The sequence below is a fragment of the Pristiophorus japonicus genome, chromosome 6 (genome assembly GCF_044704955.1).
Source record: "Pristiophorus japonicus isolate sPriJap1 chromosome 6, sPriJap1.hap1, whole genome shotgun sequence".
Classification (NCBI taxonomy): domain Eukaryota; kingdom Metazoa; phylum Chordata; class Chondrichthyes; family Pristiophoridae; genus Pristiophorus; species Pristiophorus japonicus.
Window position 1 is genome coordinate 239,346,916 of NC_091982.1, and position 72,089 is coordinate 239,419,004.

Here is a 72,089-nt window from a genome sequence, read left to right on the forward strand (position 1 = left end):
GTACTTTTGAAGCATAGTCACTGTTGTGATGTCGGAAACACAGAAGCCAAATTATGCACAGCAAGCTCCCACAAACAGCAATGAGATAAATTGCTAGATCTTCAGTTTTCGAAGTGTTGGTTGAGTGGTAAATATTGGCCAAGGCACCCAGCTCTTCTTTAAAATCTTTAACATCCAGTACAGGCGAGGCCTCAGGTTAACATCTTATATAAGAGATAATGGGGTAGAAATTCAGCGCCACCCGAAACAGATCGCACCTACCGCTTCTGATGTATTTTCACTGCCGCTGTGGATGAGGTGGCCTCCTTGGCGAAATTCAGCTCTTTGTCATTTTTTTTGGAGTGGACCAGAAGTCGGTCATAATGGGGGTGGAAGTGTGGAGGCGAGCATTCCGGAGGGGCGGAAGTGGAGGTGGGACGGAGTCTCCGCCACTGTCAGTCAGTCCTTCACTTAAAGGGAAGAGCCGCTGCGAGTTCTGTCATTATTTTAGTTCGGTTCACTGGGCCACCAGGGAGCGTTTCAGCTGAGCCAGCGGCCTGGCACCCAAGAGGGTGTGCCGGGCTGCCTGTTGGCGGCCCGGTCAAACCTGGGGGCATAACTGTCCGGCCGACCTGGAAGTTTACCGGCAAAAAAAAAATGGCGGCCGCGGCAGTGGGCCCTCGCCTTTAATGGCCGCTGCGCTGCCGTGTTGCACACTAGGAAAACACAGCAGACCGACAGAAAAGACTGTCGGGGGCACCGCTCGGCAGCCTGAAGATTTTTGTGGCTAATTTTCAGTGGAGGTGCGGGAGATCGGCAGTGCGTTCTTTGATGATGCACTTAGGAGGGTTCGGCAGCAGTGGGGTGGAAAAGGCACCGAGGAGAATTTCGCTGGCGGCGGCCATTGGACTCCAAATCGGCGGCCGCCCGACTCCGCCACTTGGCCGCCTCTTTCCGGCGGTAAAAGGCCTTTTCGGGAAGCTGAATTTTGGCCCCAGCAACTCTAACTGTATTAGACTGAAATGCCAGCCTGGATTTTGTGCTCAATAGGTTAAATGAATGCTGGCCTTTATACCCAGAGGACTAGAGTACAAAAGGGTAGAGGTCATGCTGCAGCTGTACAAAACCCTGGTTCGACCACACCCAGTGCACTGTGAGCAGTTCTGGGTACCGCACCTTAGGAAGGACATATTGACCTTGGAGGGAGTGCCGCGTAGGTTTATCGGAATGATACCTGGACTCCAAGGGTTAAGTTACGAGGAGAGATTACACAAACTAGGGTTGTATTTCCTGGAATTTAAAAGGTTAAGAGGTGATCTGATCAAAGTTTTCAGGATATTAAGGGGAACAGATAGGGTAGATAGAGAGAAACTATTCCCGCTGGTTGGGGAGTCTAGGACTAGGGGGCAGAGTCTAAAGATTAGAGCCAGACCTTTCAGGAGTGAAATTAGGAAACACTTCTACACACAAAGGGTGGTAGAAGTTTGGATCTCTCTTCCACAAATGACAATTGTTGCTAGATTAATTGTTAATTATAAATCTGAGATTGATAGCTTTCTGTTAACCAAAGGTATTAAGGGATATGGGGCAAAGGTGGGTATATGGAGTTAGGTCGCAGATCAGCCATGATCTCATTCAATGGCAGAGCAGGCTCGAGGGGCTCAATGACCTATTCCTGTGTTTCTGTGTTGCATGCCTCTGAAGTGGGACTTGAACCCACAACCTTTCTGACTCAGTCTGAGCCACTGCCAGTCAAGCACTAAGCCATGAATTTAAAAATAATCACCTGTAAGATGTGTTATCCCATGGCTTAACACATGCATTGAATCCCAGTTTGTTTGGGGTTTTTGTTTTGGAAAACTTTGGAAGGTTGCCCATGAATTACCTACACATATATGCTTGAGTGGAGCTTGCCAAATTCTTTGAAGGGCAACTGCATTTCAAACCCGCACAAAACTATTGATATGAAAGGTATGCTATCGCTTGGAGCCTGGCTGGGGTGCGTTACTCATGTCAACTATTTAAACAATAATCCCTTTCTGGGAGAGAGACACTCTGCAATTCCTTCACTTCCGCAACGGTGTGCGAGTTAAACGAAATGTGCCATGAGCTAAGGTGTAACAACAAACAAATCGGAAGAATTGACCCCCAAAAAATCACAGAAAATATCCGAATTAAATTGTGGCAATACGGCGATCGAGAAGGAGATTGCTTTGCAACAAGATCTTGGTTGAAATGTGGACCTGAGCAAGAAATGAAACTGACTCAGGGCTCCGTGTCAATTTCACAAGCAGCAGCGAAGATCAGACCAGGCCGGGGCTGCAATGAAATCCGATTCAGAAAGCTGTGATAATAAAGTGGGAGAGTTTTTTTTGGTGGGTGCCACGCCTGCTCCGTGACGCTGCTGCCAGAGTGAAAGAGGAGGTGGAATTGAACACTGGAGAAACGTCCAGTGTGTGCTGTCTCATTTAAAGCAAAATCGTGAGCAGCCGGACTTTCAATGGAAGAAACCAAAATTCACAAAAAGAAAAGGAAAAAGAATTGCATTTAACCCTGTCTGATTCTCTCCCCACTCACCACACACACATTCCTGGTGGATCTTATCTGTATGTGACTCCTGGCCCGGAGCTCTTGTTGGCTGCTGGAAAGGTCGGCAAAATGTGGTAGGAACGTTTAATCTTGTTCAAAATGCGTGAGTGACACGAGGAACACTGCTTCGAATCCCCATTTGACTTACTTTGGGGTTTTATTTGTGCCTGTTTATTTATTTAATCTGGAAAGATTCTGTGCATCTTTCGCTGGGGTCCGCTGGAAGCGCTCAATAAACTTAGTTTTTCTTCGAGGTAAACCTCCCCAGTGTTGAACTTTCTTGTTCGAGCAATCTCAGCGTTTTTATTTTGGTTAATGGAGAGAGCGTTGTGGATACGCGCCGAGACTGGGTGTAACACGCTTTCGTATTTTATGAAGTAGTTGTATCTGTATGCAAATTCACAAAAAACATTAAAAACGAACGCGTGTTACACCCGGTCTCGGCTGGCAGTATTGGAGTGCGAGGCGTGGATGCAGATTGCCAGCAGGCGAAACAGCTCCTGGTAAAACTGGGATTGTTCCCCTCGGAGCAGAGAAGGTTCAGGGGAGTAGAGGCGTTCACAATTTCGAGGGGTTTTGATCAGAGTAAATAAGGAGGAACTGTCTCCACTGGAAGGAGAGTCGGTAACCAGAGGACACACAGATTTAAGGTGATTGGCAAAAGAACCAGGGGGCCAAGAGGATTTTTATTTTACTCAGCGAATTGTTCTGGTCTGGAACGCGCTGCCTGAAAGGATGGTGGGAACAGAATCAATCGTAACTTTCAAAAAAGGGCAATTGGATAAATACTTGAAAAGGGGGAAAAAATGCAAGACTATTTGGAGAAAGAGCTGGGGGCACTGGGGAGTGGAAAGAATTGGAGAGCTCTCTGACAGCCGGCACAGGCACGATGGGCCGAATATCTGTGTGGGTAAAGCAGCCTTGCAATTATCCATTCACAATCCTTGACTGGAATGAAAGGACACTTGGTGTTCATTGTCACTGGCCGCTGCTTTCTTACTGCCTGCCTGTGTAGGCATAGGACAAGAGATTGCTCTATTAGTAAGGTCACCGAGGTTTGTCTTGTGTGGGTCCACGGACCTTTTATCTATTTCTGTTTGTGTGATCTCCTGCCAGTGACTAACCTTGACCTTCCCTGTCCGGTCAGCGGCCCAGCATCCTGACTCGGTTTCCGTGGTTTCTCGGACACTGCGATGTCGCCTTTTCGAATTTGCCCATTTTGACTTTACACCCATGAAACGCCAGCGTGTGAGGGGCGAGACTTTCAATCCCACCCACGGAATAAGCTGCCGGACAATGGGGACTTGTGAGTAAGTGGCAAGGCAGGAAATAATTCAAATTGAAGGGCTGGGGTTGGCGTTACAAGCCCCAGAATGGGTCTATAGATGTCCGTTCATATTTAAAAAGTGTTCTAAATGGTGGACTCGTAATTTAGGATTCTTTCAAAATGCAATCTGGTTCTGGATGTGGTTGAATACCATTGCAGGAGTCGCAGTAGATGTGGGTGGATAGAGGAGCTTCACTGGTATAACTCATGTCTTCAGGATGTAATGGTTGATGCGATGGGATTTCAGTGTATAAACTCTGAGGCCCCTCTCTGAGGCTGCATCAGACCATTCGCAAACTTGGCATTCTACTTAACCCAGAGCTGAGCTTGCAACACCATATCCTCTTCATCATCAGACCGCATACTTCCTCCTCCGTAACATCGCCCGTCTCCCTGCCCGCCGCCTCAGTTCATCCGCTGCTGAAACCCTCACCCGTGCCTTTGTTACCTCGAGACTCGACTAGTCCAATGTTCCCCTGGCCGGCCTCCCACCTTGTACCCTCCATAGACTTGAAGTCATCCAGAATTCTGCTGCCCTTATCCTAATTCACACCAAGCCCTGTCTGCCCATCACTCCTGTGCTCGTTGACCTACATCAGCTCCTGGACCGGCAATCCCTCGATTTTAAAAATTCTCATCCTAGTTTTCAAACCCCTCCATGATCTCCGAGATCTCTGCGCTCCTCCAATTCTAGCTTCTTGCGTATTCCCAAATGTAATCACCCACCATTGGCGACTGTGCCTTCAGGTGTCTTGGAATTCTCTCTCTCAACCTCTCTGCCTCATTCTCCTCCTTTAAGATGCTCCTTAAAACCTAACTCTTTGTCCAAGTTTTTGGGCACCTGTCCTAATAGCTTCTTATGTGGCTCAGTGTCACATTTTGTTTGATAACGTTCCTGTGAAGCATTTTGGGATATTTTACTATGATAAAGGCACTATATAAATACAAGTTGCTGTCGTCATATGATTACCACAAGCTCCCTTCCCACCCACTTTCTACAGAAAGATACACCACATTGGGATATATTTCAGAAGATACCTCACTCATAAGAACATAATAAATAAGAGTAGGCCATATGGCCCCTTGAGCCTGCTCTGCCATTCATTAAGATCATGGCTGATCTTCTACCTCAACTCCACTTTCCCGCCTGACGTCCATATCCCTTGATGCCGTTAGTGCTCAAGAATCTATCTATCTCCGTCTTGAATATACTCAGATTCCATAGATTCACAACCCTCTGAGTGAAGAACTTTCTCATCATCTCAGTCCTAAATGGCCGACCCCTTATCCTGAGACTCTGCTCCCTAGTTCTGGACTCTCCAGCCCGGGGGAAACAGCCTCTCAGCATCTACACTGTCAAGCCTTCTAAGTATGTTATAAATTTAAATGAGATCACCTCTCATTCTTCTAAACGCCAGAGAATACAGGCCCATTCTACTCAATCGCTCCTCAAAGGACAGCCCTCTCATCCCAGGAATCAATAATGCTGATGCATTGTGGCTGTTGCTTCAAGGGTACAGCCATTCTCCCTCTCACAAACACTGCACCATTACTGTTCTGATGCTGCTTTTAAAGGAGTGAAGGAATGTTGGGAATTCACTGTCTCGGGTGGAGTTCACTGTTCTTTGGATGTTTGGGCCCGATTTTAACTCCAGGCGGATTCCCTGCTCAGGCCTGGGTTAAAATTATAGTCGGGTCTCAAATATGTCACCGGACCACAACATGTTGCTCCGGGCGCCTGTCCTTGCTGCCTGCTCAGGGGAGCCAGTTAAAGTTGCAGATGTTGCGATCATGTTTCGGACAGGTAAGAGCCAGGGCGGTTTTAACTGCCCACCCGCGCCAGGTTTCTGCTGAGTGAGTCAGTTTAAAATCGCCTCGACTCTCGGTTGCTAATATCTGAAGCAAGCCTAATGGTACCCCCATCAGCCATGTCTTCAGGAGTTAGCACTTTGGGGTCTGTTTTGGGGTCCACAGAGCTCTGAGAGTGGGGTGGGTGGGGCTGCCATAGGATTAAAGCATTATGTCAGCTGCCTGGGAGTCTGGCACACATCTACCTGCGTGTTGATCTTTTTGTAGTTGCTTACGAGCTGAGCATTGATGGACTAATTAGCACACATAGAAGAAAGTTTATACATCACATACATTTAAACCTGTTTTTATCTCTTTGTTCATTGTGTTTGTTCTTTTAGTAGATGGGTGGTAAAGTGTTAATGAAGAAATAAGCTGTATGTGTAAGACTGCTGTTGAAAGTTTTGCACCTTAGCCAAGCCTGTATGTCCGAAATAGAGCTGGAGCACCGGGCCCCGGAACATTGTGGGAGAGGGTGCAGCGAATGAGGGTGCAGGGCCCAGAAGAGACGAGGGCCCAGGGGCAGCATGGGCCAGCCCACACTGCGATGTGTGTGCGCATTAGGTCCGTGCAGCAGAGCAGGTCTCCAGTCGTCCTGATACAACCCTTGCCACTGGACCAAGACCTAGCTCTGTCAAGCCCGTGTGGTGGCTGATGTGCAACGGTCACCACACGTTAAAGAAATCCACACACAGGCATCTTCCACTCCCTCAATTGGAGTTCAGGACTGGAACATTGGGTCCTTCATTGAAACATCTGTGAACTCTTGTGGAAGCAAGTCATCCTCATTCGAGGGACCGCCTATGATGACGATGGAGTGGAAGCCCTGGTGGTGAAGACGACTCCAGGGTGATCTGGGTAGGGCACATTGATTGCCTTGAGTGCAGTCAATGACTCCCTGGATCTGTGGGAAGCCAGCCAGAGCCGCAAAGCCAAGCGCCCGTTCACTCTGACCGGCCTCATCGGTTGCAAAGTGTGCGCAATTGCCGGCCCTGGCATACATGGTATCGGTCACCTGAGTGATGCATTTGTGGGCAGCAGCTTGCGAGATTCTGCAGCTACCTCCAGCAGATCCCTGATAGGAGCCAGAGGCGAAGAAATTGAGGGCGGCGGTGGCTTTGACAGCCAGTGGCAAAGGGTGCCCACTAGGTCCACTTGGCAGAAGGTGTTCTTCCAGGCGGCTGCAAATGTCTGCGACCACCTGACGCGATACCCTGAGCCACCGGTGTCCCGACATGTCCAGGAAGCTGATCCTCTGCCTATAAATATCCTGTGTTGGGGGTATCGCCTTCTGCGAGCTGCACCCCTGAGCTCATCCCCTCTCTCCTGCGGAGCGGCAGGTCAGTGAGGCGAAGGCTGCTGCTCGTCCTGCTCCTGCTACCGGTGCTGTTGTTCCTGCTGCTCATCTTGGTCCTCATCCTTTGGATATGACGTTAAACCGAGGTCCCGCCTGCGCTCTCAAATGGATGTAAAAGATCCCATGGTACTATTTTGAAGAAGAGCAGGGGAGTTATTCCCGGTGTCCTGGGCCAATATTTATCCCTCAATCAACATGACTAAAACAAATTATCTGGTCATTATCACATAGCTGTTTGTGGGAGCTTGTTGTGTGCAAATTGGCTGCCGCGTTTCCTACATTTTAACAGTGATTATACTCCAAAAAGTACTTCATTGGCTCTAAAGCATTTTGAGACTTCGGGTGGTCGTGAAAAGCACTATATAAATGCAAGTCATCGTCATCGTCGTCTTCTCATTTGAGGTCCAAGGTAATGCTGCATAAGTGGCACCCGTGCTGAAATGATGCTTGGCAGACAGAAAGTGTGGATCAGGCTCTCAAAAATCCATGGTAGCAGAAATGACCACCAAAGTAGTGGAAATCAGCTGCAAAACACACTCTCCACAAGCCTTTCCCTTGGGCAAGGAAGCAGGTGTGTGGTCTGAGTAGCTATAGGATTGTTTGCCTGTCATTTGGTCAGTTTGCACTGTCTTCTCGCCTTGCATTCACCAGCGACTTTCAGGAAGCCTGTAACAGCTGTGCACTCAAGAGTTAAAGTTCACACATTTAAAGTTAAAACCGCTCCTAATTGCCTCTTAATAGCTTTCAATTGCTAACCCGCCTCTCCCATGGGAGTTTCTCGCACGCAGCTGAAAGCGTTGTAGTTAAGATTGGAAGTCGCCGGGTTCGAGCCGAACTCCCGACCCGCTGTCACTTTAATCCTTTCTCATCCCTTCATCCCCTCTCCCCGCCCCCCACCCCTCCCACCCGCTCCCAAACTCACTCACTTTTTTAGCTAAAAAAAAATCCCCCACCGTTGTACTTTGTTTTTTTTTTCTTTATTCTGTTTCCTCAAAGACTTGCATTTATACAGCGCCTTTCACCACCTCGGGATGTCCCAAAGCACTTTACAGACCTTTTTGTGTCAGCCATGGCTCAGTGGGTAGCACACTCACCTCTGAGTCAGAAGGTTGTGAGTCCAAGTCCCACTTCAGGGGCATGAGCAAAAGAAAATCTAGTCCGACACTCCAGTGCAGTGCTGAGGGAGCGCTGCACTGTCGGAGGTGCCGTCTTTCGGATGAGGCCCCATCTGCGTGCTCAGGTGGATGTAAAAGATCACATGGCACTATTTTGAAGAAGAGCAAAGGATGTTATCCCTTGCCCAATATTTATCCCTCAATCAACATAACATAAAAACAGATGATCTGGTCCTTATCATATTGCTATTTGTGGGAGCTTGCTGTGCGCAAATTGGTTGCCGTGTTTCCCACATTACAACAGTGACTACACTCCAAAAGTACTTCATTGGTTGTAAAGCACTTTGAGACGTCCGGTGATCGTGAAAGGCGCTATATAAATGCAAGTCTTTCTGGGTTTTTTTGAAGAGTAGTCACTGTTGTAGAAGTTTGTTGCTGGAGGAACTGGGATCAAAGGGGAAGATTTTACAACGTAGCCTTCCTGGTGCAAAACCTTGTGCAAATTGGAAACTAACTAATGTGCGTGATTTGCTGTCCATTCACTAAATTGGGTGGAGCATTGTGTGGGGCCCACTGACCTGCATTCCTGATATGAGCACATATTACACAATGCTCGACACTGCGTGCAAGATTGGCCCCATGGTGAGAAAACACAAGTGGGGTAGAAATCACTTACAAATGCCTGAGCTCATGGACCAAATGGTATGTCCGATGACCCAAAATGGGTTTTAAAACACACGATATACAGGGCTGGATTAAGGGCCTGATCCAAATGGGCCGGTAGTTATGTTTGTTCATGTTCATTACATGATGTATATGATTCTGATTCTGAGCATGAAAACTTAGGCCAGTATATTCAACAATGGAAGCATATTCTGTTACAAGTAGGTACCATGTTCTGGTTCTGGTAACATTGCAATACTAGATTCCTATACATATATGCAAATTTCTCTCAACATGTGAGACAAAACAGATTAGTGCATATTCTGTTCTGTAGATCAGTACATTAGTGTATATAGGTATTTCTGTATATAGGTACATTAGTGTATATTGGTACTTCTGTATATAAGTACATTAGTGTATATAGGTACTTCTGTATATAGGTACATTAGTGTATATAGGTATTTCTGTATATAGGTACATTAGTGTATATAGGTACTTCTGTATATAAGTACATTAGTGTAAATAGGTACTTCTGTATATAGGTATAAACAAATGAATCTATTTTTCTCGGTCTTGTTTTTCCTCTCTTATTGTCTATTCTATTTGGGAGGCCTTATGCTTTTTTTTCCTACATTTATTTGGTGGGTCTATGTTCTTTGGTGGGCTTGGGGCGGCAGCCCCATCCGCCCCGTGGTTAATCCGCGCCTGCCAATATATCTCTCTCAAATTCTGTTAGCATCATTGTGAACACAGCAGGAAGGTAGACTCTGACCGCTGTGTGTTAGTGACATTGTAAAGGACTGCGCCCATGCTGCCAGTGATGATATTGCTGCACACAGTGACCAGAGAAATTCTCACTGCCACGGCTGGTAAGTTATCTCTGCATTGTTTGTTCTACAGCAACAACCGTGTCACAAGGCCGAGGCTGTGGATTGCCTCACGCGTTACGACACTTTACTTACAAACCAGAACTTTTTATATAATACAGAAATAGAAAATTCTGGAAATACTCAGCAGTACAGGCAGCATCTGTGGAGAGAGAAACAGAGTTAAGAATAAGAGGCACCTATTTAAAATGGAAATGAGGAGGAATTTCTTCTCTGAGGGTCGTGAATCTGTGGAATTCTCTGCCCCAGAGAGCTGTGGAATATATTTAAGGTGGAGATAGACAGATTTTTGAACGATAAGGGAATGAAGAGTTATGGGGAGCGGGTAGGGAAGTGGATTGAGTCCATGATCAGATCAGCCATGATCTTATTGAATGGCGGAGCAGGCTCGAGGGGCCGAATGACCTACTCCTCCTATTTCTTATGTTCTTATGTTATGTTCTTAACGTTTCAGATCGATGACAATTTGTCCAAACTGCTTTGAGAAACTGGGAGTATAGAATGGAGTCCTTACAGGAAGTTGGAAGGAAGGAAGTGTAGTCCAGGTAGCTGTGGGAGTCAGTGGGCTTTAAGTGAATGTTTCCCATAGCCTATCCCCAGAAATGGAGACAGAGAAGTTGAGGAAGGGGAGGGAAGAGTCGGAGATGGACCATTTGAAGGGTGGAAATTGGATGCAAAGTAAATGACATTTTCTAGCTCAGGGCAAGAGCAGGAAATGGCACTGATACAGTCATCAATGTACCGGAAAAAGAAATGAGGGAGGGGACCCGAGAAGGACTGGAACAAAGAATGTTCCACATATACCACAAAAAGGCAGGCATAGCCAGGACCCATGTGGGTTCCCATGGCAACGTCTTTAATTTTGAGGAAGTGAGTGGAGTTCAAGGAGAAGTTGTGCAATGTGAGAACAAGTTCAGCCAGGCAGAGGAGAGTGGTGGTGGATGGGAACTGGTTGGGCCTCTGCTCGAGGAAGAAGCAGAGCTCCCCCAGGCCATCCTGGTGGGGGATGGAAGTGTAGAGGGATTGGACGTCCATGGTGAAAAGAAGACGGTTGGAGCCGGGAAACTGGAAACTGTTAAAGTGGCGGAGGACATCAGAAGAGTCGCGGATGTAGGTGGGAAGAGACTGGACAAGGGAGTCGAGTTCTGACGCAGGATCATTGACCTGAAATGTTTCTCTCTCTCTCTGCTTGACCTGCTGAGTACTTCCAGCGTTTTCTGATTTTATTTCAGTCTGCAGTATTTTGCTTTTGTGTAAGAATTTTTTATGTCTGTTTTCCTCCACCCCCTGCTACCTCCTGGCAAGGGCTGATGAACTTTTACAAGTCCAAAAACAGTCCTTATGAAAGTAAACCATCTGTCTGCTGGGACTCCTGCTGGAGCTGTTTCTGGATTTGTGGCTCTCCAAGTGCCTTCCTTGAGAAGAAAAGCCAGAATTTTTTTCTCTTTTTAAAATCTGATTCCATTAGCACATGTGCACAATGGTTATTTATAACTTCAGTCACACCAGGCCAATCTCACTACATTGTGCCAGGAAAAGGGGAATGAATTGCATTTATATAGCGCCATTCATGACTCCAAGACATCCCAAAGAACATAAGAAATAGGAACAGGGGTAGGCCATACTGCCCCTCGAGCCTGCTCCGCCATTCAATAAGAACATGTCTGATCTGATCATGGACTCAGCTCCACTTCCCCGCCTGCTCCCTACAACCCTTTATCCCCTTATCGTTTAAGAAACTGTCTATTTCTGTCTTAAATTTATTCAATGCCCCAGCATCCACGGCTCTCTGAGGCAGTGAATTCCACAGATTTACAACCCTCTGAGAGAAGGAATTTCTCCTCATCTCTGTTTTAAATGGGCGGCCCCTTATTCTAAGATTGTGCCCTCTAGTTCTAGTCTCCCCCATCCTCTCTGCATCCACCTTGTCAAGCCCCCTCATAATCTTATACGTTTCGATAAGATCACCTCTCATTCTTCTGAATTCCGATGAGTAGAGGCCCAACCTACTCAACCTTTCCTCATAAGTCAACCCCCTCATCCCTGGAATCAACCTAGTAAACCTTCTCTGAACTGCCTCCAAAGCAAGTATATACTTTCGTAAATATGGAAACCAAAACTGCACGCTGTATTCCAGGTGTGGCCTCACCAATATCTTATATAGCTGTAACAAGACTTCCCTGCTTTTATACTCCATCCCCTTTGCAATAAAGGCCAAGATTCCATTGGCCTTCCTGATCACTTGCTGTACCTGCATACTATCCTTTTGTGTTTCATGCACAAGTATCCCCAGGTCCCGCTGTACTGCGGCACTTTGCAATCTTTCTCCATTTAAATAATAACTTGCTCTTTGATTTTTTTCCTGCCAAAGTGCATGACCTCACACTTTCCGACATTATACTCCATCTGCCAAATTTTTGCCCACTCACTTAGCCTGTCTATGTCCTTTTGCAGATTTTTTGAGTCCGTCTCACACATTGCTTTTCCTCCCATCGTCAGCAAACTTGACTACGTTACACTCAGTCCCTTCTTCCAAGATGTTACAGTCAATGAAGCACCGTTTGACATGTTGTCACTGTTGTAATGCCGGACACCATCTTGTATGCAACAAGCTCCCAGCAAACAGCAATATGATAATGACCACATTATCTGTCTTTTAGTGGTGTTGGTTGAGGGATAATATTGGCCAGGACACTGGGGAGAACTCCTCTATTCTTCTTTGAGACTCTTTGAGTAGTGCCGTGGGACCTTTTACATCCACCTATCAGGCAGGTGACGAGGAGTTAATGGTGTGTCTCCATCAAGCTGCTGATCTGATCATTAGCTGCGGTTGATAGAAAACTGGGATTCTGAATTCAGTTTAATTGGAATTTGGAAATCAAAAGCGGGCATCAGTAAAAGTGACGATGAAGTGCTATGGGATCCTTTACATCTACCTGAGACAGGGCCCTGGTTTAACGTCTCATCCGAAAGTCGGCACCTCCAACAAAGCAGCACTCTGATGGATGACATGATGACTCCCTCAGTATTTCGCTGGGGGCGTCAGCCTGGAAAATGTGCTCGAGTGCGCAGTGGGGCTTGAACCCATGACCTTCTGACTTAGGAATAAGACAGTTACGAGCTGAGACAGGCTGACCCTGTGACTCATATTCATACCCGGAGTGAATCGTGTTGGTACCGATATAAACTCTTGGTTACAAACAGCAGATAGTGGAAGGCCTTTCACTGCAATTAGCAGCTTTTAACAACAGTACAATGCAGCTCAGCTAGTGTTTGAGAGATAAAAGACAAGTTAATGAGTTGTGGTCTTATTTATCAATTGGTCGTTCCAATGAAGCATATGCACCCAACATTCATCTACAAATTAGATCGATTCCTTTCAGGAAATAACATTTTAGTATATATGTAATTTGAGACATGACATGAGGTAAGTGTAATGTGCTTGGGAGGAACAAGTGGCTTTGGACCAATGGTTCCCCAGAGCTCTCCCCCACTGGGGGTTTTCCTCACCTCATGTCTGGGTCTGTTGTAGACTCACTGATAGAGATTGATTGCCGTGATCAGTCAACAACTGCATTATCTTAGTACCACGTGACTACCAAGGATGGTAGAAGGCAAACTAGTTGGACTTTGGTCTATTTTCATCCAGCAGTTCCTATGGGCCCAAATTTGGCCAGTACAGACTTCTGGCGTACTCACCAGATGTGCGCCGCTTTTGTAGAACTCCAAGGGCGCCAAAAATCTTTGGGCCGAGTTTGGCTGCTCCCCAGCCTTTCCTCCATGGTGACGTAGCGTGGCAACTGGATTCGGGGGCAGAGCCAGGTCCCGGTGCTGAAAACAGTGCCGGGACCTCTGCACATGCGCGCTAGAGTGTGCGCACATGCGCAGTAGCTCCTTGCCCCCAGAATCTGAGTGTGTGTGCTGCAGGCTGTGTGGGAGGGGCAGACGCTCGCCGCCCCTATCGCAGGCCAAGTGGCCTGCCGCACAGGCCAGCCGCTGCCTTCCTGCACTGAGGGCTACAAGGGACAGGTTGGATGGAGGGGGAAAGAGTTTTGAGGGGGGAGGGGAAGATTTTTTGGGGGGGGGAAGGGGAAGAGTTTTGATCGGGGGGGGGCCGGGGAGGGGAAGAGTTTTGATGAGGGGAGAGTTTTGATGGGGGGGGAGGGGAAGAGTTTTGATCCGATGTGTGGTGGGGTGGGGAGAAAATAATCTTCAAAGATTTTCCAGTAATTTAATATCTAGCTACCTTTACTAAAAATATGCTCAGGCTGATAGCACCTACAACCTGTCCCATCTTGCTGCTTGGGATTTGAAAAAAACTAGCATTCCTATCATAACACTGTCATTCGGAGGCTACCTGCACTGATTTCTTAATTCTCCGCAAGGTTTTTCTGAGCATCACACAAGTGACCTCATACGCTGGCCTAAGTTAGTTTGGAGTAACTTTTCACCGGCTAAACTTGCTTCAGTGGCCAAAATAGGAGTAAATGGCTGGTAACGCCCCCTTTTGGGAAAAACAAAACTTAAAAAAAACCTAAGTAACTCACTTACACTGGAGCAAATTAAATGGGGAGAACTGCGATTTTTAAGTTACTCCAAAAAAATCTAGTTGCTCCAAAAAAAACGGAGCAAATCCTGGTGAAACTTTGGCCCCATGTTCTCAACATGTTAACTTGTCTTTTCACTGGATAGATGCTAACAATCCAGGTTACTCCCTACTACTCTGTTTCTTGGCCGCAAATTATGTGCAGCAACTGTGAAGATGGAAAGTTTTGAAGATTGACCAACTGAAAGAAAGAATTTGCATATACATAGCGCTTCTCACATTCCCGGGACATCATTAAAGCTTCAAAGCCAAGGAATTAGGTTTGAAGTGGACTCATTGTTGTCGAGGCAAACATGGCAACCAATTTGTGCACAGCAAGGTCCCATAAACAGCAGTATATTAATGATCAGTTAATCAGTTTAAAGTGCTGTTGGTTGAGGGTGGAATATTAGGCAGCTGCGGCGAGTTCAGGGCGAAGGAACGGCGAGTGATCGTGGAGCGATATGATCGGGGCCCAGGAGAGGTGTGAGTTCGGGGCCCAGAAGAGGCGAGGGCCCAGGGGCAACACGGGCCAGCCCACACTGCAATATGTGTGCGCGCTCAGTCCATGCAGCAGAGCTGGTCTCCAGTCGTCTTGGTTAATCCTTGCCACTGGACCAAGACCTAGCTCTGTCAAACCCATGTGGTGGCTGGTGTGCAACGGCCACCACACGTTAAAAAAATCCACGTGGAGGCATCTTTCACCCTTCAGGATGTAGTTCGTGACCTGGAATATTAGGTCCTTCATTGAAACACCTGTGAACTCGTCTCTTTTTGGCGTGGGAGCGGGTCATCCTCGATACGAGTGACCGCCTAAGATGATGATGATGATGATGATGATTAGGCAGGACACTAAGGAGAATTCTCTGCTCTTCAAGGAAGTGCCAAGAGATCTTTTACATTCCAACCAAACAGGCAGGGGGGACCTCGGTTTAACGTATCCTCAGAAAGGCAGTGCCTCCGACGCTGCAGCACTCCCTCAGTACTACACTGACATGCCAGCCCAGGTTAGGTGTTTACGTTAGAAGTGAGGCTTGAACTTCAAGTTGACAGGGCCACCACTGAGCCAAGCCAATGCGAAAATGTAATCCTTACTTTAATATGTGCGTTATCTATTCGCCTTCTCAGAGTTCCAGTGGCAGTTCACTCTGGGAAGGGGCCTCACTGTTGGAGCAGTCTTTGATTCAAATGATTACAAGAATTTTCATTGAGAAATCAGAACTTGCATTCATACAGTGCCTATTATTTTCCCCAGGACATTCCAAAGTGATTCACAGCCAAAAGGAAGTGTGGTCTGTTCTGATGTCGACAACCACAGCAGCCAATTTGTGCACAGCAAAAGGCCACTAACAGCGATGAGATAAATGAGCAGATTATCTGTTTTGGTGTCAGTTGAGGGATAAAATGTTGGCCCGAATCCCTGCTTTTCTTCCAATACAACCATGAGATCTTTTCCATCCAGCTGCAAGGGCAGAGAGGGCATTGGTTTAATGTTTCACCTGAACGCGTGTTGCACTCCCTCAGTACCGCACCGAAGTATCAAACTAGATTACACACTCTACTCGCCGGAGTGAGACTTGAACGTTTGAGACACAATGGGCCGAATGGTCTCAGTCTGTGCTGTGTGATTCTGTGATTTGAACAGTGAGTGTCATTGAAATCGAGTTGGCACTGGCTGAAAGGAATTACTGAACTTGACAGCGGATGGGAGCTGAATAATTATTACAGGAAAAGAATACCAAAAAGGTCATTTTTATGAGTGTATCATACTAACAGCAACTGTTGGTGTTCAGAGGGACCTGGGTGTCCTTGGACACAAATCACTGAAAGTTAACATGCAGGTATAGCAAGCAATTAGGAAAGTAAATGATGTGTTGGCCGTTAGTACAAGAGGATTTGACTATAAGTGAAAAGGGGGCCAAAATTGCCCACCACTGGAAACAGGCCTCACGCACCCCGTTTCTAGTGTTTTTACCACCGCAGTGCTTGAGGTGGTCTCGAGCGAAATTCCGCTCTTTGGCTTTTTTTTTCAGGCAGACCGGAGGTGGCTCAGAATGGGGGCGGTAGTGCAACGGTGAGCACACCAGAGGGGTGGAAGTTGGGACAGGGTGTAGTGCCTGCCGCTGTCAGTCATCAGCGTAGCGCTGGTGACGTCATCACGGCACCGCATCACCACGGCTCTCCCCTTCACTTAAAGGGGAGAGCCTGCGCGATAGTTTAAGTTTGGTCCACTGGGCCACCAGGAAGGGTTTCGGCCGGGCCAGTGGCCTGGGGCAATTTCGGCCCCAAGACGTCTTACAGCAATTATGTAAGGCCCTGGTGAGACCACATCTGGTATATTGTGTACAGTTTTGGTGTCTTTCCCTACAGAGGGATATACTTGCCATAGAGGGAGTCCAGCGAAGGTTTATCAGATTGATTCCTGGGATGGGGGGATTGTCCTATGAAGAGAGATTGAGAAGATTAGTCCTACGTTCTCTAGAGTTTAGAAGAATGAGAGATGAACTCATTGAAACAAACAAAATTCTTGTAAGGCTTGACAGGTAGGATGTTTTCCCTGACTGTGGAGTCTAGAACCAGGAGTCACAGTTTCAGATTAAGGGGTTGGCCATTTCGGGCTGAAATGAGGAGAAATTTCTTCACTAAGAGGGCGGCGAATCTTTGAAATTCTCTACCCCAGAGGGCTGTAGAAGCCCAACCTTTGAATATATTCAAGATCGAGGTCGATAAATCTTTGGACTCTAGGGGGAATCAAGGGATGTGGAGCAACTGCAGGAAAGTGGAGTTCAGGTCGAAGATCACTCATGATCTTATTGAATGGCGGAGCAGGCTCGAGGGGCCAAATGGTCTACTCCTGCCCCTATTTCTTGCATTTTTATGAAAGTGCTTTAGGTTCACATCTAAAGTGATCATATAACTGCGTGTATTACCTTGGTTTAGGGCTCAAGGTACATTGGGGTCATCTCAGTCTTTCTGTGCTTGTCTGAGCAGCCCCACAAACACCATTGCCACAGGAAGACATGAGAGCACTTAGATGCTCCCTCAACATCACTCAACTCTATACCACCCTCGCAACAACTACAAGATACAAAGGGTCAAATCTGGGATGGCAGTAATCTCCCCTGTATGTTAATTCAGCACCAAACACAGCACCGACGTTCTGGGAGAGAAGGTTCAGCATCCAGCGCTTGTCATCCCTGCAGGAGGCACAGGCCAGTCAGATTCATTCAAATGAGCTGGGGGGTTTGGGTGGGTGGTGGGGGGGTGTATTCCTGCAGCCCGTTCCTTCCCTCCCCTCTCCCCTCGAGGGTTACCAACTCTGGTTGGACATATTCCTGAAGGTGTCGTCACATGACCACCTGCCGCCACCCACCCTGCCCCCACACTCCCATCATTGGTCGCCTGGCATGTCCATCGTCGTCATGCCCCATCCTCCCACGGCCAATTGGAAGGTGAAGAGACTCTCAGTTACCCGATTGGATGATTCTTGACTGTCAGTCAAACAGCCTTTTGTCCCATGTCTGATATATTACGAACTAGTAAACAAAAATGCCCCGCAACTTTCAATGTCGCTATGATCTTTCTTTCGCTGCTGTCTCCCGGAGTTTAATCTTTAATTCCTGGAGGCTCCAGGACATTCCTGCAGGGTTGCCAAGACAACCCTCATTCCTTGCCCCAGCACAGGCCTATCTAGGAACCAGGCTGCTGTAGGTGCTCCCAGACCCCGATGTGCAAGGGTCCTGAGGATATGGCAAGGAACTGTATGGCAAGTTATCTATCTTTCTTCTCCCATGCCCAATCCCACCAACAACACCTCTCGATGATATTTCAGTCCAACTGGGCACTTCTGGTTGCTGATTTCCATCAGCAGCCTTGATCGTGATTGATGAAATCTGCACAGTTTGACCCTGGCTTTCCTTCCCCTGCTGCCAGTGACAGAATACTCTCCACTTGCCTGGATGAGTGCCGTTGCAACAACACTCCAGAAGCTTGGCACCATCCAGGACAAAGCAGCCCGCTTGATATACAGCCCATCCAACACCAGAAAGCCCCACTCCCTCCCCCACCGGCAGCCTGTGACTGCAGTGTACACCGGATGCGCTGGAACAACTATCCAAGGCTTCTTCGGCAGCACCTCCCATACCCACGACCTCTACCACCTAGAAGGCCAAGGACAACAGGCACATGGGAACACCACCATCTCCAAGTGCCCCTCCAGGTCACACACCATCCTGACTTGGAAATACACCAGCCGTTCCTTCATCTTCACTGGGTCAACATCCTGGAACTCCCTCCCTAACAGCACTGTGGGAGCACCTTCACCACACAGACTGCAGCGGTTTAAGAAGGCGGCTCACCACCACCTTCTCCAGGGCAATGATTGCCAGAGATACCCATATCCTGTGAATGAATTAATTAAAAATTGATGGACCTGCACCAGGGGTACTCCCAGGCCATTGAAACGTATAAGATTCTGAGGGGACTCGACAAGGTAGATGCAGAGAGGATGTTTCCCCTCGTAGGGATATGTAGAACTAGGGGCCTTGGTTTCAGAATAAGGGATCACCCATTTAGAACTGAGATGAGGAGGAGATAGATTTTTGAGCAATAAAAGGAGTGAAGGGTTATGGGAAGCGGGCAGGGAAGTGAAGCTAAGTCCAAGATCAGATCTGTCATGATCTTATTGAATGATGGAGCAGGCTCAAGGGCCAAATGGGCTGCTCCTACTTCTTATGTTCTTAAAGATCCTGGGACAGGACATCTCGGCAATTTTGAGGCTGAACCAGAGCAGCAGAATTGAGCATTCTGAACTTTAGCCATTGGGCCACATGCAGCTTTCAAATCTGTGCCTCAAAGCCCTGGCTACTCAACCCTATTCGCCCTTCCATTTCTGACTGGCTGGGTTGTTCTGGTTGAATTTTTATGAACCTGGAGGTTTTAAATCAAATGGGGATATTGGCAAATTGATAGGAGCACGGCAGTAATTTTCACCTTCACTGCCTGGTCAGTAATCTAATGGTGCGGATCAATGGGATGATGGTCAGGTGGCTCGTACAATGGGAGGTGACCTATTCTACTAGATTTCCACCCAGTGGGTGAAAGTGGGAATGACCCCGGTGCATTTAACGTCCTTGTCATCATCATCATACGTGGTCCCTCGAATCGAGGATGACTTGCTTCCATGCCAAAAAAACGGATGAATTCACAGGTGTTTCGAAAGAAGAACCGGAACTATATCCTCAAGGGTGAAAGATGCCTGTGCGTGGATTTTTTTAATGTGTGGTGGCCATTGCACACCAGCCACCACACGGGCTTGACAGAACTAGGTCTTGGTCCAGTGGCAAGGATTTATCAAGACGACTGGCAACCTGCTCTGCTGCACGGACCTAGTGCGCACACATATCGCAGTGCGGGCTGGCCCATGCTGCCCCTGGGCCCTTGGCCCAAACGTCCTTGTACACCAGTCATTAAAAGCAAACATGCAGGTGCAGCAAGCAGTTAGGAAGGCAAATGGTATGTTGGCCTTCATTGCAAAAGGATTTGAGTACAGGAGCAAGGATGTCTTACTACAGTTATAGAAGGCCTTGGTGAGACCGCACCTGGAATATTGTGTGCAATTTTGGGGTCTCTTTACCAAAGAAAGGATATACTTGCCATATAGAGAGTGCAGCGAAGGTTCACCAGACTGATTCCTGGGATGGCAGGACTGTCGTATGAGGAGAGATTGGGTCGACTAGGCCTGTATTCACTAGAGTTTAGAAGAATGAGAGGGGATCTCATTGAAACATATAAAATTCTGACTAGGTTGGATAGACTGGATGCGGGGAGGATGTTTCCCCTGGTTGGGAAGTCTAGAACAAGGGGCCACAGTCTCAGGATACGGAGTAGGAAATTTAGGACCGAGATGAGGAGAAATGTTTTCACTCAGAGGGTGGTGAACCTGCCACAGAAGACTGTGGAGGTCAAGTCACTGAATATATTTAAGAGGGAGATAGATAGATTTCTAGAAACAAAAGGCATCAAGGGGTATGGGGAGAAAGCGGGAATATGGTGTTGAAATAGAGGATCAGCCATGATCATATTGAATGGCGGTGCAGACTCGAAGGGCTGAATGGCCACTACTGCTCCTATTTTCTATTTTTCTACATGCGGTCCTGAAGGCTCTCTTGTGCCTGCCTATACCGTCTGCAAAAACATAAAACTCAAAGACCTCTGCCTGAGAGTTTTGTTTCACCACATTGTCTTTTTATTCTTGGCAACGCACGATCAAAGGGAGCAAAGCCTGTTGCTGTGTGTGGTAATGGGCTGATACTCTACTTCATGCGCCCGGTTCAAGGTCCACAGTCCAAGCTGCTCGTCTGAGTGCCGTGCCGGCCGTGGCTCGGAGGCTAGCACTCTTGTCTCTGAGCCTTGTGATATCTTCACAGAGCACAGCACACACAGCTTCCTAACATGGCAGGCAGCTCTCTCTCGGAAATCTCCGCAAATCTGCCTAGTTCTGTTTATTATTAACCCTGCACTTGCAGTACACAATACGTCCACATCCACAGTGTGGAGCTACAAACATTACAAGCTTACAGACAATACACTTCTCCCTCATTAATGAAGAAGCCATCATAACAAACATCATACATAACTTTCATGTTTATACATAACACAGAATATAAACTTTTTTTTTCCATATTTACAAATTTAACTTTACCATTTGTTTTCTGTTTCAAAGAGGATATCTTCGCTCTTGAACAGAACCTTCCAAACCTGATGCCAATTTCACACTCATTAGAGGCTCATCCTGAGGAACATTTTCCTCCACGGAATTTCCTTGATTTTCATTTGAACTCACTCTAACTTCAGGCTCTTTGTTTTCCTGACTCGGACTCAGACTTTCATTCTGATTCTCTCCTGGATTTGTTTCCAGTACATTGGATTTAGGATTTGCTACTGGTATATCAAAACTATCTGATGAGTCAGAAATAATTGAATCATTCCCACCTTCAACTCCTTCCATGTCTGTAGGTAAAATATGATCAATATGAACAAACCTAACCTGTCCATTATCAAACATCTTTACCAAATATGTGTGAGGACCACCTATCTTCACCACTCTTCCTGGTAACCACTTTAACCATTTATGGTAATGGTTCTTCACTCTCACCTACTGGTTTAATTTCACACTTCTCTCTTTTACTCTACCTTTATCATGATTCTCTTTCTGTCTTAATTGTGTCTCTTCTACGGACTGTGCCAAATTTGGCTTTAACAACGAGAATCTGATTCATGGCTGTCGTTTGAGAAACAACTCTGCTGGTGTTCTACCAGTAGTTGTATGAGGAGTATTTCGATATGTAATCAAAAAATTAGCCAATTTGTGATCCAATGATAACTGTAGTTTCCTTGGATTTGGATCTAACATTTGTTTTATGAGGGCACGTTTTACAATTTGTACAGTGCGCTCTGCTGCACCATTCGAAGCAGGATGGTATGGTGGAACCTTGGTATGTTTCACACCATTTTTGTTTGTGAATTGTGCAAATTCTTCTGAACGAAATTGTGGTCCATTAGCCGAAACAATTTCTTCAAGGAGGCCAAATGAAGAAAATAATTTTCGTTAAATGTCCAATGTTTTACTTGTTGTTATTTTCCACATTGGAAACACCTCAACCCACTTCGAATGGCTATCAATCACAATGAACCATTGTTGTCCTTCTAACTCAGCAAAATCAATATGTAGCCTTTGCCACACCCTGGGAGGCCATTTCCATGGCTGTAATGGTACTGGTGGTGGTTGCTTGCTTATCGATTGACATGTCGTTCACTGACTCACGATGTACTCTATATCTTTATCAAGACCTGGCCACCATAAATAACTGCGTGCAAAACTCTTGGTCAAGCACATTCCCAGGTGCTGGTCATGGAGGTCTCCTAATAATTTGGACCTGAATTTATTTGCTATAACCAGTCTTGCACCCCACATGATACAATCTTTATTGACTGATAATTCATTCCTACGAATGAAGAATGGATGTGTATCTTTGTCTGTTACCTGGTTTGATCGATTTGCAATATAATCATTCACCTTTGACATCACTGGGTCACGTTTGGTTGCTCTACCAATCTCTTCAGCTGTGACTGGCAGTTCATCAATGTATGAAAAATAAAACACTTCTTCCCTATCGGGTGTAACTTGTGATGGGGAAGGCAATCTAGACATTGGATCAGCATTACTGTGATCAGCTGATTGTCTGTATTCAATATCATATGTATATGCTGACAAAATCAAAGTCCATCTCTGCATTCGGGCTGCAGCTAATGTTGGAACTGGGGACTTTGGATCGAGGATTGCTTTTAGACGCTTATGGTCTGTAACGATGGTAAAATTATGACCATACAAGTATTTGTGAAACTTCTTGACCTCAAAAATTAATGCCAAAGCTTCCCTTTCAATTTGCGCATAATTACACTCACTGGCACTGAGAGTGTGTGAAGCAAAAGCAATTGGTCTCTCCTCCCCACTACTTAATACATGAGAGATTACTGCCCCAACTCCATACAGAGAGGCATCACATGCTAGCTTAATCTCCTTAGATATGTCATAATAAACTAACATGGTGCTCTCTACCAATTTGCTTTTACGCTCCTTGAATGCTGTATCGCATTCTTTTGACCACTTCCAATGGACTTGTTTTTTCAAAAGTTCATTCAGTGGATGTAATACTGTAGCCAAATTTGGTAGGAACTTCCTATAATAGTTCAAAAGACCCAAGAATGAACGAAGTTCAGTGACATTCCTGGGAGTGGGTGCATTTCTGATCGCATCCAATTTTTCCATGGTTAGATGTAAACCATCTTTGTCTTCTCTGTACCCTAAGTACTCCACTGAGTTTTTAAATAACTCACACTTATGAGCAGACACTCGTACTCTGTGCTTCTTTAGCCATTTGAGGACTTCATTCAATATGTTATTATGAATTTGCCTATTTGGTGCTGAAATTAGTATGTCATCCAAATAACATACTACCCCTTCAATACCTTGCAAAATCTGGTTCATCACCCCTTGGACTATGGCAGGGGTGGAAGACACTCCAAACGGTAGCCTATTAAATTGATATAGGCCTAGATGAGTATTTATAGTCAAACATGACTTGGACTCCTCATCTAGTTCAAGCTGTAAGTAGGCATTCGTAAGATCCAGTTTTGAGGAGATATGACCACCTGTCAGTGTTGTGAACAAATCTTCTATATTCGGCAATGTATTGGGGACATTACCCTCTTGAACCTGATTTACGGTTACTTTATAATCACCACACAATCTTACTTTACCATCGGACTTGGGTACAACAACAATGGGTGTAGCCCAATTACATCGATCTATCTTACAAATAATGTTCTCAGTCTCTAGTCTTTTGAGTTCTTGCTCAACTTTCTCCTTGAGTGCATATGGTACGGAACGTGGCTTGTAGTGAACTGATCTAGCGTCCTTCTGTACCCTGACACTCGCCTTGGATCGGACTGCTCGATTCACAGAACACCTTCGGATACTTCTTGATAACCTCATCCGTTGATGAAAATCTTGCTTCCAATCAGAAAATCTTACTCCAATCCAGCTTCAGTGAGCTCAACCAATTTCTTCCCAGTAATGCAGGCTTGTCTCCTTTCATTATTATTAGAGGCAAGTTCTGAAATTGATCTTTATATTTCACCGGTACGGTGATACGACTTACCACAGGAATTTTCTCTCCGGATTAGCCTTGCAGCTCTATATTGGATTTCTCCAGTTGGAAATCACGCAATTTATCGCGATATAGTGACTCTGGGAGTACACTCACGGTTGCACCCATGTCATTTTCCATTGGTATCTTGAATCCCGCAACGTCTATGTGGATTTTGATGCATTCCGAATCGCTGTCCATTAACCTCGTGCTCCTGATGATGTGTAACTCTAATATCTCCTCATCCTGTTGTTGTTCTTCCATGCTATTTAGTCTCTTGGGATTTCTACTCATAGCTTTGAATGCTGAACTCATAGTTCGTTAGCTGGTTTACCCTTCAGTCGGCATGCCTTCGCAAGATGCCCAGTCTTCCTGCAGAAGAAACACTCTGCCTTCACGTATGGACAACTTTGAGCAATGTGTTGTCCCAGGCACCGATAGCATGACTTCGATGCTCTTAGAATTTCTAGTTTCTGAATTTCCTTACGACTCAGTTTATACTAGGGTAAGTGAGTTAACTAAAAGCTCTGCAACCATGATTGATTAGTCAATGAATCCACACATGAATTTGCATGGATCACTGCAACAGTGCATCAGGAGAACAAAATACTAGTTTCTTCTTGGCACCATTTATAAGGGCGAGGACTGTTTGATAACACGAGGGCAAGTCCAGTTCAGTAATTATCCTATTAAACTGTTAGAACAAAATTCCTTTCATTGAGTGACTTCAGTTTACATCGACTACAGCACAGAAACAGGTAATTCAACCCTACTTGTCCAAGCAGGATAAAGCAGATGAATATGTGGCTTGAGCAGTGGTGCAGCAGGGAGGGATTCAAATTCCTGGGGCATTGGAACCGGTTCTGGGGGAGGTGGGACCAGTACAAACCAGACGGTCTGCACCTGGGCAGGACCGGAACCAATGTCCTAGGGGGAGTGTTTGCTAGTGCTGTTGGGGAGGAGTTAAACTAATATGGCAGGGGGATGGGAACCAATGCAGGGAGACAGAGGGAGACAAAAAGGAGGCAAAAGCAAAAGACAGAAAGGAGATGAGGAAAAGTGGAGGGCAGAGAAACCCAAGGCAAAGAACAAAAAGGGCCACTGTACAGCAAAATTCTAAAAGGACAAAGGGTGTTAAAAAAACAAGCCTGAAGGCTTTGTGTCTTAATGCAAGGAGTATCCGCAATAAGGTGGATGAATTAACTGTGCAAATAGATGTTAACAAATATGATGTGATTGGGATTACGGAGACGTGGCTCCAGGAGTATCAGGGCTGGGAACTCAACATCCAGGGGTATTCAACATTCAGGAAGGATAGAATAAAAGGAAAAGGAGGTGGGGTAGGTTTAGGAGGAGATTAATGCAATAGTTAGGAAGGACATTAGCTTGGATGATGTGGAATCTATATGGGTAGAGCTGCAGAACACCAAAGGGCAAAACACGTTAGTGGGAGTTATGTACAGACCTCCAAACAGTAGTAGTGATGTTGGGGAGGGCATCAAACAGGAAATTAGGGGTGCATGCAATAAAGGTGCAGCAGTTATAATGGGTGACTTTAATATGCACATAGATTGGGCTAGCCAAACTGGAAGCAATACGGTGGAGGAGGATTTCCTGGAGTGCATAAGGGATGGTTTTCTAGATCAATATGTCGAGGAACCAACTAGGGGGGAGGCCATCTTAGACTGGGTGTTGTGTAATGAGAGAGGATTAATTAGCAATCTCATTGTGCGAGGCCCCTTGGGGAAGAGTGACCATAATATGGTGGAATTCTGCATTAGGATGGAGAATGAAACAGTTAATTCAGAGACCATGGTCCAGAACTTAAAGAAGGGTAACTTTGAAGGTATGAGGCGTGAATTGGCTAGGATAGATTGGCGAATGATACTTAAGGGGTTGACTGTGGCTGGGCAATGGCAGACATTTAGAGACCGCATGGATGAATTACAACAATTGTACATTCCTGTCTGGCGTAAAAATAAAAAAGGGAAGGTGGCTCAACCGTGGCTATCTAGGGAAATCAGGGATAGTATTAAAGCCAAGGAAGTGGCATACAAATTGGCCAGAAATAGCAGTGAACCCGGGGACTGGGAGAAATTTAGAACTCAGCAGAGGAGGACAAAGGGTTTGATTAGGGCAGGGAAAATGGAGTACGAGAAGAAGCTTGCAGGGAACATTAAGGCGGATTGCAAAAGTTTCTATAGGTATGTAAAGAGAAAAAGGTTAGTAAAGACAAACGTAGGTCCCCTGCAGTCAGAATCAGGGGAAGTCATAACGGGGAACAAAGAAATGGCAGACCAATTGAACAAGTACTTTGGTTCGGTATTCACTAAGGAGGACACAAACAACCTTCCAGATATAAAAGGGGTCAGAGGGTCTAGTAAGGAGGAGGAACTGAGGGAAATCTTTATTAGTCGGGAAATTGTGTTGGGGAAATTGATGGGATTGAAGGCCGATAAATTCCCAGGGCCTGATGGACTGCATCCCAGAGTACTTAAGGAGGTGGCCTTGGAATAGCGGATGCATTGACAGTCATTTTCCAACATTCCAATGACTCTGGATCAGTTCCTATCGAGTGGAGGGTAGCCAATGTAACCCCACTTTTTAAAAAAGGAGGGAGAGAGAAAACAGGGAATTATAGACCGGTCAGCCTGACCTCAGTAGTGGGTAAAATGATGGAATCAATTATTAAGGATATCATAGCAGTGCATTTGGAAAATGGTGACATGATAGGTCCAAATCAGCATGGATTTGTGAAAGGGAAATCATGCTTGACAAATCTTCTGGAATTTTTTGAGGATGTTTCCAGTAAAGTGGACAAAGGAGAACCAGTTGATGTGGTATATTTGGACTTTCAGAAGGCTTTCGAAAAGGTCCCACACAAGAGATTAATGTGCAAAGTTAAAACACATGGGATTGGGGGTAGTGTGCTGACGTGGATTGAGAACTGGTTGTCAGACAGGAAGCAAAGAGAAGGAGTAAATGGGTACTTTTCAGAATGGCAGGCAGTGACTAGTGGGGTACCGCAAGGTTCTGTGCTGGGGCCCCAGATGTTTACATTGTACATTAATGATTTAGACGAGGGGATTAAAGGTAGTATCTCCAAATTTGCGGATGACACTAAGTTGGGTGGCAGTGTGAGCTGCGAGGAGGATGTTATGAGGCTGCAGAGTGACTTGGATAGGTTAGGTGAGTGGGCAAATGAATGGCAGATGAAGTATAATGTGGATAAATGTGAGGTTATCCGCTTTGGTGGTAAAAACAGAGAGACAGACTATTATCTGAATGGTGACAGATTAGGAAAAGGGGAGGTGCAACGAGACCTGGGTGTCATGATACATCAGTCATTGAAGGTTGGCATGCAAATACAGCAGGTGGCTAAGAAAGCAAATGGCATGTTGGCCTTCATAGCGAGGGGATTTGAGTACAGGGGCAGGGAGGTGTTGCTACAGTTGTACAGGGCCTTGGTGAGGCCACACCTGGAGTATTGTGTACAGTTTTGGTCTCCTAACCTGAGGAAGGACATTCTTGCTATTGAGGGAGTGCAGCGAAGATTCACCAGACTGATTCCCGGGATGGTGGGTCTGACCTATCAAGAAAGACTGGATCAACTGGGCTTGTGTTCACTGGAGTTCAGAAGAATGAGAGGGGACCTCATAGAAACGTTTAAAATTCTGACGGGTTTAGACAGGTTAGATGCAGGAAGAATGTTCCCAATGTTGGGGAAGTCCAGAACCAGGGGTCACAGTCTAAGGATAAGGGGTAAGCCATTTCGGACCGAGATGAGGAGAAACTTCTTCACCCAGAGAGTGGTGAACCTGTGGAATTCTCTACCACAGAAAGTAGTTGAGGCCAATTCACTAAATATATTCAAAAGGGAGTTAGATGAAGTCCTTACTACTCGGGGGATCAAGGGGTATGGCGAGAAAGCAGGAAGGGGGTACTGAAGTTTCATGTTCAGTCATGAACTCATTGAATGGCGGTGCAGGCTAGAAGGGCTGAACGGCCTGCTCCTGCACTTATTTTCTATGTTTCTATGTTTCTAAGCCGGCATCTATGCTCCATAGAAAGTGAGGCCTTCTCCCACACCTCTTCATTTCTTCATTTCGCCCTATCAGCATATCCTCCTATTCCTTTCTCCTGCATGTGCTTATTGAGCTTCCTCTTAAATGCACCTAAGCTATTCACCTCAACCACGCCCTGTGGTACCACATTCGAGCAGTACTTGGTAAGATAATGGGACTAAAGGCAGACAAAACCCCTGGACCTGATGGCTTACATCCAAGGGTCTTAAAAGAAGTGGCTGCAGAGATAGTGGATGCATTGGTTGTAATCTACCAAATTCTCTGGATTCTGGGACAGTCCCAGCAGATTGGAAAACCGCCAAGGTAACGCCTCTATTTTAAAAAAGGAGGCAGACAGAATGCAGGAAACTATAGATCAGTTAGCCTAAAATCTGTCATTGGGAAAATGCTGGAGTCCATTATTAATGAAGTAGTAGCGGGACATTGGAAAAGCATAATGCAATCAAGCAGAGACAGCATAGTTTTATGAAAGGGAAATCATGTTTGACAAATTTGCTGGAGTTCTTTGAGAATGTAACGAGTAGAGTGGATAAGGGGGAACCAGTGGATGTGGTGTATTTAGATTTCCAGAAGGCATTCGATAAGTTGCCACATAAAAGGTTACTGCACAAGATAACAGTTCACGTGGTTGGGGGTACAATATTAGCTTGCATAGACAATTAACTAACTAACAGAAAACAGAGAGTCGGGATAAATGGATCCTTTTCCAGTTGGCAAACAGTAACCAGCCACAGGGATCGGTGCTGAGTCCTCAACTATTTACAATTTATATTAATGACTTGGATGAAGGGACCGAGTGTAACGTAACCAAGTTTGCTGATGATACAAAGATGGGTGAGAAAGCAAATTGTGAGGAGAACACAAAAAATCTGCAAATGTATATAGACAGGCTAAGTGAGAGGGCAAAAATTTGGCAGATGCAGTATAATATGGGAAAATGTGAGGTTATCCACTTTGGCAGGAAAAATAGAAAAGCAAATTATAATTTAAATGGAGCAAAATTGCAAAGTGCTGTATACAGAGGGACCTGGGGGTCCTTGTGCATGAAGCACAAAAAGTTAGTATGCAGGTACAGCAAGTAATCAGGAAGGCAAATGGAATGTTGGCCTTTATTGCAAGGGGGATGGAGTATAAAAGCAGAGAAGTCCTGCTATAACTGTATAGGGTATTGGTGAGGCCACACCTGGAATACTGTGTACAGTTTTGGTTTCCATATTTAAGGAAGGATAAACTTTCATAGAAACATAGAAACATAGAAAATAGGTGCAGGGGTAGGCCATTCGGCCCTTCGAGCCTGCACCGCCATTCAATGAGTTCATGGCTGAACATGCAACTTCAGTACCCCATTCCTGCTTTCTCGCCATGCCCCTTGATCCCCCTAGTAGTAAGGACTACATCTAGCTCCTTTTTGAATATATTTAATGAATTGGCCTCAACAACTTTCTGTGATAGAGAATTCCACAGGTTCACCACTCTATGTGTGGAGGCTGTTCAGCAAAGATTCACTTGATTCCGGAGATGAGGGGTTGACATATGAAGATAAGTTGAGTAGGTTGGCATATACACATTGGAGTTCAGAAGAATGAGAGGTGATCTCATCGAAACATATAAGATAATGAAGTAGCTGGACCAGGTGGATGCAGAGAGGATATTTCCACTCATCGGGGAAACTAAAATTTGGGGGTATAGTTTCAGAATAAGAGGCCGCCCATTTAAAACTGAGATGAGGAGGAATTTCTTTTTTGAGGATTGTAAATCTGTGGAATTCTCTGCCCCAGAGAGTTGTGGAGGCTGGGTCAATGAATATATTTAAGATGGAGATGGACAGATTTTTGAGCAATAAGGGAATAAAGGGTTATGGGGCGCGGGCAGGGAAGTGGAGCTGATTCCATGATCAGATCAGCCATGATCTTGTTAAATGGTGGAAAAGGTTCAAGGGGCTAGGTGGCCTGCTCATGCTCCTATTTGTTATGTTCTTACGTTCTTATGTTCCTAGGTTTCACTAGGTTAGTGAAACCTAACCACTCTTTGGGTAAAGAGGTTTCTCCTGAATTCTCTTTGATTTTTAGTGACTTTTTTATTTATGGCTCCAGTTCTGGTCTCGTTCGTAAATGGAAACATCTCCTCTACTTCTACCCTATCAAATCTTTTCATAATCTTAAAACCCAGCCTGTTCAATCTTTCCTGATCAGTGTAACCTCTCAGTTCTGGTCAGCATCATCATCATCATAGGCAGTCCCTTGGAATCGAGGAAGACTTGCTTCCACTCCTCAAGTGAATTCTTAGATGGCTGAAGAGTTCAATACGAGAGCCACAAACTCTGTCACAGGTGGGACAGATAGTCGTTGAGGGAAGGGGTATGTGGGACTAGTTTGCCACACGCACCTTCCGCTGCCTGCGCTTGATTTCTGCATACTCTCGGTGATGAGAGTCGCGGTTCTCAGGGCCCTCCCGGATGCACTTCCTCCACTTAGGGCGGTCTTGGGCCAGGGACTCCCACATGTCAGTGGGGATGTCGCACTTTATCAGGGAGTCTTTGAGGGTGTCCTTGTAGCGTTTCCACTGTCCATCTTTGGCTCGTTTGCCCTGAAGGAGCTCCGAGTAGAGCACTTGCTTTGGGAGTCTCGTGTCTGGCATTTGAACTATGTGGCCTGCCCAGCGGAGCTGATCGAGTGTGGTCAGTGCTTCAATGCTGGGGATGTTAGCCCAGATGAGGACGCTGATGTTGGTGCGCCTACCCTCCCAATGGATTTGTAGGATCTTGCGGAGACATCGTTGGTGAAATTTCTCCAGCAACTTTAGGTGCCTGCTGTACATGGCCCATGTCTCTGAGCCATACAGGAGGGCGGGTATTACTACAGTCCTGTTGACCATGAGCTTGGTGGCAGTTTTGAGGGCCTTTTCTTCAAACACTCTTTTCCTCAGGCGGCCGAAGGCTGCAATGGAGGCGGTGTTGGATCTCGTCGTCGCTGCCTGCTCTTGTTGATGGGAGGCTCCCAAGATATGGGAAGTGGTGCATGGTGTCCAGGGCCGTGGCGTGGATCTTGATGACTGGGGGAGCAGTGCTGTGCGGTGAGGACAGGCTGGTGGAGGACCTTTGTCTTACAGATGTTTAGCGTAAGGCCCATGCTTTCGTATGCCTCAGTAAATACTGGACTATGTCCTGGAGTTCAGCCTCTTTATGTACACAGACGCAGGTGTCGCCCGCGTACTGCAGCTCGATGACAGAGATTGGGGTGGTCTTGGACCTGGCCTGGAGATGGTGCAGGTTCAACAGGTTCCCACTGGTTCTGTAGTTCAGTTCCACTCCAGCGGGGAGCTTGTTGACTGAGGTGGAGCATGGCAACGAGAGAGGTTCTAGTCAATCATCAGGAGAAAATTGGGGGAGGGCGTGGCGGGGTGGTGTTAATGATAAGTAATAGAGAATCTAGGGAAACAGGGTTGTATATTAGATGTCATCTACTTTTTCAAAGATGGGAGAGCGGCTAGAGTGAGAGCTCTCTGAGAGCCGATGGTCATCTCTCAGTTCTAATGCACATGAGGCAGTCTTGAGTCTGTACTCAACTATGACAACATTTGCATATGTCTCATTGTTTGGGATAGGTACTGGAAGGCTTGTTGGGGCGTGTAGAACTAAGTACTCATTGCTTTGGCTCAGGTAGTAGCGTTCCCACTTGAGTCAGATGATTGTAATTTTCAACACCCCTCTCAAGGACTTGAACACATAATCTAGGTGGAACAGTCCATCCTTCGGGCAAGATATAGGTCATAGAATCATAGAAACATTACGGCACAGAAGGAGGCCATTCAGCCCATGGTGTCCTAGCTACCCAACCTAATCGCACCTTCCAGCACTTTGACTGCACATCCAAGTACCTTTTAAATGTGATGAGGGTTTCTGCCTCTACCATTCTTTCAGGCAGTGAGTTCCACCCTCTGGGTGAAGACATTTTTCCACACCTCCGCTTTAAAGTAAGCCAATTACTTTAAATCTAGGTGTCCCATTTATCTGTCTCAGTGGTTCAGGTGATGGTTATAAAACCCCACAACACTATTCAAAGAAGAGCGGGGAGTTGTCCTAGTGAACATTCCTCTCCTAACCAACAACCCCCCATTCATTAATCTCATTACTGTCTGTGGGCTGCTTTAGTACACAACAGTCAGTGGTTTTTTATAGTCCTTCACTGTATTTTAGGGACATTGAGAGAAATTTAAAAGTGGTGATGTGACTCTAAATAAATGCAATTTTTATTTTAGGCTGCAAGTGCATTGCAAATTTAATGTTGGTGTGAAGGCAATCTGGCTTCTCAACCTTTGTTACCTTTAGATCTGACTATTCTAATGCTCCCCTGGCCAGCCTCTCATCAACCACCCTATGTAAACTTGAGCTCATTTAAAACTCTGTTGCCCATGCTCTAAACCCACCAAATCCTGTTCACCCATCACCCCTGTCCTCGCTGCTGTGCATTGGCTACCGGACCGGCAACACCTCGATTTAAAAATTCTCATCTTGTGTTAAAATCGCTCCATGGCCTCACCCCTCCCTATCTCTGAAACCTCCCCCAGCCCCACAACACCCTCCCCCACCACCCCGAGATCTCCGCGCTCCTTCAATTCTCACCTCTTGCGCACCCCCGATTTTCATCTCTCCACCATTGACGGCCGAGGCTTCAGCTGCCTTGGACCTAAGCTCTGGAATTACCTCCCGAAACCTCTCCGCCTCTCTGCCTCATTCTCCTCCTTTAAGACACTCCTTAAAACCTATCTCTTTGACCTGTCTAAATATCTCTTTATGTGGCTTGGTGTCAAACTCTGTCTGATCACGGTCCTGTGAAGCGCCTTCGGACGTTTTACTACATTAAAGGCGCTAGATAAATGCAAGTTGTTGTTGTTGTTGTATAAATTGGGTGTGAAGGTTGATCACAACAAAGTGGAGTGAGCCTGTCCCCTCCAGAGATTCTTGCTCTACCTCATGCCAATGCTAGATCGGGCCCAGTCCCCGGTTTTCAGACCACGTCTACACAACAACTGCTGTATCTGTGCGAGACGAAATTGCTACGCAGCAAGGTGCCAGTTGTAGCATGACTGAACCCTTGGACCACAGTTTGGGTTGGCGCTTTCAGAAATGGAGAAAGGTTGGGAACAAACTGCTGAAGTTCAAAACCACCTTTCCGATGAGACATTGGGCCGAAAATTGCGGTCGGAGGCTTCCTTCGGACGAACGTTTCCGAACTGAAAGAAATTTACAAAAATACCTGGTGATCTTGGAAGAACCTACAATTCCAGTCCAAGGCCTTCATTCGCTGCGCCACGCACGGGACGATATCTTCCACGTACACAAGCCTAAATTGGAATCACGTGGGCCTGGACCACCAATCACTATGCAGTATTCTCGTTGATAATAATGGGAACTCCGTTTGTACGGGCTCCCATTACTATCAATGAGAAAACCCTCTAAAACAAGAAACACAGCACAATAAATAAAAAATCACCTCACATATTTAAACACAATTGAAATTAAATGTAATTAAATATTTTCGAAAACAAAATAATTTTTGGAATTTTTTTTCAATGTGTTTTAATTGGATTAATAAACTTACCTTAATGGAGAGGGTTTTTAAATATAGAAATGAATGATTTAAATTAAATATTTCTATGTTTTAAAAGTGTTATGTTGGTAAAAGTAGGCAATATGCCTGCTTTTACCAGGTGTAAAAGTTTGAAGGACATTCGCTGGGCAAGAGTTGGGCAAATCCTCCTTTAAAATGCTTTTAAAACCTACCTCCCTGTGCTATTATCACCTTATGTATCTCGGTGTCAAATTTTGTTCAATAACGATTCTGCGAAGCGCCTTGGGATGCTTTACTACATTAAAGGCGCTATATAAATGCAAGTTTTGTAGTTGTAGGTCCTTGCTATGTGCAACCTGGCTGTCATGGTTGCCTATATGGCATCAGATCAAGAAGTAATTCATCGGTTGCAAAGCAATTTTGGGGCATCCTGGAGATGTTACAGGGCGCGATACCAATGCAAGTTTGTTCTTTCGTTGTGTCGGTACAAATCCATTTGTTTGCCTTTAGCAGAGTTTTGGTAGAGTGGGAACATTTCACCAAAAGGAAAAAAAAAATCAGAAAAGATTAAATAACACGTGCCAAAATTCATGCAAATTTAAACCTTGCTTGTTTATTGTTTCAGATGTTCTGTTCCTTGAAGGGACTCTGGCCATCCTGTTGATGCCAAATGGACAACCTTGAGTTTGATACAATGGAGGAGACGTTATCAAATTTTTCAAATTTGTCCAGTGACCTGACTGCTAGCATCAACAAAACCTGCTCCTTAAACAAGGGATTCCAGTATTACTATCTGCCCATCATGTACATTATAGTCTTTGTCACCGGATTCATCGGAAACAGTGTTGCCCTCTGGATGTTCATCTTCCACATGAGGCCTTGGAGTAGCATCACCGTTTATATGTTCAACCTTGTCCTGGCTGACCTCTTCTACGTCTTCTCTCTGCCAGTTTTGATTTTTTATTATTTCAACAAAACCGACTGGATCTTTGGAGAGATCATGTGCAAACTGCAACGGTTTATTTTCCATGTTAACTTATACGGCAGCATCTTGTTCCTGACCTGTATCAGTGTCCACAGGTACACGGGGGTAGTCCACCCCATGAAATCACTGGGCAGGTTGAAGAAAAAGTCGTCCACCATTGTGTGCGTGTGCGTGTGGGTTATCGTCATGGCTGGCATTGCCCCGATTCTGTACTTCTCCCGAACAGGACTGAAGAGAAACAAAACAATTACATGCTACGATACCACATCGAAGGAGCTCTTGCACACCTACTTCATCTACAGCATGCTCACGACGTTCTTTGGTTTCTGTATCCCCTTCGCCACCATCCTGGTCTGCTACGGGTTCATAGTGAAGGCGCTAATATCCAACAACATGCGGACTCCGCTCCGGGGCAAGTCCGTGCGCCTGGTCATCATCGTGCTGACGGTCTTTGCCGTCTCCTACCTCCCCTTCCATGTGATGAAGAACCTCAACCTCCAGTCTAGACTTTATTACCAGGGGCAAGACACGTGCGAGTGGAACAGGAGGGTCTATGCCACGTACCAAGTGACCAGGGGTCTCGCCAGCCTCAATAGCTGCGTCGACCCGATCCTGTACTTTCTGGCGGGAGACACTTTCAGGAGGAGGTTCACCACTGCAGCCAATAGGTTCATGTCCAGACGAAGCGAGGCCAACCTGCAGTTTAGAAGTGAAGACAGTCCACTTCATGCCGTATCGAACATTTCACAAAATGGAGAAACTTCCCTGTGAACTTACTATTTTGTCGGTGACTTTTTTTGTATGTTTGGGAGGTACAGTAAGACTTGTGTTTGAGATTGGTTTCAATTTAAGGCTATAGTCTACTATAGGAAATGATAAAGAGTGAAGTATCCCGCAATTAAAGACTGTTTAGAAGAATCAGAGGTGATCTCATTGAAGCATACAAAATTCTTACAGGGCTTGACAGGGTAGATGCAGGGAGGATGTTTCCCCTGGCTGGGGAGTCTAGAACCAAGGGTCACAGTCTCAGAATAAGGGGTCGGCCATTTAGGACTGAGATGAGGAGCTATGTCTTCACTCAGAGGGTGATGAATCTTTGGAATTCTCTATCCCAGAGGGCTTTGGAGGTTCAGTCATTGAGTATATTCAAGACAGAGATCAATAGATTTTTGCACTCTTGAGGAATCAAGGGATATGGGGATAGTGCAGGAAAGTGGAGTTGAGGTCGAAGATCAGCCATGATCTCATTGAATGACGGAGCAGGCTCGAGGGGTCGAATGGCCTACTCCTACTTCTGCTCCTATTTCTTATGTTGTAATGTTAATTAAAAGTTTGAGCGCACTGTACTTACTTACCCACTTATCTTCCAAATCAATCACAGTTGTGAAACTGAAAGTTTCTTTTCAGAGAAAGAACTCGCCATTTTTTTTGTTTGAAAAGGCATTTTTATTGGCTCTCCGCATCTCTTATCTTGCACACCATTGCTGGTTCAGGGAGATTTCCCTCCTGCACTGTTCTGAAGTCAAACACTAGGAAATGTGCACGAGTAGCCCTGGGTGACACTCCTCGTGGGGAAGTTACATGCTGCTGCCCCAAGCCCCTGCCAACCGATGACTTGATGACTTGGCAGAGCTCTGCACCTCGGCCTGTGTGAGCACAGGTACCTCGGCCTCGAACATTTCCAGATATTTCCCCCCAGCGCTGATCCTGACAACACAAGTCGGGACTGGCGACCGACTGGGGCCATGTGACCCTGAGTCTGCTTCTCAACTGATTGCGATGGAAGTTCTTCAGCAAGGATCCTTTGAATGTTAATCTACATTTTATAGCCTGTTTTGGGGGGTGGGGGCAGGGTGCGGGGGTGGGATGTTGGTTGACTTGACACTTTTTGACTTAAAGGGGTTGAGTTTCACTTTTGGCACAGGTGGTACATTGGCGGTTTAAGATTGACCACCCGTTATATATGCCCCATTCGATTTTCAGTTCCATTCAACTCAATGTAAAGCAAAATCAGATAGGGATGGGGGGGTGGGGGCTGGTTTATAATGCTGGCCGTTCCACAGCAGCCAGCTCCTGGAGGTTCCATCACGTAACCTCCCATCTCCAATACCCATTGTTCGCCCAACACATCCATCCTCGCGGCGCCCCGCCTTCCCCCCGGCCAATTGGAAAGTGTGTACAGACTCTTCATTATCCGATTGGATGACTCTTGACTGTCAATCAAACAACCTCTTCCTTCCCACACCCCCCCCCCCCCCCCCCACCACCACCATCTCAGATATTGCTATAACCCCTAAGAAACAAAAGTTTGGAAAGAAAATGTAAAATAAAACAATTTTACTTGACGCCCCCAATGATTTGTCTCCTGGGTTTTAACATAGAAACATAGAAACATAGAAAATAGATGCAGGAGTAGGCCATTCGGCCCTTCTAGCCTGCAACGCCATTCAATGAGTTCATGGCTGAACATGCAACTTCAGTACCCAATTCCTGCTTTCTCACCATACCCCTTGATTCCCCTAGTAGTAAGGACTTCATCTAACTCCTTTTTGAATATATTTAGTGAATTGGCCTCAACAACTTTCTGTGGTAGAGAATTCCACAGGTTCACCACTCTCTGGGTGAAGAAATTCCTCCTCATCTCGGTCCTAAATGGCTTCCCCCTTATCCTTAGACTGTGTCCCCTGGTTCTGGACTTCCCCAACATTGGGAACATTCTTCCTGCATCTAACCTGTCTAACCCCGTCAGAATTTTAAACGTTTCTATGAGGTCCCCTCTCATTCTTCTGAACTCCAGTGAATACAAGCCCAGTTGATCCAGTCTTTCTTGATAGGTCAGTCCCGCCATCCCGGGAATCAGTCTGGTGAACCTTCGCTGCACTCCCTCAATAGCAAGAATGTCCTTCCTCAGGTTAGGAGACCAAAACTGTACACAATACTCCAGGTGTGGCCTCACCAAGGCCCTGTACAATTGTAGCAACACCTCCCTGCCCTTGTACTCAAATCCCCTCGCTATGAAGGCCAACATGCCATTTGCTTTCTTAACCGCCTGCTGTACCTGCATGCCAACCTTCAATGACTGATGTACCATGACACCCAGGTCTCTTTGCACCTGCCCTTTTCCTAATCTGTCACCATTCAGATAATAGTCTGTCTCTCTGTTTTTACCACCAAAGTGGATAACCTCACATTTATCCACATTATACTTCATAATCGTAGCAGTTTCCTGGAGATTAATCTTTCAATCCTGGAGAACCCCGGCCAATCCTGGAGAACCCCGGCCAATCCTAAAGGGGTTAGCAACCCTTCCCTTCCCACGCCCAAAGTCAAAATTACCTCATGACGTCTCGACATTGGGAACTACAGTAAATTTATCGAAGTAAAAGGATTCATGTACAATTACGTTCATACAAATGATTAAAAGTGTTGAGGTGCTACCGCTTTGATATGTTGATGTCAACCGTATATATCGGGCGGTTAAAAATGCGCCTCCAGTTGCTTAAGCGTTAAGCCCTATGCTTGCCTAACTTCACATCCTCCATTTTTCTCTCTCAAATATATGATACTGTAAATGCAGCCCTGAGCTTTGGCCGTTTACATTTCAGTTTCCATTGCGTTGAATATTTCTCCAAGGGAATTATTATTTTTTTTAAACCGGCAGTATTTATTTCTCAGGAACTTAAAGATCTTTCATTTCTCGAAGGATTGTTGATGGTGTAGCTGAAAGCAAACAGAAAGAAGGAATGTGGTCGGGTTAAGAAAAAACAAACGGAACCTGCTACGGAGAATAAAAGTGGCCCTCAAATTCAACGTTAATTAGCATTAAATTGGTATTCTTGCGCACGCGCACACACACAGAGGGCACGGGATGTCTGGGGTTGCGTGCAGCACAGATGCTCTTCTGGGGATGGGGCAGAGTCGAGGAGGTTCCTTTCAGCACCTAGTCATATTTGATTTGCTGCTGACATTAAGGGGCAGGTGAAATCAGTCTTCAGCGATTGCTCAAAACAGGCGATTGCGACTCAGCAGCAGGCTTTACATCCCCACCCAATGTTCTTTTGCCACTTAAGGCAAAGGAAACCGGAACATAGGAGCAGGAGGAGGCCATTCATTGAGATCACGGCTCATCTGTATCGTAACTCCATCCACCCTGCCTCGGCTCCATATCCCACAATACCTTTGGCTAGCAAAAATCTATTGATCTCAGATTTAAAATTATTAATTCAGCTGGCAATCCGCTGCTTTTTGTGAGAGAGAGTTCCACACTTCTGCCAGCCTTTGTTTGAGGAAATGTTTCCCAGCTTCTCTCCTGAACGGCCTGGCTCTGATTGTCAGGTTATGTCCCCTTCATACCCTGGCCTGACAAAAGCCTAGCGATCTCAGTTTTGAAATTTTCCATTGATTCCCAGTATCAACAGCATTTTGGGAAAGAGTGTTTCAGCTTCCCACTGCCCTTTCTGTGAAGAAGTGCTTGAATGACCTAGAAGTGGGGGCCTTCCTTCCTGAAATGGTATGAGTGGCTTGCTAGGCCACTTCAGAAGGCAATTAAGAGTTAACCATGATGGTGTGGGGCTGGAGTCACATATAGGCCCAAACCGGGTAAGGGCAGCAGATTTGCTTCCCTAAAGGGGATATCAGTGAACTGGTTGGGGTTTTAACGATAAACTGACAGCTTCATGGTCACTTTTACTGATGCCCGCTTTTGATTTCCAGATTCCAATTAAACTGAATTCAGATTCCCAACTTTCTATCAACTGCAGCTAATGATCAGATCAGCAGCTTGATGGAGACACACCATTAACTCCTCATCACCTGCCAGATCGGTGGATGTAAAAGATCCCACGGCACTATTCAAAGAGTCTCAAAGAAGAGCAGGGGAGTTTTCCCCGGTGTCCTGGCCAATATTTAACCCTTGACCAACATCACTAAAACAGATTATCTGGTCATTATCACATTGCTGTTTCTGGGAGCTTGTTGTGCACAAATTGGCTGCCGCGTTTCCTACATTACAACAGTGACTACGCTCCAAAAGTACTTCATTGACTGGAAAGCGCTTTGGAGTCATGAAAGACGCTTATATAAATGCAAATCTCCTTTCTTTCGCTCTTTCTCTCTCGCTCTTTCTCTCTCTCTGCCTTTTCCCTGCCACAATGCAGTGTGATTAGCCAGACATGACTAATGTTACAAATAATGTTAAATGGAATCAGATTTGAGAGAGAAAAACAAATCCGGCTTTTCTTCTCCATGAAGACACTTAGAAAGCCACAAAGCCAGAAACAGCCCCAGCAAGACTCCCTGCAGGTTTACTTTCATAAGGACTATATTTGGACTTGTTAAAGATTTTCAGCTCTTGCCAGGAGGTAGCAGGGGGTGGAGAAAAACAGACATTAAAAATTCTGGTTTGTAAATAAAATGTCGCAAGGGTGAGGCAATCCACAGCCTCGGCCTTGTGACACTGTTGTTGCTGCACAACAAACAATGCAGAGATAACTTACCAGCTGTGGCAATGAGAATTTCTCTGGTCACTGTGTGTAGCAGCATCATCACTGACAGCATAGGCGCATTCCTTTACAATGTCGCTAACACACAGCGGTCAGAGCCTATCTTCCTGCTGTGTTCACGATGTCACTAACAGAATTTGTGTGAATCATAGCGGGAGTCTTAAAACCCATTTTGGGTCACTTGGACTTTGTACGCTAGTGTAAAGTGAACGATAGCGAATCGGAAACCCGTTTTACATCTCTCCTGTTTGATTCCTGAGGTGAGAGGGATTGTCCTCTGAGGAGAGACTTGAGTAGCCTAGGTCTATATTCCCTAGAGGTGAAATATATAGAGGGAGCAATTCGGCTGCTTTGCGCCTCCCATTAGCGCCTGCAGGGGGCGGTAACGGGGCACTAAGAAGTTACCGACCAGGCGTGGTAAAATCACCGACACCTGTGAACTTCCCTGGCGGTTTTGCGCTGGCGCTAACACTTACCGCCTCGCTCTCTTGCGCCCCGGCGATTGTGATGTCATCCGATGTGCAGCGCCCCGTTACCGCCCCAGATGTAATATTCGCTCCCGCGCCTGCAGCTTCGCCGGGCTTCAACAACGGCAGCTGCAGGAGGCATTGTCACCTCGGCTGGCAGCTTGGGGAACGATATTTACAGGCAGTGGTGGTCAGGTGGGACAAAATTAAGTTATCTCCCCATTCTGATGCCCCCTGATTGGTTTTCACACTGCGATTGATCAGCCCTGCACGCTCTCGGAGTGTTTGGAGCCGTTATGCATGTCGCCCAGGTGTCGTGGCCCCACAGAGAATAGCGTGAGGATTGATTCAAACCCCAACATTGCCCCTTCCCTTTAAACGAGGGAAGGAGCCTCCAAAAATGGCAGTGCAGCATGGAACATCGTTCAGCACTCTGCTGCTACCGGCTCTCTCACTCCCTTTAGCACTCTAAGAGAAGTGATGGCGCTTGATGTAGCATTCCACTTCCCTCTTGGAGCCTTAAAGCGGAAGTTCCAGGGAGCTAGGCTATTTCTAGCCCATGAAGTTCTTACAGGGCTTGACAGGATGCAGAGAGGATGTTTCCCCTGACTACGGAGTCTAGAACCAGGGGTCACAGTCTCAGAATAAGGGGTCGGCCATTTAGGACCGAGATGAGAAGAAATTTCTTCACTCAAACTATTGTGAATCTGTGGAATTCTCTGCCCCAAAGGCGATGGATGCTCAGTCATTGAATATTCAAGAGACAGATCTATAGATTGTTGGATTCTAAGGGAATCAAGGAATATGGGGATAGTGCAGGAAAGTGGAGTTGAGGTAGAAGATCAGCCATGATCTCATTGAATGGCGGAGCCGGCTCGAGGGGCCGAATGGCCGACTCCTGCTCCTGTTTCTTATGTTCTACGTTCTTAAGTTAAAATGTGGAGCCTGTTTTACACTTGCACACAAAGTCAAAATTAACCCCTTTCTCCTGTCCCCACACATATATAATGTGTGTTGTACCACTTTTAGACATTAACATTTAAACAATGAAAACTAAACAATTAGAGGGATGCTATGCTGTATTGTGAAACTGAACAATTATTGCTGTCATTTACTCTGGTGATAGGAGATGTATGTTTACTATGTACATTTCATCCGATGTGATCCTGAATTCTGTCGGACAAATCCACATGAGAATGTCTTATTTGTCGCATTGAAATATAACACACCTTTGATAAAGAACAAAGGAGCATTTATTCCATTATAATGAATATATTTCCTAATGTTTATCGTTATAATAGTTTCTGTGTTATTTCCCTGTCATAAGCAACAGAAGAATGATCCATCGAGGGGAATGTTGTTTTCATGGACTGTTTTCCTCAGTGAGGGCAACAGCCTAATAGTATCCGAACTTCATCTCAACGTAATTCTGTCACTGCTTTTGGAGCCTGTGCACTGTTTGGTTTTGCATGAAGTGACTTGATGTGGAAATCAGTCTCCAATGTGATTCAATATGATACATTTCATAACCATTTTTCCCAAACTGCTATTAAATGCTAAGGTCCATCGAGTGACCCTTTAAAACATCTAGGTGTTGACTATTCTCTGTGTATTATCTTCAGGCCACTGGTTAATGTGTTTGTGTTAAATTGTGGTGCTTTAACATTCTGCTCTGCATGCTCTCCAAAACTGGTACATTGCTTTTGTAATCCGTGTCTGGTTTGTGTGGGAATCTCCCACGTCCAATTTGCTTTGACCTGTGAGTCAAATACTGATCAACCCATGGCGACAAGTGGGCTCCTGCAGAGCTGATGATCAAATGTAAGAATCCAGTGTTTCATCCATCAGTCACTGATCATGTTAAGGCTCATGAATTTCAATTGATTCCCTACTTTAGGGGCACTAATGGGGAATTTTAGCTCCCCAAGAACTTGGGTGCGGGTGGAAATTAAAACATTTTATCATTTCCAACCCGCCCACTTCCAGTTTTAAAGCCATAAATTTGCTCTCGGATAGCTGGTCGGCCATTGAAATCTTTTACAGAGGCTACGTGCCCCTATTTTAACAAGCTTTTTATTTTTAACTAATGTTGGCTGGGTTTCCCCGGACCACAGAATCCCGGCAGTTAAAAGGAGGTGGAAAGGGTCGGATCCATAAGGTAAGTGACTGTCCAGCACAGCTTGTGAGGCAGGGGGAGCAGGAGTGGTTCCTCCAGGACCAACAAATTTATCTCTTCAAAGACATTACGATCGGCTGCTGCCAAATCCACCCACTACCCCACACCACCAGCCCCGCATACTTCCCTCCCTCCCTCCCTCCCTCCTCTCCACGCCCTGGCTGCGGCCTTGTGCCACAGACTTTCCTGCCAGGCAGTCTGGTGTCCGGCCTGTCAATCAGGCTGCCTGTCAGCCGGGAAACCTGCAGAGAAAATTTAGAAGATGTCCTGCGGTTAACTTCAGCAGAAATCCTTCTGGGCTTCATCTCACTGGCCAACATCTCTCTGACCCTCGACACTGCTTTTGAACGGCTATTAAGCACATTTTAGAGGTGACCATTGATACCTGATCCTTGAGAAAATACTGAGAATTTATAGGGTTTCCTCGGCCAGGTTAGGAACATAGGAGCAAGAGCAGGAATATTCAGTAACCTCAAACCTAGTCCTTCGATCAATTAGATCACGGTTGATCTGTACCTTTGACCCGCCTTGGTGCCTTAAGCCCTTAATACCTATGCCTAACAAAAATCTATCAATCTCCGTTCTGAAATTTTCAATTGACCTCCAGCCTCAACAGCTTTTTGGGGGAAAGAGAGTTCCAGATTCCCACTAGCCTTTGTGTGAAGAATGATTCTTGATTTCACTCGGGATAAGGCATTGGCCATTTAAGACTGAGATGAGGAGGAATTCCTTCACTCAGAGGGTTATGATTCTTTGGAATTCTCTACCCCAGAAGGCTGTGGATGCTCAGTCTTTGAGTGTATTCAAGAAAGCGATAGATTTTTGGACACTAGGGCAATCAAGGGAATATGGAGATCGGCCGGTGAAGTGGAATTGAGGTCGAAGGTCAGCCATCACCTTATTGAATGGTGGAGCAGGCTCGAGGGACCCTATGGCCTACTCCTGCTCTTATTTTTTTATGTTCTTATATTCACCCCTGAACAGCTTAGCTCTAATTTTAAGGTTATAGCTCTTTGTTCTTATAATACTGCCTTGTTCTGGCGATTGTTAATAGACATGTGTTACAACTTTGGAACGTCTATAATGTTTTGAATGTTGTACTCCAATTCTGTCTTTAAATGTACTCCAGCTTTGTGCAGAGTATCGTTTTATGTGATGAGTTATGGTTTGTGAGAATTTTTACCTGTACCTTGGACAGACACCATCCTGTTGAGCTGCTCGATGTAAAGAAATGCATGAAGCTGTCACCCTTCCCATGGTGAAGAAGATGTTCATAAAGAAAGTTAGGGAAGAGCTGGATTTTCGGCGAAAATGGTAGTTTTATGTCAAAATTACCGTTTTCGCTGCACTACCGTTTTTAAGCTAAACTTTCGGCCTTTACGTCGGCGCCAGGGATAAAGGAAGCGTTGCACAACGATTCGCGGCGCAAACTGTGAGGTTCGGCAACTTTAGACCAGGGCCGGGAACCCGGGAACGCTGCGAGAGAAGCCGTGGGGATGGGGAGGGGGGGGGGGTGGAGAAGGGTGGAATTCCAAAAACACTCAAACATTTACACGACCATTATCTATCGAGTAGCTGAAAAAAAATGAGAACTTTAACTTGCCTTTTTTGCAGGTTTTCATACTTACCGCTGCCGGCAGGGCTGCACCTGTCACTATTCTGGGCGCGGCCTAGGGGTCGGGTAGCTGCCGAAAGTACGACGCAAGCGCAATCTACATCGTTGCACGTCGGCGCACCTCTCCCCGGCGGTACTTGGAAATGCCACCGCAAACAGGTACCCGAGGATCCCGCCGACTGGGTTTTCGCCGCCGAGGGTCAAATCGCGGTGAAAACCAGCGCAAACCTGCCAAGAATCCGGCACACTGTTGCTCTCACGGCACATGTCATGGAATCTCCATGAAGTGCCCCATAATTAGCTGCCTTCCCTATGGGCCAGAATGGTTACAGGACAAAGCCTTGCTTGGGATCTCACCGCGTTGCACAGCCAGCCAACACCAATCTCCTTCTGGTATACTCCATTCATGTTTTAAGGTACTTGTCCTCATTCTGGTGGCTAGGGCATTGTCGCATCATACACTCGCGAGTATCTGCCAATTTTCATCATACACCATGGGCGGGGTGGGAGAGGGTAAGGTGATCGGAGGGAGGGGATAGTGGGATGGCTGGAAGGGGGGAGAGATGAGGGAGGGAGGGAGTGAGGGAAAGTGGAGGAGACAGAGGGTGGGGTTGGTGGGGAATAGAGAGAGTTGGGGCGGGAAGACTGGGGGAAGGAGTGGGGGAGAGAGATGGTGCGGGAGGATGAGGATAGATGCTGGGGAAGGAGTGGGGGAGAGGGAGATTATAGGTTTTGGGGAGGGGGGGTTAGGGAGAGTATAGGTGAGGGGGAGAGGGAGGGTTGGGGAGAGTATAGGAGGAGGGGGAGGGTTGGGGAGAGTATGGGGGAGGGGAGGGTTAGGGAGAGTATAGGTGTGGGGGAGGGTTATGGAGAGTTTAGGTGTGGGGAGGATTGGTGAGAATATAGGTGGTGGGGGAGGGTTAGGGAGAGTATAGGTGGTGGGGGAGGGTTAGGGAGAGTATAGGAGGAGGGGAGGGTTGGGGAGAGTATAGGTGGAGGGGGAGGGTTGGGGGGAGTATAGGTGGTGGGGGAGGGTTAGGAAGAGTATAGGTGGTGGGGGAGGGGGAGGGTTGGGGAGAGTATAGGTGGTGGGGGAGGGTTGGGGAGAGTATAAGTTGTGGGGGAGGATTAGGGAGAGTACAGGGGAGGGTTAGGGAGAGTATAGGCATGGGGGATGGGGAGGGTTAGGGAGAGTATAGGTGAGGGGAGGGTTAGGGAGAGTATAGGTGTGGGGGAGGGGGAGGGTTAGGGAGAGTTTAGGTGTGGGGAGGATTGGTCAGAATATAGGTGTGGGGAAGGGTTGGGGAGAGTATAGGGGAGGGGGAGGGTTAGGGAGAGTATAGGTGTGTGGTAGGGGAGGGTTAGGGAGAGTATAGGTGTGGGGGAGGGGAGGGTTAGGTAGAGTATAGGTGTGGGGGAGGGGAGGGTTATGGAGAGTACAGGTGTGGGGGTGAGGGGAAGGGGTAAGGGGGAGGGATAGGGAGAGTATAGGTGTGGGGGAGGGGAGGGTTAGGGAGAGTACAGGTGTGGGGGAGGGGGAGGCTTCGGGAGAGTATAGGTGGAGGGGGAGGGGAGGGTTAGGGAGAGTATAGGTGTGGGGGAGGGTTAGGGAGAGTATAGGTGAGGGGCAGGGGGAGGGTTAGGAAGAGTATAGGTGAGGGGAGGAGGTGAGGGTTAGGGAGAGTATAGGTGAGGGGGAGGGTTAGGGAGAGTATAGGTGAGGGGGAGGGTTAGGGAGAGTAAACATAGAAACATAGAAACATAGAAAATAGGTGCAGGAGTCGGCCATTCGGCCCTTCTAGCCTGCACCGCCATTCAATGAGTTCATGGCTGAACATTCAACTTCAGTATCCCATTCCTGCTTTCTCGCCGTACCCCTTGATCCCCCGAGTAGTAAGGATCTCATCTAACTCCTTTTTGAATATATTTAGTGAATTGGCCTCAACAACTTTCTGTGGTAGAGAATTCCACAGGTTCACCACTCTCTGGGTGAAGAAATTCCTCCTCATCTCAGTCCTAAATGGCTTCCCCCTTATCCTTAGACTGTGTCTCCTGGTTCTGGACTTCCCCAACATTGGGAACATTCTTCCTGCATCTAACCTGTCTAAACCCGTCAGAATTTTAAACGTTTCTATGAGGTCCCCTCTCATTCTTCTGAACTCCAGTGAATACAAGCCCAGTTGATCCAGTCTTTCTTGATAGGTCAGTCCCGCCATCCCGGGAATCAGTCTGGTGAACCTTCGCTGCACTCCCTCAATAGCAAGAATGTCCTTCCTCAGGTTAGGAGACCAAAACTGTACACAATACTCCAGGTGTGGCCTCACCAAGGCCCTGTACAACTGTAGCAACACCTCCCTGCCCCTGTACTCAAATCCCCTCGCTATGAAGGCCAACATGCCATTTGCTTTCTTAACCGCCTGCTGCACCTGCATGCCAACCTTCAATGACTGATGTACCATGACACCCAGGTCTCTTTGCACCTCCCCTTTTCCTAATCTGTCACCATTCAGATAATAGTCTGTCTCTCTGTTTTTACCACCAAAGTGGATAACCTCGCATTTATCCACATTATACTTCATCTGCCATGCATTTGCCCACTCACCTAACCTATCCAAGTCGCTCTGCAGCCTCACAGCATCCTCCTCGCAGCTCACACTGCCACCCAACTTAGTGTCATCCGCAAATTTGGAGATACTACATTTAATCCCCTCATCTAAATCATTAATGTACAGTGTAAACAGCTGGGGCCCCAGCACAGAACCTTGCGGTACCCCACTAGTCACTGCCTGCCATTCTGAAAAGTCCCCATTTACTCCTACTCTTTGCTTCCTGTCTGACAACCAGTTCTCAATCCATGTCAGTACACTACCCCCAATCCCATGTGCTCTAACTTTGCACATCAATCTCTTGTGTGGGACCTTGTCGAACGCCTTCTGAAAGTCCAAATATACCACATCAACTGGTTCTCCCTTATCCACTCTACTGGAAACATCCTCAAAAAATTCCAGAAGATTTGTCAAGCATGATTTCCCTTTCACAAATCCATGCTGACTTGGACCTATCATGTCACCTCTTTCCAAATGCACTGCTATGACATCCTTAATAATTGATTCCATCATTTTACCCACTACCGATGTCAGGCTGACCGGTCTATAATTCCCTGTTTTCTCTCTCCCTCCTTTTTTAAAAAGTGGGGTTACATTGGCTACCCTCCACTCCATAGGAACTGATCCAGAGTCAATGGAATGTTGGAAAATGACTGTCAACTCATCCACTATTTCCAAGGCCATCTCCTTAAGTACTCTGGGATGCAGTCCATCAGGCCCTGGGGATTTATCGGCCTTCAATCCCATCAATTTCCCCAACACAATTTCCTGGCTAATAAGGATTTCCCTCAGTTCCTCCTCCTTACTAGACCCCCCGACCCCTTTTATAACCGGAAGGTTGTTCGTGTCCTCCTTCGTGAATACCGAACCAAAGTACTTGTTCAATTGGTCCGCCATTTCTTTGTTCCCCGTCATGACTTCCCCTGACTCTGACTGCAGGGGACCTACGTTTGTCTTTACTAACCTTTTTCTCTTTACATATCTATAGAAACTTTTGCAATCCATCTTAATGTTCCCTGCAAGCTTCTTCTCATACTCCATTTTCCCTGCCCTAATCAAACCCTTTGTCCTCCTCTGCTGAGTTCTAAATTTCACCCAGTCCCCAGGTTCGCTGCTATTTCTGGCCAATTTGTATGCCACTTCCTTGGCTTTAATACTATCCCTGATTTCCCTTGATAGCCACGGTTGAGCCACCTTCCCTTTTTTATTTTTATGCCAGACAGGAATGTACAATTGTTGTAGTTCATCCATGCGGTCTCTAAATGTCTGCCATTGCCCATCCACAGTCAACCCCTTAAGTATCATTCGCCAATCCATCCCAGCCAATTCATGCCTCATACCTTCAAAGTTAGCCTTCTTTAAGTTCTGGACCATGGTCTCTGAATTAACTGTTTCATTCTCCATCCCAATGCAGAATTCCACCATATTATGGTCACTCTTCCCCAAGGGGCCTCGCACAATGAGATTGCTAATTAATCCTCTCTCATTACATAACACCCAGTCTAAGATGGCCTCCCCCCTAGTTGGTTCCTCGACATATTGGTCTAAAAAACCATCCCTTATGCACTCCAGGAAATCCTCCTCCACCATATTGCTTCCAGTTTGGTTAGCCCAATCTATGTGCATATGAAAGTCACTCATTATAACTGCTGCACCTTTATTGCACGCACCCCTAATTTCATGTTTGATGCCCTCCCCAACATCACTACTACTGTTTGGACGTCTGTACACAACTCCCACTAACGTTTTTTGCCCTTTGGTGTTCTGCAGCTCTACCCATATAGATTCCACATCATCCAAGCTAATGTCCTTCCTAACTATTGCCTTAATCTCCTTTTTAACCAGCAATGCTACCCCACCTCCTTTTCCTTTTATTCTATCCTTCCTGAATGTTGAATACCCCTGGATGTTGAGTTCCCAGCCCTGATCATCCTGGAGCCACGTCTCCGTAATCCCAATCACATCATATTTGTTAACATCTATTTGCACAGTTAATTCATCCACCTTATTGCGGATACTCCTTGCATTAAGACACAAAGCCTTTAGGCTTGTTTTTTTTAACACCCTCTGTCCTTTTAGAATTTTGCTGTACAATGGCCCTTTTTGTTCTTTGCCTTGGGTTTCTCTGCCCTCCACTTTTCCTCATCTCCTTTCTGTCTTTTGCTTTTGTCTCCTTTTTGTTTCCCTCTATCTCCCTGCATTGGTTCCCATCCCCCTGCCATATTAGTTTAACTCCTCCCCAACAGCACTAGCAAACACTCCCCCGAGGACATTGGTTCCGATTCTGCCCAGGTGCAGACCGTCCGGATTGTACTGGTCCCACCTCCCCCAGAACCGGTTCCAATGCCCCAGGAATTTGAATCCCTCCCTGCTGCACCATTGCTCAAGCCACGTATTCATCTGAGCTATCCTGCGATTCCTACTCTGACTAGCACGTGGCACTGGTAGCAATCCCGAGATTACTACTTTTGAGGTCCTACTTTTTAATTTAGCTCCTAGCTCCTTAAATTCATTTCGTAGGAACTCATCCCTTTTTTTACCTATGTCATTGGTACCAACGTGCACCACGACAACTGGCTGTTCTCCCTCCCTTTTTAGAATGTCCTGCACCTGCTCCGAGACATCCTTGACCCTTGCACCAGGGAGGCAACATACCATCCTGGAGTCTCGGTTGTGGCCGCAGAAACGCCTATCTATTCCCCTTACAATTGAATCCCCTATCACTATCGCTCGCCCACTCTTTTTCCTGCCCTCCTGTGCAAAATGTGCAAAAGGTGGTGGGAAGGAGGTGAGAGAGGGATGGGTTGTCTGCAGCATTATGCGACAACATAGATATATTTAAGGGGAAGGTAGATGAGCACATGAGGGAGAGTGTTTGTTGGCTGTGTTGGCAGCGGATCCTGTGTGGGTGTCACAGATCTCCGGCGTTTCGATCAATATCTCCGTGCTCGTTCTCAGATGTTTCCTATTTCGGTGATACGGCCATCTTCTGTAATGATCTGATATGACCGAATTCCGACTTGTTTCTGAACCTGAGCTTTTTTCCACATTTTGCTGTCTCGCGTTTGTTTGAATCTCACTGTTTCTCCTCCCTGCAGTGTAGGAAGTGCTGTAGCACCTCTGTTGTAGTAGTGTGCATGTTTGGCATGGTTCTTTGTTGACGCTGACGTCCTGTATGATTCTTGGTTTGAGTAGTTAGTTTGTGATTGAGATGTTTGTCTTTGTGAGGCGACCGAGTAAGCGTTGTGCTGGCGAACTATTGAGGCCTTCAGTTGGTGTGTTTCACCAGATGAGAAGGTTCATGTAGAAGTCACCGCAGTCTTTCATTGTCTTCTTGATTAAAAGCTTTGCGAGCATAACCACGTTCTCAACCTTTCCGTTGGTGTGTTGATATTCTGTTGTGTGCTCGATTCCATATTTTGTGGCAAAGTTTGTGAGCTGCTGTGAATTGAATGGAGGTCCATTGTCTGATTGAACCGTGTCTTGAGGTGTTTGCTGATGACAGTGGCATCTTTCTGTTTGTGCTCGAAATTGTCCGACTAGTAGTCCACTGTGCACAAATAGTCTTGGCCATCGAGTGTGAATATGTCACAAGCAATCTGTCATGTATTCAACCAGCATTGTAACCCATGTATAAACTGACCTAAGTTGTACACCATGAGAACACTGACCACTAGGTGGGAGACACTCCTAACCTGGACCTTCAGGTATAAAAGGGGAAGCTCCACCCACCTTCATCACTTGAGTGCTAAGGAATAAAGGACAGGTCACAGACTGACCTTCTCTCAAGCATGGGCCTCGTGTGCATTTATACTGTGTAGTAAGGACGTATCAATGGCGACAAGAAACTGGGATTTAATCCATCCGAGCATGGTCACTAGCAAAACAGACGAGAGGTACTGTGTTAAGGAATGGTTGGGACAGAGATTCAACATTGTTAAAGCAGCACACAGTTCTCCAGGCAGACAAGGGCAGTCAGGCATGCCCCAACATGCAGTCGAACCCAGAGGGGGAGTTCGACAGAGACGATGGCAAGCGGAACAGCGATTCACGCCATTGCAAGGGACAATGCGGCCAGTAATGGGGCCATCAACACCTGTTAATGGTGCACTCAAGGACAATAACAGGGGCAGTCAGGGACGATCGACTGGCAAGGGACCTTTTGTTTCAAACCGCAACTCATGCTGGAGGCGTGGAGGCAAACATTCAGCCGGAGTTTGCAGAGATGAGCAAAATACCTGCAGAAATTGCAGAAATGGACACTGGGGGAAATCGCTGGAAGCTGCAGTTCAGCGAGTTCATGTGGAGCATGTATACAGTTCATACACCAGGATGCCACCGATAATGATGAAAGTGCTCCTCAATGGCATCCCAGTATCAATGGATCTAGACACGGGTGCCAGCCAGTCCCTGATGGGTATCAAACTGTTCAAAAAGTTGTGGGCATCCAAGGCCAGGAGGCCAAAATTATCGCCGATTGACGTACAGCTACGGACTTACACAAAGCAGATCATTCCGGTGCTAGGCAGCGCCACGGTAGTCGTGACCCACAAAGATTCGGAGAACAGGTTGCCACTCTGGATTGTCCCAAGGGACGGCCCCGCACTACTGGGGAGGAGTCGGCTTGCTGTCATGAACTGGAAATGGGGCGATGTCAATGCAATTTCCTCTGTGGAACGAGTATCATGCTCACAGGTCCTGGACAAATTTGACTCATTATTTCAACCCGGCATTGGCACTTTCATGGGGGCCAAGGTAGTGATTCACATAAACCCGGACGCCAGGCCAGTACACCAGAAGGCAAGAGCGGTGCCGTACGTGATGCGGGAAAAGATAGAAGACGAATTGGATCGCCTGTTGAGGGAAGGCATCATCTCACCAGTCGAATTCAGTGACTGGGCGAGCCCGATTGTGCCGGTGCTCAAGGCGGATGGGTCGGTCAGGATATGTGGCGAGTACAAGGCCACCATCAATCGGGTGTCACTCCAAGACCAGTACCCGCTACCGAGAGTGGAGGACGTCTTTGTGACGCTATCCGGTGGCAAACCTTTTTCAAAATTGGACCTGACCTCAGCTTACATGACCCAGGAGCTGGCGAGTGAGTCGAAGAAGCTGACCACCATCACGACACACAAGGGGTTGTTTGAGTACAACAGATGTCCGTTCGGGATTCACTCGGCCGCCGCGATCTTCCAACGAAATATGGAAAGCCTCCTCAAGTCGATTCCAGGGACAGTGGTTTTTCAGGACGACATCCTCATTACGGGTTATGATACTGAAGAACACCTCCACAACCTGGAGGAGGTGCTACGCAGACTGGACCGGGTAGGTCTGCGACTGAAAAAGGCGAAGTGCGTCTTCCTAGCTCCAGAGGTAGAATTCCTGGGGTTGAGGGTAGCAGCAGACGGGATCAGCCCTACTGCATCCAAGACGGAAGTGATCCAGAGAGTACCCAGACCCCGTAACACAACGGAGCTGCGTTCGTTCCTGGGGCTCCTGAACTATTTTGGTAACTTTCTTCCCAAATTGAGCACGCTGCTAGAACCGCTACACGTGCTCCTACGCAAAGGTCATGAATGGGTCTGGAGGGACAGCCAGGAATGGGCTTTTAATAGAGCACGCAATTTGTTATGTTCCGACAATCTGTTAAGGCTATATGACCCATGTAAGAAACTTGTGTTAACGTGCGATGCGTCGTCCTATGGTGTCGGGTGTGTGTTGCAGCATGTCAATGCCAAGGGTCAGTTACAGCCGGTAGCTTATGCCTCCAGGAGTCTGTCCCAGGCAGAGAGGGGCTACGGGATGGTAGAAAAGGAGGTGCTCGCATGTATATGCGGTAAAGAAAATGCACCAGTACCTGTTTGGCAGGAAATTTGAGCTGGAGACAGATCACAAACCCCTAGTCCCTTTTGGCCGACAACAAGGTCATAAATGCAAACGCATCGGCCCGCATACAGAGGTGGGCACTCACGTTAGCTGCCTATGACTACACAATTCGGCACAGACCGGGCACCGAAAACTGCGCCGATGCACTCAGCAGGCTCCCACTAGCCACCACTGAGGGGGCTGCCGATAATGGTGCTGAGATGGTCATGGCTGTTGAAGCTTTCGGAAGCGAAGGCTCACCCGTGACAGCCCGTCAGATTAAAGTCTGGACAAATAGAGACCCGCTATTGTCTCTAGTCAAGAAATGTGTCCTGAATGGGGACTGGGCAGCCACGTACAGGGCATGCCCTGAGAAATTTAAACCATTTCACAGGCGCAAAGATGAACTCTCGATTCAGGCCGATTGCCTACTGTGGGGAAACCGCGTAGTCATGCCCCAGATGGGATGGGAACCTATGCAAGGAGACAGAGGGAGACAAAAATGAGGCAAAAGCAAAAGACAGAAAGGAGATGAGGAAAAGTGGAGGGCAGAGAAACCCAAGGCAAAGAACAAAAAGGGCCACTGTACAGCGAAATTCTAAAAGGACAAAGGGTGTTAAAAAAGCAAGCCTGAAGGCTTTGTGTCTTAATGCAAGGATTATCCGCAATAAGGTGGATGAATTAACTGTGCAAATAGATGTTAACAAATATGATGTGATTGGGATTACGGAGACGTGGCTCCAGGATGATCAGGGCTGGGAACTCAACATCCAGGGGTATTCAACATTCAGGAAGGATAGAGTAACAGGAAAAGGAGGTGGGGTAGCATTGCTGGTTAAAGAGGAGATTAATGCAATAGTTAGGAAAGACATTAGCTTGGATGATGTGGAATCTATATGGGTAGAGCTGCAGAACACTAAAGGGCAAAAATCGTTAGTGGCAGTTGTGTACAGACCTCCAAACAGTAGTAGTGATGTTGGGGAGGGCATCAAACAGGAAATTAGGAGTGCATGCAATAAAGGTGCAGCAGTTATAATGGGTGACTTTAATATGCACATAGATTGGGCCAGCCAAACTGGAAGCAATACGGTGGAGGAGGATTTCCTGGAGTGCATAAGGGATGGTTTTTTGGACCAATATGTCGAGGAACCAACTAGGGGGGAGGCCATCTTAGACTGGGTGTTGTGTAATGAGAGAGGATTAATTAGCAATCTCATTGTGCGAGGCCCCTTGGGGAAGAGTGACCATAATATGGTGGAATTCTGCATTAGGATGGAGAATGAAACAGTTAATTCAGAGACCATGGTCCAGAACTTAAAGAAGGGTAACTTTGAAGGTATGAGGCATGAATTGGCTAAGATAGATTGGCTAATGATACTTAAGGGGTTGACTGTGGATGGGCAATGGCAGACATTTAGAGACCGCATGGATGAATTACAACAATTGTACATTCCTGTCTGGCGTAAAAATAAAAAAGGGAAGGTGGCTCAACCGTGGCTATCAAGGGAAATCAGGGATAGTATTAAAGCCAAGGAAATGGCATACAAATTGGCCAGAAATAGCAGCGAACCTGGGGACTGGGAGAAATTTAGAACTCAGCAGAGGAGGACAAAGGGTTTGATTAGGGCAGGGAAAATGGAGTACGAGAAGAAGCTTGCAGGGAACATTAAGGCGGATTGCAAAAGTTTCTATAGGTATGTAAAGAGAAAAAGGTTAGTAAAGACAAACGTAGGTCCCCTGCAGTCAGAATCAGGGGAAGTCATAACGGGGAACAAAGAAATGGCAGACCAATTGAACAAGTACTTTGGTTCAGTATTCACTAAGGAGGACACAAACAACCTTCCGGATATAAAAGTGGTCAGAGGGTCTAGTAAGGAGGAGGAACTGAGGGAAATCTTTATTAGTCGGGAAATTGTGTTGGGGAAATTGATGGGATTGAAGGCCGATAAATCCCCAGGGCCTGATGGACTGCATCCCAGAGTACTTAAGGAGGTGGCCTTGGAAATAGCGGATGCATTGACAGTCATTTTCCAACATTCCATTGACTCTGGATCAGTTCCTATCGAGTGGAGGGTAGCCAATGTAACCCCACTTTTTAAAAAAGGAGGGAGAGAGAAAGCAGGGAATTATAGACCGGAAAGCCTGACCTCAGTTGTGGGTAAAATGATGGAATCAATTATTAAGGATGTCATAGCAGCGAATTTGGAAAATGGTGACATGATAGGTCCAAGTCAGCATGGATTTGTGAAAGGGAGATCATGCTTGACAAATCTTCTGGAATTTTTTGAGGATGTTTCCAATAAAGTCGACAAAGGAGTACCAGTTGATGTGGTATATTTGGACTTTCAGAAGGCTTTCGACAAGGTCCCACACAGGAGATTAATGTGAAAAGTTAAAGCACATGGGATTGGGGGTAGTGTGCTGACGTGGATTGAGAACTGGTTGTCAGACAGGAAGCAAAGAGTAGGAGTAAATGGGTACTTTTCGGAATGGCAGGCAGTGACTAGTGGGGTACCGCAGGGTTCTGTGCTGGGGCCCCAGTTGTTTACATTGTACATTAATGATTTAGACGAGGGGATTAAATGTAGTATCTCCAAATTTGCAGATGACACTAAGTTGGGTGGCAATGTGAGCTGCGAGGAGGATGCTATGAGGCTGCAGAGTGATTTGGATAGGTTAGGTGAGTGGGCAAATGCGTGGCAGATGAAGTATAATGTGGATAAATGTGAGGTTATCCACTTTGGTGGTAAAAACAGAGAGACAGACTATTATCTGAATGGTGACAGATTAGGAAAAGGGGAGGTGCAACGAGACCTGGGTGTCATGGTACATCAGTCATTGAAGGTTGGCATGCAGGTACAGCAGGCGGTTAAGAAAGCAAATGGCATGTTGGCCTTCATAGCAAGGGGATTTGAGTACAGTTGTACAGGGCCTTGGTGAGGCCACACCTGGAGTATTGTGTACAGTTTTGGTCTCCTAACTTGAGGAAGGACATTCTTGTTATTGAGGGAGTGCAGCGAAGATTCACCAGACTGATTCCCGGGATGGTGGGACTGACCTATCAAGAAAGACTGGATCAACTGGGCTTGTATTCACTGGAGTTCAGAAGAGTGAGGGGGGACCTCATAGAAACGTTTAAAATTCTGACGGGTTTGGACAGGTTGGATGCAGGAAGAATGTTCCCAATGTTGGGGAAGTCCAGAACCAGGGGTCACAGTCTAAGGATAAGGGGTAAGCCATTTAGCAGCGAGATAAGGAGAAACTTCTTCACCCAGAGAGTGGTGAACCTGTGGAATTCTCTACCACAGAAAGTAGTTGAGGCCAATTCACTAAATATATTCAAAAGGGAGTTAGATGAAGTCTTTACTACTCGGGGAATCAAGGGGTATGGCGTGAAAGCAGGAAGGGGGTACTGAAGTTTCATGTTCAGCCATGAACTCATTGAATGGTGGTGCAGGCTGAATGACCTGCTCCTGCACCTATTTTCTATGTTTCTATGTTTCTATGGGCAGAGAGGTGTTCATCAGAGAACTCCACAATGGGCACCCGGGCATTGTCACGATGAAGGCAATTGCCAGGTCACATGTTTGGTGGCCAGGGATAGACACAGATCTGGAACTTTGTGTTCGCAGGTGCAACACGTGTGCCCAGCTGGGCCATGCGCCCAGGGAAGCCCCCATTAGCCCCTGGCCATGGCCCGCCAACCCTTGGTCACGCATCCATGTGGACTACGCAGGTCCTTTCATGGGGAAAATGTTTTTGGTTGTAGTAGACGCCTACTCCAAATGGATCAAGTGTGACATTTTAAATTCAAGCACATCCTCTGCCACGGTAGAAAGTCTACGGGCAATGTTCGCCGCCCACGGTCTACCGGACATCTTGGTCAGCGACAATGGCCCGTGCTTCACAAGCACTGAATTCCAGGACTTCATGGCAGGCAATGGAATTAACCATGTTAGAACGGCACCGTTCAAGCCGGCCTCAAACGGCCAGGCAGAACGAGCAGTGCAGATAATCAAACAGGGGATGCTCAGATTCCAAGGGGGTTCCCTACAAACCCGCTTATCACGCCTCCTGTTGGCCTATAGATCCCGACCACACTCACTCACAGGGGTTCCACCCACAGAGCTACTAATGAAAAGGACGCTCAAAACCCGATTATCCCTTATACAACCCACCATGAAAGAAATTGTCGAGAGCAGGTGCCAGTCACAATATCACTACCATGACAGGAATGCGAGGGCGCGATGTATTGATGTAAATTATCCTGTTTTTGTCCTCAAACTACGCTGCAGGGCCCAAATGGCTCACAGGCACTGTGGTTGCCAAAGAGGGAAATAGGATTCTGGTAGTTAAACTTACCAATGGACAAATCTGCCGCAAACATGTGGATCAAACAAAAAGGAGGTTCAGCAACCCCATAGAAGAAGCAGAGGAAGAACACGATAGAGAGTTCACTCCACCACAGGTGACCGAACACCGGAACCAAAGGGAGGAGAGCCCAGTCACTGTGGGCAGTCCAGACAGGCCTGAGGCACTGCAAACAGCAGACTCTCAGGCCAGCGCCCAACAACCGGAGCCCCAACTCAGGCGCTCTACAAGGGAGCGTAAACCACCAGAGAGACTCAACCTGTGATCCCAATAAGACTTTGGGGGGGGAGGTGATGTCATATATTCAACCAGCATTGTAACCCATGTATAAACTGACGTAAGTTGTACACCGTGAGAACACTGACCACTAGGTGGGAGACACTCCTAACCTGGACCTTCAGGTATAAAAGGGGAAGCTCCACCCACCTTTATCACTTGAGTGCTAAGGAGTAAAGGACAGGTCACAGACTGACCTTCTCTCAAGCATGGGCCTCGTGTGCATTTATACTGTGTAGTAAGGATGTATCAAAAATCCTTTCCCACGGTCTCTGAGGGAGGTCGTGTTTATCATTGGCTCTTGTGGGTTGGCGCGATTGATAGGTGTTGCATGTTTCACACTTTGAAACTTGATGGCCGATTTTCATCAAGGTCTCCACCCACCCAAGTGCCGCCCAAAGTGCAGGCGATGGCCGCCGAGGTACCAGACGGTACATTGGGCGGGATATTCAGGAAGAAAGTCCCTCGAAGGGCAGCAAATGGAAGACGTACACCACCAATCTGGATGGCAACGGGCGGGAGGTCTCATTCTCGGTGGCAGAGCCGTGTGCCGCCAAGGATGTTGTGTATGCAATAACTCAATAGACTGAATACTGTAAACTCCGAACAGGTACAAACCTGGCTCCACTTTATTAGAACCCAAAGTGATTACATTACAAGATGGCTGGCCTTTTATACCTGGGCCGCACACGTGTGCGCACAGCCCAATGACCTCCGACAGTGGCGCCACCTGGTGGCTAGTAAACCCAAGCATATATATATATATATATATATATATATCTTAAAGGGGGATATTGTCATACAATGTTTTTACAAATTGAGACAGTCCGGGGCTTTCTGCTCCCGAGTTGAATGTCTCAGTTCAACTCTAGCCTTGGGCGAGCGTTCTGAGTCTGTTATGACTGGGGGCTGGGTAGCCGGTCTGATGGGAGTGGCAATGACCACCTCAGGGATTGAAAGTCCAGATTCATTGATGAAAGCGGAGTCCTCTATTGACTGAGGGTAGATTGGTTGGTCACTGATTGTGTCTTCCTCAGACTGTTCCGGTTCATCTGTGTGCCGCAGCTTTATTTGATCAACATGTTTCCTGTATGTCTGCCCATTCTTGAGCTTAATGATAAACACTCTGTTACCCTCATTGGCCGTAACAGTACCGTCAATCCATTTGGGTCCTTGACCATAATTCAGTATATACACAGGATCATTGATAGAAATGTCGCGTGACACAGTAGCGCGATCATGATACCTTTTGGCGTCAGTATTCGACACGATTATTCAAGTCAGGATGGACGAGAGCGAGCCTGGTCTTGAGACCTCTCTTCTTCAATAGTTCAGCAGGGGAGACCACGGAAAGTGTATGGGGTCTTGTCCTGTAACTAAGCAATATGCGTGACAAGCGAGTTTGCAGTGAACCTTGAGTTACACGTTTCATACTCTGCTTGATGGTTTGGACCGCACACTCTGCTTGTCCATTGGATGCGGGTTTGAATGGTGCTGACCTCGCATGTTTGATACCATTGAGTTTCGTGAACTCTTGAAACTCCATGCTGGTGAAGCAAGATCCGTTGTCGCTTACAACAATGTCAGGCAGACCACGTGTAGCAAACATGACAGGAAGGCGCTCCATGGTAGCTGTGGATGTGTTGGATCACATGATTGTACACTCTATCAACTTGGAATAAGCATCCACCACAACTAAGAACATCTTTCCCCGGAAGGGACCGACAAAGTCGATGTGGATCCTGGACCATGGTTTAGATGGCTACGACCACAGACTCAGCGGCGATTCCGCTGGTGCTTTACTAATCTGCATGCAAGTGTAGCACTGATGCACACATGATTCCAGATTAGAGTCAATTCCAGGCCACCATACACGTGACCTGTCAATGGCTGTCATCATAACAATACCAGGATGCGTGCTAAGTGGATCATGCACAAATTTCACTCTGCCTTTCTTGGGCATAACAACACGATTATCCCACAGTATACAATCTGCTTGAATGGATAGTTCGTCTTTGCAATGGATGTAAGGTTTGGTCTCCTCACACATTTGCTTGGGTATGGCAGACCAATCACCACTAAGGATGCAATGTTTCACAACCGATAATATCGGGTCCCGGCTGATCCAGGTCTTAACTTGTGGGGCCGTGACAGGGCTTCCTCCACTTTCATAAGCATCTATGACTAACAGTAGGTCTGCCGGTTGTGGCGTTTCCATCTCGGCAGACGGCTCAATGCATTGGCACAATTCTCAGTATCAGGTCTATGGCGAATGACATAATCATAGGCAGATAATGTCAGCGTCCACCTCTGGATGTGGGACGATGCATTGGTATTGATACCTTAGTTTTCCGAAAACCATGAAATGAGTGGCCTGTGATCTGTTTCCAGTTCAACCGAAGACCAAACAGGTACTGATGCATCTTTTTAACCCATACACACAGGCTAGTGCTTCTTTTTCTACCATGCTGTAGTCTCTTCCTGCCTTTAACAAACCTTTTGAAACATATGCAACAGGTTGTAATTTGCCCGACTAATTAGCTTGTTGGAGCATGCAACCAACTCCATATGACGAAGCATCACAGGCCAATACTACACGCTTACACGGATCATTTTGTACCAGCAGCTTGTTAGAGCAAAGCAGATTAGTAGCTTTCTCAAAAGTTCTATCTTGAGATGCACCCCAAACCCAGTTGTCGCCTTTTCTTAGCAGCATGTTCAGGGGCTCTAATAAGGTGCTCAATATCGGTAAGAAATTACAGAAGTAGTTGCGTAGACCAAGGAACGAAAGCAGCTCCGTCACATTCTGAGGCTTGGGTACATTTTTGATGGCCTGGGTTTTCGAGTCCATAGGCCTGATACCAGCAGCAGCAATTTTCCTCCCCAGGAATTCGACTTCCGGTGCCATGAAGACGCACTTCGAGCGTTTCAGTCTGAGTCCCACTGTCCAGACGATGTAGAATCTTTTCCAGGTTGTTCAGATGTTCGGTGGAATCACGACCTGTGACTTTGGAATGGGACAAATGTCAGTAGACTCTCCAAACTGGTAGCAATGCGGTGGAGGAGGATATCCTGGAGTGCATAAGGGATGGTTTTCTAGCAAATATGTCGAGGAACCAAATAGAGAGCTGGCCATCCTAGACTGGATGCTGTGCAATGAGAGAAGATTAATTAGCAATCTTGTTGTGCGAGGCCACTTGGGGGAAAATGACCATATGGTAGAATTCTTCATTAAGATGAAGAGTGACACAGTTAATTCAGACACTAGGGTCCTGAACTTAAAGAAAGGTAACTTTGAAGATATGAGACGTGAATTGGCTAGGATAGATTGGCGAATGATACTTAAAGGATTGATGGTGGATAATCAATAGCAGACATTTAAAGATCACATGGATGAACTTCAACAATTTTACATCCCTGTCTGGCATAAAAATAAAATGGGAAAGGTGGCTCAACCATGGCTAACAAGGGAAATTAGGGATAGTGTTAAATCCAAGGAAGAGGCATATAAATTGACCAGAAAAAGCAGCAAACCTGAGGACTGGGAGAAATTTAGAATTCAGCAGAGGAGGACTAAGGGTTTAATTAGGAGGGGGGAAATAGAGTATGAGAGTAAGCTTGCAGGGAATATAAAAACTGACTGCAAAAGCTTCTATAGATATGTGAAGAGAAAAAGATTAGTGAAGACAAATGTAGGTTCCTTGCAGTCAGAATCAGGTGAATGTATAATGGGGAACAAAGAAATGGCAGACCAATTGAACAAATACTTTGGTTCTGTCTTCACTAAGGAAGACACAAATAACCTTCCGGAAATACTAGGGGACCGAGGGTCTAGTGAGAAGGAGGAACTGAAGGAAATCCTTATTATTCATGAAATTGTGTTAGGGAAATTGATGGGATTGGAGGCCGATAAATCCCCAGGGCCTGATAGTCTGCATCCCAGAGTAATTAAGGAAGTGGCCCTAGAAATAGTGGATGCATTGGTAGTCATTTTCCAACATTCTATAGAGTCTGGATCATTTCCTATGGATTGGAGGGTAACTAATGTAATCCTACTTTTTTTTTAAAAGGAGGGAGAGAGAAAACAGGCAAGTATAGACACGTTAGCCAGACATTGGTCGTGGGGAAAATGTTGGAATCAATTATTAAAGATATAATAGCAGCGCATTTGGAAAGCAGTGACAGGATCGGTCCAAGTCAGCATGGATTTATGAAAGGGAAATCAGGCGTGACAAATCTTCTAGTTACATCCTCAAAAATTTCTAGTAGAGTGGACAAGGGAGAACCAGTGGATGTGGTGTAGTTGGACTTTCAAAAGGCTTTTGACAAGGTCTCATACAAGAGATTAGTGTGCAAAATTAAAGCACATGGTATTGGGGATAATGTATTAATGTGGATAGAGAACTAGTTGGCAGACAGGAAGCAAAGAGTAGGAATAAATGGATCCTTTTCAGAACAGCAGGCAGTGACTAGTAGGGTACCGCAAGGTTCAGTGCAGGGACCCCAGCTATTTACAATATACATTAATGATTTAGACAAAGGAATTGAATGTAATATCTCCAAGTTTGCAGATGACACTAAGCTGGGTGACAGTGTGAGCGGTGAAGAGGATGCTATGAGGCTGCAGGGTGACTTGGACAGGTTAGGTGAGTGAGCAAATGCATGGCAGATGCAGTATAATGTAGATAAATGTGAAGTTATCCACTTGGATGGCAAAAACAGGAAGGCAGAATATTTTCTGAATGGTGACGGATTAGGAAAAGGGGAGGTAGAACGAGACCTGGGTGTCATGGTACATCAGTCATTGAAAGTTGGCATGCAGGTACAGCAGGTAGTGAAGAAGGCAAATGGCATGTTGGCCTTCATAGCAAGAGGATTTGAGTATAGGAGCAGGGATGTCTTACTGCAGTTGTACAGGGCCTTGGTGAGGCCACACCTTGAATATTGTGTAGTTTTGATCTCCTAATCTGAGGAAGGACATTCTTGCTATTGAGGGAGTGCAGCGAAGGTTCACCAGACTGATTCTCGGGATGAAAGGACTGACATATGAAGAAAGACTGGATCGACTAGGCTTGATTTCACTGGAATTTACAAGAATGAGAGGGGATCTCATAGAAACATATAAAATTCTGATGGGATTGGACAGGTTAGATGCAGGAAGAATGTTCTCGATGTTGGGGAAGTCCAGCACCAGGGGTCACAGTCTAAGGATAAGGGATAAGCCATTTAGGAGATGAGGAGACACTTCTTCACTCAGGGAATTGTGAACCTATGGAATTCTCTACCACAGAAAGTTGTTGAGGCCAGTTCGTTAGATATATTCAAAAGGGAGTTAGATGTGGCCCTTATGGCTGAAGGGATCAAGGGGTATGGAGAGAAAGCTGGAATGGGGTACTGAAGTTGCATGATCAGCCATGATCATATTGAATGGTGGTGCAGGCTCGAAGGGCTGAATAGCCTACACCTGCACCTATTTTCTATGTTTCTATGTTCCTCTGAAGCCTTTGAAATTCACTCGGCTGCAGCTGAGTGAATTCCAAAAGGCACCTGTTGTAGATAAACAGTCCTTTATGAGTGTTGATGCATGTAAGTTTCTTTGACGTGTCGACCAGCTCTTGTGTCATGTAGGCCCACGTCAAATCCAGTTTTGTGAACGACTTCGCCCCGGCTAGCGTTGCAACAGGTCATCCGCCTTCGGTGCCGGGTATTGATCCTGTTTCGAAACTTGGTTGATCGTAACCTTGTATTCTCCACAAATCCTGACAGTGCCATCACTTTTCAACACAGGAACAATGGGGCTGGCCCATTCGTTAAATTCGACCGGTGATATGATCCCTTCACGCTCGAGTCTATCCAGTTCGATTTCGACCTCCTCCCTCATCATGCACGGAACTTCCCGAGCTTTATCATGGACGGGTCTTCCATCTGAGTCCACATGGATCTGCACCTTGGCTCCCGTGAAATTGCCGATGCCTGGTTCAAAATGCGAGGGGATCTTGCTCAGCACTTGAGCACATGGAGTATCCTCCTCCGACGACATCGCTTTGATCTCATTCCAGTTCCATTTGATTTTTTCTACGAGTTCCTGCTGAATAGCGTTGGACCATTGCCTGGAACAATCCATAACGGTAAATCGTGAACTGCACCATCATACGACACCTTGATTACTGCACTGCCAATCACCATTATAAGTTCTTTAGTGTACATGTGCAACTTGGCATTGATTGGACTCAGCTTAGGCCTCACAGCCCTAGTATCCCACAGCCTGTCGAATGTCCTCTGTCTCATTATTGATTGACTCGCACCCGTGTTCAATTCCATCAGTACCAGCACTCAGTAAGTTTCACATTAATCATTATCGGTTGGCTCTTTGTTAGGAATGAATACAATCCATACACTTTCTCGGATTGCATATCTAGATCTGCGTTATACTGTTCATCATCCTCCAGGTGGTGTGTCGCAGCACGCTTGCTCAGTTGCGGACACATGCGCTGGAGAGGCCCCCATCTCGAACTGCCTTTACAAATATACTGTTTAAACCGACACTGATGATACCGATATTTTCCCCACAACATCAACATAGTGATATAAGAACATAAGAACATAAGAATTAGGAACAGGAGTAGGCCACCTAGCCCCTCGAGCCTGCTCCGCCATTCAATAAGATCATGGCTGATCTGGCCGTGAACTCAGCTCTACTTACCCGCCCACACCCCGTAACCCTTAATTCCCTTATTGGTTAAAAATCCATCTATCTGTGACTTGAATACATTCAATGAGCTAGCCTCAACTGCTTCCTTGGGCAGAGAATTCCACAGATTCACAACCCTCTGGGAGAAGAAATTCCTTCTCAACTCGGTTTTAAATTGGTTCCCCCGTATTTTGAGGCTGTGCCCCCTGGTTCTAGTCTCCCCGACCAGTGGAAACAACCTCTCTGCCTCTATCTTGTCTATCCCTTTCATTATTTTAAATGTTTCTATAAGATCACCCCTCATCCTTCTGAACTCTGAGTAAAGACCCAGTCCACTCAATCTATCATCATAAGGTAAACCCCTCATCTCCGGAATCAGCCTAGTGAATCATCTCTGTACCCACTCCAAAGCTAGTATATCTTTCCTTAAGTAAGGCGAACAAAACTGCACGCAGTACTCCAGGTGAGGCCTTACCAATACCCTATATAGTTGCAGCAGGACCTCCCTGCTTTTGTACTCCATCCCTCTCGCAGTGAAGGCCAACATTCCATTTGCCTTCCTGATTACCTGCTGCACCTGAAAACTAACTTTTTGGGATTCATGCACAAGGACCCCCAGGTCCCTCTGCACCTCAGCATGTTGTAATTTCTCCCCATTCAAATAATATTCCCTTTCACTGTTTTTTTCCCCAAGGTGGATGACCTCACACTTTCCGACATTGTATTCCATCTGCCAAACCTTAGCCCATTCGCTTAACCTATCTAAATCTCTTTGCAGCCTCTCTGTGTCCTCTACACAACCCGCTTTCCCACCAATCTTTGTGTCATCTGCAAATTTTGTTACACTGCACTCTGTCCCCTCTTCCAGGTCATCTATGTATATTGTAAACAGTTGTGGTCCCAGTACCGATCCCTGTGGCACACCACTAACCACCGATTTCCAACTGGAAAAGAACCCATTTATCCTGACTCTCTGCTTTCTGTTCGCCAGCCAATTCTCTTTCCATGCTAATACATTTCCTCTGACTCCGCGTACCTCTATCTTCTGCAGTAACCTTTTGTGTGGCAGCTTATCGAATGCCTTTTGGAAATCTAAATACACCACATCCATTGGTACACCTCTATCCACCATGCTTATTATATCCTCAAAGAATTCCAGTAAATTAGTTAAACATGATTTCCCCTTCAGGAATTCATGTTGCGTCTGCTTGATTGTACTATTCCTATCCAGATGTCCTGCTATTTCTTCCTTAATGATAGTTTCAAGCATTTTCCCCACTACAGATGTTAAACTAACCGGCCTATAGTTACCTGCCTTTTGTCTGCCCCCTTTTTTAAACAGAGGCGTTACATTAGCTGCTTTCCAATCCGCTGGTACCTCCCCAGAGTCCAGAGAATTTTGGTAGATTATAACGAATGCATCTGCTATAACTTCCGCCATCTCTTTTAATACCCTGGGATGCATTTCATCAGGACCAGGGGACTAGTCTACCTTCAGTCCCATTAGCCTGTCCAGCACTACCCCTCTAGTGATAGTGATTGTCTCCAGGTCCTCCCTTCCCACATTCCTGTGACCAGCAATTTCTGGCATGGTGGATTTTAACCTACATATCGATTGGTCAACTCAAATCGCACGGGGTAACCTGGAGGAGGAATTCATAGAATGCATAAGGGATTGTTTCTTCGAACAGTATGTTACAGAACCTACAAGGGAGCAAGCTATCTTAGATCTGGTCCTGTGTAATGAGACAGGAAAAATAAACGATCTCCTAGTAAAAGATCGTCGTGGAATGAGTAATCACAGTATGGTTGAATTTGTAATACAGATTGAGGGTGAGGAAGTTGTGTCAGAAACGAGCGTACTATGCTTAAACAAAGGGGACTACAGTGGGATGAGGGCAGAGTTGGCTAAAGTAGACTGGAAACACAGACTAAACGGTGGCACAATTGAGGAACAGTGGAGGACTTTTAAGGAGCTCTTTCATAGTGCGCAACAAAAATATATTCCAGTGAAAAAGAAGGGTGGTAAGAGAAGGAATAACCAGCCGTGAATAACCAAGGAAATAAAGGAGAGTATCAAATCAAAGACCAATGCGTATAAGGTGGCCAAGGTTAGTGGGAAAATATAAGATTGGAAAAATTTTAAACAACAGCAAAGAATGACTAAGAAAGCAATAAAGAAAGGAAAGATAGATTACGAAGGTAAACTTGCGCAAAACATAAAAACAGATCGTAAAAGCTTTTACAGATATATAAAACGGAAAAGAGTGACTAAAGTAAATGTTGGTCCCTTAGAAGATGAGAAGGGGGATTTAATAATGGGAAATGTGGAAATGGCTGAGACTTTAAACAATTATTTTGCTTCAGTCTTCACAGTGGAAGACACAAAAACCATGCCAAAAATTGCTGGTCATAGGAATGTGGGAAGGGAGGACCTTGAGACAATCACTATCATTATGCGGGTAGTGCTGGTCAGGCTAATGGGATTCAAGGTAGACAAGTCCCCTGGTCCTGATGAAATGCATCCCAGGGTATTAAAAGAGATGGCGGAAGTTATAGCAGATGCATTCGTTATAATCTACCAAAATTCTCTGGACTCTGGGGAGGTACCAACGGATTGGAAAGCAGCTAATGTAACGCCTCTATTTAAAAAAGGGGGCAGACAAAAGGCAGGTAACTATAGGTCGGTTAGTTTAATATCTGTAGTGGGAAAATGCTTGAAACAATCATTAAGGAAGAAATAGCAGGACATCTAGATAGGAATACTGCAATCAAACAGATGCAGCATGGATTCATGAAGGGGAAATCATGTTTAACTAATTTACTGGAATTCTTTGAGGATATAACGAGCATGGTGGATAGAGGTGTACCGATGGATGTGGTGTATTTAGATTTCCAAAAGGCATTCGATAAGGTGCCACACAAAAGGTTACTGCAGAAGATAAAGGTACGCGGAGTCAGAGGAAATGTATTAGCATGGATAGAGAATTGGCTGGCGATCAGAAAGTCGAGAGTCGGGATAAATGGGTCCTTTTCCGGTTGGAAATCGGTGGTTAGTGGTGTGCCACAGGGATCGGTGCTAGGACCACAACTGTTTACAATATACATAGATGACCTGGAAGAGGGGACAGAGTGTAGTGTAACAAAATTTGCAGATGACACAAAGATTGGTGGGAAAGCGGGTTGTGTAGAGGACACAGAGAGGCTGAAAGGAGATTTAGATAGGTTAAGCGAATGGGCTAAGGTTTGGCAGATGGAATACAATGTCGGAAAGTGTGAGGTCATCCACCTTGGGGAAAAAAACTGTGAAAGGGAATATTATTTGAATGGGGAGAAATTACAACATGCTGAGGTGCAGAGGGACCTGGGGGTCCTTGTGCATGAATCCCAAAAAGTTAGTTTGCAGGTGCAGCAGGTAATCAGGAAGGCAAATGGAATGTTGGCCTTAATTGCGAGAGGGATACAGTACAAAAGCAGGGAGGTCCTGCTGCAACTGTATAGGGTATTGGTAAGACCGCACCTGGAGTACTGCGTGCAGTTTTGATCACCTTACTTAAGGAAGGATATACTGGCTTTGGAGGGGGTACAGAGACGATTCACTGGACTGATTCCGGAGAAGAGGGGGTTACCTATGATGATAGATTGAGTAGACTGGGTCTTTCATCGTTGGAGTTCAGAAGGATGAGGGGTGATCTTATAGAAACATTTAAAATAATGAAAGGGATAGACAAGATCGAGGCGGAGAGGTTGTTTCCACTGGTCGGGGAGACTAGAACTAGAGGGCACAGCCTCAAAATACGGGGGAACCAATTTAAAACCGAGTTGAGAAGGAATTTCTTCTCCCAGAGGGTTGTGAATCTGTGGAATTCTCTGCCCAAGGAAGCAGTTGAGGCTAGCTCATTGAATGTATTCAAGTCACAGATAGATAGATTTTTAACCAATAAGGGAATTAAGGGTTATGGGGAGTGGACGGGTAAGTGGAGCTGAGTCCACGGCCAGATCAGCCATGATCTTATTGAATGGCGGAGCAGGCTCAAGGGGCTAGATGGCCTCCTCCTGTTCCTAATTCTTATGTTCTTATGTTCTTATGGCTCTCCTCTCCCGCCTGCTCCAGGCCACCCCGAAAGTGGCACTGGGTGGATCATCAGGAGGAATGTCGGCAGGAGTGGGCGGTCGTTGGCGGCAGCAGACGGTGAGGTGATGAAAATCGTCCCCAAAGTCTTTTATGTCACTGTTTAGTCCTGGCCAGTAAACGGATTCTCTGGCACGTTGAAGAGTGCTCTCGACTCCAGTGTGAGCAGCATGAAGTCCCTGACAAATGTCGGATCTTGTGGTTTCTTGGTATGACACAGTGATAGCCTTTGAAGACTATGCCACCCTGTGTCATGAGTTCGTCACGAACTTTGAAGTATGCATGCATTTCGGGCGGCATTCATGTGTTGTTTCTGGCCATCCCGTTGTAATTTGTTGTATGATGAGTTGTAGTGTGGAGTCACTTGCAGTTGCGCGTTGTATGTTAGTCAGTCCTTGTTTGAAAGTGGGAGAAAGTCCACCATATGGATGCATTCCATTGCAATTTCAGTTGATAATCTCTCCACATTTTCGAGGTATGCATGCAAGAGGGTGTCTGCTCGGTGCATTTATTTTCCTCGTTGATACTTTATTTCAACGTCATATTGGTTGAGCCGAATGAGCAGATGTTGTAGCTGCTTGGGTGCTGCAGATAGCAGCTTGCATCATATGGCAACCACAGCATGATCTTGCGATTGTACACATATTGATGGTTTTGTTCCATTCCGAAGACTTGAACAAGCAGATCCTTTTTGATTTGAGAGTATCGCCTTTCTGCTGGAGTGAGCACAGCTCACGTATGCGATTGGTTGTCCCTGTTGCAGAAGGACAAACCCAAGACTCTTGCTTGAAGCATCTCCTTGGTCTTCAGTTGCAAGTTTGGGATCAAAATACTTGAGCACCAGAGAAGTATTTTAATAGGTTCAAATACTTTGTCTTGTTCTTCAGTCCATTTCCAGACTGTGTCTTTGAGTAAGCCGTCGCAGAGGCTCGCTGAGTTCTGAAAGGTCTGGCAAGACTTTTGTGAGGTGCTTTGTCATGACGACAAATCATTGTACACGTGCGACATTCTGCGATTTCTGCATTTTGTTGATTGTGACCACTTTGCTTGGGTCAGCTTTGAGTCCATCACTAGACAATATGTGCCCCATGTATTTCACTTGGGAACTCTTGTATTCAAACTTATTGAAGTTTAGTTTGATATTTCGCACTCTGTATGAACTAATGTAAGTTTGCATCATGATCGTGATTGGCCTCTAAGTGTCTCACCGGGTCCAGTGATCAAGATATCTACAATCTTGTAGACTCCATCTAGACCCCCGATGTTCTGGTCTAGTTTCTGCAGGAAGTTTTCCGGGGCAGGACCGATGCCAAATCACATCATATTATATCGCTATCGTCCCCATGGAGTCTGGAAGGTTGTGAGGTCGGAGGACTCTGTGTCTCGTTCACATTGCAAGAAACCTTTCTTGCAGTCTGCTTTAGTGAAGACCTTTACATTTGACATCTGTGGCAAGATATCATCGATCACAGGAAGTCAATAGTGTCTGAGTTTCAAGGCATTGTGCAGATGTTAAGAGTCAATACATACTCGTATCTTTCCATTTGGTTTTTGTACAGTCACTAGACTGGATACCCAGTCCGTCAGTTCAACAACTTTTGTGATGATTTGTTGTTCTTCCAAACGATCGCGTTCCTCTTTCAAGTTCAAGGTGAACTGTCCCTGGCATGTGTCCAAGTCCCTTAAACACATCTGAATGTGCATTGTTGACATTAGTTGTTGATACTAGCGAGATGTTTGCGTTGTTCGTAGTTTGTGATTCGCATGGTTCATTTATCACCGCAATATTTTGATGCTGCACTTGTATCAGTTGTAGCTGTTGAGCAGTGTGTGAGCCAATCAGTGGTGCACTTTGGCCCTCAATGATCATAAAGAGCATGTATTGTATGTAGCACTCAAATCACTGACTCCACACGGTCTGGTGTTGTAGTAACTGCTGTGACCTTAGTCCTTTATTGTCTGACTCCAGGGTGCCTCTCAGGTGTGGTGGGCAGCCTTTTATACTGTCTTGCAGGTACTTTCAGGTCTCCCATCACAGCGCCCTCTGTGGCGCACCATTGTACTTATACATTTAATGTACCTGGACAATACATAACATCTTACTCTCCCCCCCGCCCCCCCCCCCCCCCCCCAGTTCCAAAAGCCATTGCCGGTGATCTCGGCCTTGTTCGTCCTGGTTGATTTGTGAGTGTGAGTCCATGACCATCCACTTCCCTCTTCTCCCCCATGTGGAGGACCTGGTGCAAGCACGTGGTATTTGCAGTCCTTACATGGTGGATAAAGTACACGAGCATGACCTCCAACAGAAAACAGGTATACATAGACGGTACATTTGTATGGTACAAATAATATGTGGTACAGATGTTATGTCAAAAGGTTGCAGGTACACTGAACAGTTATTTAATCCCAGCTCCTCTGGGCGAGGTACGGTGTCGGTATACAGCCCCTTTTTGCCCGAGGTAATGGGCTGCGCTGAGACAGTGTATCACAACTGGTGCGTTGCCTCTGTTCTCATGAAGTAGTTGCCTTAGCAGCCGCTGAACCATTGCATGAATCACCTAAATCGAAAATCGCATTAGCCCATTGGTCATGTTAGTCACGGGTCCATATCCCTTTTACTTGAACCTCGTGGTATTAACTCTCTTCGTAATTCATATCCATAATTTTAAACACAGTAACCATTCACCATTAAAATAATAATTATCATAAATCCGTCATTCTACATTCACATTTAGACTCGCTCTTGCTTTACAAAAGTCTCTTTGTGGGGACCGCCAACGGTGTAAGGCTCTTTTAAGACTCCCGGGTGCATTTCCCTTTTAAGACGTCATCTTGTAGTTCCCACGAGGCTTTTCTTGGGCGCTGCCATTTTATTTGTACTGCTTGCCTTTGTTCTTTGCGGAGCTCTGCTGCCGCCATCTTGAGTGCGCTGGCCTGCCGTTTTACTCTCTGGAAAAGAAGAAATAATGAAGAAAGAAGGAAAGAAAACAACCCAAACATGATCTTGAATCTGCCTGTATCCTCTGTTCTGGCTCTTGCATCTGCTCTGGCTCCTGCATCTGTCTGAGAAATCGCGTTCTCCCGAGTCGTACCTGCCGCCTCCGTAGCCTCCGCCGCCGCTGCAGCCTCCGATCCTGCCGCTGGTGCCGCCTCTCCTGTGGCCTCTGCTCCTGCTCCAGTACCTGCCGCCGCTCCTGCAGCCGCCATGGCCGCCCTCACCGCCGCCACTGTCCCGGCCTCCACCGTAGCCGTGACCACCGCCCGACTCTTCCTCCGCGTGGGCCCCCCCTGGACTTGTCAGCCATCGATGGGCCTTCTGTTCATCGCCCGCAGCGCATCGCCGGCTCGCACCTCAGTGATTGGCCTGAGCGTGAAAAGCTGCTCTTCCAGGGTTGGAGCTGCAGGGTTGCTGTGGCCTGTGGAATTGAGACTGCTGCTAATGAACTGCTTATTTCTTCTCCAGCTCGGTCGGCACTGCTCTTTGGGGACCCGGGGGACAGCGGTCTGTGGTGGAATGAAGTCTTCCCAGCTCCCATGGACCTTTCCCATCCATCTTCTGCCGAGAAGCGTCGGCCCATCGCCTGCAATGACCCACAAAGGTAAACCATGCGTCTCGCCCCCGTGAGATACCTGCACATCCGCTCTGCCAAGAACAGGCATCAGTTCCTTGGTGTAGGTACGCAGCTTTG

General features: G+C 46.4%; 1 protein-coding gene across 3 annotated transcripts; it reads left to right on the top strand.

Moving 5' to 3' along the window:
* Positions 1-2,368: 2,368 nt before the first annotated feature.
* p2ry1 (purinergic receptor P2Y1) lies at positions 2,369-36,527 on the top strand. Of its 3 annotated transcripts, none has more exons than XM_070882420.1 (2): positions 2,369-2,642; positions 34,341-36,527. In XM_070882420.1, exon 2 carries the CDS (start codon positions 34,386-34,388, stop codon positions 35,469-35,471), a length of 1,086 nt encoding a protein of 361 aa, XP_070738521.1. In that variant the 5' UTR covers positions 2,369-2,642; positions 34,341-34,385; the 3' UTR covers positions 35,472-36,527. The 3 variants fall into 3 exon arrangements, with proteins under 3 accessions (XP_070738521.1, XP_070738523.1, XP_070738522.1); XM_070882422.1 differs by lacking the exon at positions 2,369-2,642 and adding an exon at positions 3,015-3,218; XM_070882421.1 differs by lacking the exon at positions 2,369-2,642 and adding an exon at positions 3,789-3,878.
* The last annotated feature ends 35,562 nt before the right edge of the window (positions 36,528-72,089 follow it).

Bases quoted from the DNA above. Each gene is read 5' to 3' on its own strand.
- p2ry1 (XM_070882420.1), top strand. From the start codon at position 34,386: ATGGACAACCTTGAGTTTGATACAATGGAGGAGACGTTATCAAATTTT.